Genomic DNA, 58,231 nt, shown 5'->3' with positions numbered 1-58,231 from the left:
GAACGCAAACTTGGACGAAGTTTCATCCCCGGCGCAGAGCGAGCTGGCCCGGTGCGCCCCGAGCCCTTGGTGCGCAGCCTCCCGCGTCGCGCCGGGCAGCCCGCGGAGCCCGAGCCCCCCGCCCGCGAGTCGCCGCCGCCGCCGGAGCCGGAGCCGCGAGGACGCAGACAAAGCCTGGAGGCTCGGCGCGTTGGCGGAGGTGGCTGACGGTGGCCGCGGCGGCGGCGGGCTCGGGTGCCACTTACCCGGCAGGTGCGCGCTCGGGCGGCGCGGAAACAGCGCAGATGGAGCCCGAGCCGGAGCCGGAGCCGAAGCCCGGGCGGAGCGGGGCGACGACGAGGGACGCCCACCGTCCTCCGCCGCCCCCGCACCGCCTCCTTCTTCCTGCCTGCATCCCGGCGGCAGCTCGAGGTGGCGGGGGGGGGGGGGGGGGTGCGGAACACGCTCCCCAGGGTCTGGCACCGGCTCTGGGCTCAGGGATTCCAGATTCGGCCGCATCCGGAAAGGAGTGAGGGATATCTGGTACCCCAGGTTAGGAGTCTTCGCAGACCCACCCGATGCCTCTACTCAGGATGCCAAGCAAGGCCTCAAACCGAAAATAAAGAAGCCAGTGGGCCAGTCCAGCCCACAGGACTGGAGCGCCGTCCAGGGAGGACTCGCAGAAAGGCTGTGGGGGTGCGCTGAAATAGTGCCCATACCGCCTGGCACAGCGCCTGGACCAGAGCGGACTTTAAGAAGGGGCTTTCTGAGTCCTTCCCTTTAAGCTCCTGCTCTTGCTATTAGCTCTCCCAGCCCCGCCCCCCCGACCTGCGGGCGCCTAGAAGGTTGGCAGTGGTGGGGGAAGGGCCCCAGATACTGCTACAAGAAGAGGCCATCTCACCCTTGGCTGGCCCTGGTACCAACTGCTCTGGAAGTCCCTGATGGGAAGGGGACGGTGCGCAGGGGGTGTACAATGACTAGAGGCTGATGAAAGAGCCCATCTTTCAGGAGTTGTGGGGGATGGCTGGAAGGTGGGGACTATGAATTGATCCACCCACTTCCTTCTTCAGGTCCAATTTGCTCACCACTGTACCCACAGGGATACAGGAACTTGTGTCTTCTTGGATGAATGGTACGGTTTCTATAACCCCTGCTTTCTCTGCCTTACCCTACCATCCTCTCTGCTTCTAGCATTCTTAGGAGGGCACCCAACAAAGCACCCGCTCTCCCCTGCCGGCCGGATGGTTCCAGCTTGCAGGGCTGGCCTAAACAACCTGAGAGGGACGTCCCTGGTGGTCCAGTGATCAAGAATCCACCTTACAATGCAAGGGACAAGGATTCAATCCCTGGTCAAGGAACTAACATCCCACATGACACAAAGAAACTAAACCCCCGGCCGCTGTGGCTCAGCCTGGGCGTTGTGGAGCCCATGAGCCACGACTGAGACCCAGTGCAGCCACATACACACATACACAAGAATTTACCAAAAAAACCCAGGAAACAAAAACCAAAGAAATAACCTCAGAGACAGCCCAAGACTGCTATGGAGCCCCATCTGATAAAAAACCACAGCGAGGCAGGAACTAAAGTACCTAACACCCTGTGCCTTCCTTGGGGCTACTCATCAGCCTCACTACTGGCCACCGGCCACCTCTGTCTCCATCCTGCCAGACCTTTGTCTGTCCACGTGTCCATCTCTGCTCTACCACTTTGGATATTTGCTGCCTCCATCTCTGGGCATCTCAGGGTCTTCCTTTGACCTGTGAGTTCTTCTTTCAACAAATTAATTCTGCCTAGGGAAGGTGGAGTTGTGTAGAATGTTGTGATTCCATAAAAGAGGACAGAAGGGCAGTGTCTCTTTGTGGTTTTAATCTGCATTTTTCCCTCAACATTTCGTCTCCAGGAGGATAATTTCCCAGCCTTTTCAGGCCCTGATTGGTATCATTTCTCCAGCAATGACCGCTTTTATTTTCCCTGAAATGAATGCCGTGAAATTTCCAAGAATTATAAAAATGGATATTGTCTCAGGGAGCCGACTCTCTTCTGAAAGAAAGGCACAAAGGCAAACATGCTTCCCCAGGGACTTTGCCGCTCCAGCCACTGGGGGGTAGGGGACCCAGGCCCTCAGCTCCTCCTCCATCCCACCTCCCTCCCAGGTCAGCCATAGGACCTCCCTCCTGGCCAGCCCTCATGCACACGCTCAGCTGCCATTGATCCTTTCATCTGCCTCCCAACTGCCCTGGCCCAGCCGCCCTGTCTTCCTGGCTCTGTCTCCCCTCTGTACAGCACCTCACCCCACCCCCACCCCCAGCCCAGAGGCTCCCCCAGGCCTGAGCACAGCTTCCAGGGCCCATGGGGCCTGAGTGGGGGCTGGGCCCAGGACCCTTCAGTCCTAGACCCCCCTGCACCACCCACCAATAAAGAGGGACCAGCCCTGCCTCCCAGGCACTTCTGTCCTCAGAAAGCAGAGCTGAGTGGAGGTGAGTGGAGGGCGGTAGGTATCTGGCCTCGGGCTCCCTCACTCAGGCTCCCAGTGTCTAGTGTCCCCTCTCGTCAAAATGACTCCCTGACTGAGCAGCAGGAGGATGACAGGACATAGCCAAGCCCAGAGGAGGCAGCTGGATGCCCGGTTTGGGGGGTGGGTGGGCAGCAGGGGAGCTGGTTAGAGAGGGAAAGGGAGCAGCGCTAGGGGCAGAGGTAGGGGGACCCTCTGCCTCTCCCCTTCCCAGATGGCAGCCACTCCCCTCCCCCCGCCAATGCTGGGCAGGACATCCCCAGGTCTGGATGCTAGGGGAGGGGTGCAACCCCTTGTGTGCCCACACTGAGGACTCAGGTCTGTTCAGCTTCCACCAAGTCAGGTGCTAAGTGCTTGACTTCACAGGAGGGCTGTTGACCTGAAGCCAGCCTGGCCCCATCTGGAGCCTATGGTGATTAGAAAGATATATAAGTACATTCTTATTTTATATAGACAGCATATTAAAAAGCAGAGACATCACTTTGCCAGCAAAGGTCCACTTCGTCAAAGCTATGGTTTTTCCAATTGTCATGTATGGATGTGTGAGTTGGACCATAAGGAAGGCTGATCGCTGAAGAATTGATGCTTTTGAACTGTGGTGTTGGAGAAGACTCTTGAAAGCCTCTTGGACAGCAAGGAGATCCAACCAGTCCATCCTAAAGGAAATCAGTCCTGAATATTCATTGGAAGGACTGATGCTGAAGCTCCAATACTTGGGCCACCTGATGTGAAGAACTGACTCATTGGAAAAGACCCTGATGCTGGGAAAGATTGAAGGCAGGAGGAGAAGGGGATGACAGAGGATGAGAGGGTTGGATGGCATCACTGACTCAATGGACATGAATCTGAGCAAGCTCTGGGAGCTGGTGAAAGACAGGGAAGCCTGGTGTGCTGCAGTCCATGGGGTCACAAAGAGTCCAAGATATGACTGACGACTGAACAACAGCAACAACAGCAAAGTGGGACACCACAAGCTGTGTGATTTAGTGCCCTGTACCCACAGGCAAACACATCTTCCACATAAACTAGGCCCACCATCCTTGGGCTGTAAGGGGTGGAGGGGAGGCAGACCCTTGGCAGCCAGGGTTCCTGCTTGTGTATCTGCCTGGGACTGGGACACACAGCCCCAGTGGGACACTGGTTATCTCACCCACACCCATTTGGTCTCCAAATTCTGGCCTTATATGGTGTCCTTCCTCTTACCCTAAGCACGGCCCACCCTGCCCACCCTCTCTGCTCTAGCTCTGCTCCATCCCCTGGGGGCTGTGCCCAGGTGGTGGCCCAGCCTTGCAACTCTGCCCTCTGGCCTCAGGTCCCACCTGTAGCTTCTGGCTCAGGAGGTGCCCTGCATTCCAAACCCAGCTCATCTTTACCTTTTCTCCTCTTCCTCATTCTTTCTTGTTGTTGTTCAGTAGCTAACTCCCAAAGAGTCTCTTTGGGACCTCATGGACTGTAGCCTGCCAGGCTCCTCTGTCCATGGAATTTCCCAGGCAAGAATACTGGAGTGGGTTGCCATTTTCTTCTCCAGGGGATCTTCTTCACCCAAGGATCGAACCCTGTGTTTGATCTCCTGTGTTCTCTACTCTTAAGAGTCCCTTGGACTGCAAGGAGATCAAACTAGTCAATCTTAAAGGAAATCAACCCTGCATACTCATTGGAAGGACTGATGCTAAAGTCAAAGCTCCAATTCTTTGGCCACTTGATGCAAAGAACTGACTCATTGGAAAAGACCCTGATCCTGGGAACGACTGAAGGTAGGAGGAGAAGGGGACGACAGAGGATGAGATGACTGGATGGCATCACCAACTCAATGGATATGAATTTGAGTAAACTCCAGGGGATAGTGGAGGACAGAGAAGCCTGGTGTGCTGCAGTCCATGAGGTCACAAAGAGTTGGATACAATTGAGCGCCTGAACAACAGCAGGATGCCAGGGGCCCCAGCCCCAGGCAGACACACAAGCAGGAACCCTGGCTGCCAAGGGTCTGCCTCCCCTCCACCCCTTACAGCCCGAGGCAGGTGCTCTGTTGGTACCATCAGTGGGCACACACCCACAGGTCCCAAGTAGCAGGCACACCTGGAGCCTCCCTCAGCCTGGCACCAAGCTCCCTCCTAGTGGGATGTCCCAGGGCCTTCTGCCCGAACTGCCAACGTGGGTTCTTGGTTTTCTACTACCAGGTAAAAAATCACCACAAATGTAGCAACTTAAAACAGCACAAGTTTATTGTTCCTATTTCTGCAGGTCAGAAGTCCAGGCACAACATGGCTAGATTCTCTGCTCAGAGCCTCAGAGGGCTGAAATCCGGGTCCACTGGGGCCAAGCACTCCTCTGGGGCTCCTCTCCCAGCTCATGGGTTGTGGCTGAATTCTGTTCCTTCAGCTGAACAATCAAAACGCCTCTCCTTTGCTAGTTATCAACCAGGGGCTGCTCAACTTCTAGAGGCCACTGTGTCCCCTGTGTTGAGGCCCCACCCCAACTCCAAAGTCAGCATCAGAATTCCCCCACGTGGAATTCTTGTCATACTTGGGATCTGACTTCCTTCATCCTCAGCCCAGAGAAGCTGTTTTTAAAGACCCTTGTAATTAAGACTGATAATCTATTTTAACATCAACTGCTTTGGAATTTTACTCACCCTCGGGCCTTTTTCCTTTAACTTGTTTGCCTCTGATCCTCAGGTCTTTTGGAAACTTTAAACAGCAATCAGAAACAGTACAGAGGCTCTTCTCAACTTCTCTTCAAGCTGACTCTTGCCTCTCTCACCAACTAATGTATTTTTGTTTGTTTGGGTTTTGTTTTGGGTTTTTTATTAGATAATATTATATAAAATGAGGCTTATATTCACTTTATTTTCATGTTTTCTTTTAAATAACCATTATTAGGGTGAAAGTGCAGTGAAAGTCAATCAGTCGTGTCCGACTCTTGTGACCTCTTTACAATACATGGAATTCTCCAGGCCAGAATACTGGAGTGATAGCCTATCCCTTCTCCAGCAGATCTTCCTGACCCAGGAATTGAACCGGAGCCTCCTGCATTGCAGGGAGATTCCTTATCAATTGAGCTATTTGGGAAGGCCGTATTATTAGGGTAATAATTATTGGAGAAGGCAATGGCACCCCACTCCAGTACTCTTTTGCCTGGAAAATCCCATGGATGGAAGAGCCTGGCAGGCTTCAGTCCATGGGGTCGCTAAGAATCGGACACAACTGAGCGACTTCACTTTCACTTTTCACTTTAGTGCATTGGAGAAGGAAATGGTAACCCACTCCAGTGTTCTTGCCTGGAGAATCCCAGGGACGGCAGAGCCTGGTGGGCTGCTGTCTATGGGGTCGCACAGAGTCAGACACGACTGAAGCGACTTAGCAGCAGCAGCAACATTTACTATTAAGAGGAGAGTGAAAAAGTTGGCTTAAAGCTCAACATTCAGAAAACTAAGATCATGGCATCCGGTCCCATCACTTCTTGGCAAATAGATGGGAAAAGAGTGGAAATAGTGGCTGACTTTATTTGGGGAGGCTCCAAAATCACTGCAGATGGTGACTGCAGCCATGAAATTAAAAGATGCTTATTCCTTGGAAGAAAAGTTATGACCAACCTAGACAGCATATTCAAAAGCAGAGACATTACTTTGCCTACAAAGGTCCATCTAGTCAAGGCTATGGTTTTTACAGTAGTCATGTATGGATATGAGAGTTGGACTATAAAGAAAGCTGAGTGCCGAAGAATTGATGCTTTTGAACTGTGGTGTTGGAGTAGACTCTTGAGAGTCCCTTGGACTGCAAGGAGATCCAACCAGTCCATCCTAAAGAAAATCAGTCCATGGGATTTCCTAGGCAAGAACACTGGAGTGGGTTGCTATTTCCTTCTCCAGGGGATCTTCCCAACCAGGGATTCAACCTGTGTCTCCTGCTTGGCAGGTGGATTATTTTACCACTAAGCCAACAGGGAAGCCCCTTATAAAACTTTATAGACGCTAAAAAAAAAAAAGAGTCCCAAAAAGTCTTATTTCAAAAATTATAAACCAAAAATCAAAGTATTGACATTGGAAGAAAACTTAATAAGCCTCTTAGATAGTCTATAATTCATATGCTAAAACATCATGGAAACGACCAGTAAATGTGCTGAGAGGAGTCCACACGTGACCTCTCTCGCCCTTCAGTCTTTGGTTTTCTGAGCCTACGTCCCCAGCCCCACGGCCATGGCTGCAGGCCGCTCCTTGCCAAGTCCAGGGCTCTCTCGCTCTCTCTTGCCTCTTCCTCCCCAGCATAAGGTCTGCACAGCGGACACCTGCCCACCTGCAACTTGCTCCCTGCTCTCACGCCCCTCGGACCTCCGCCCTCTGTGCCTGTGACCAGCTCACTCTCGGGGCCTCACCTGCGTGCAGCTCTGAACACTGGCCTGTCCTGTCCTCTGTCTCTGTTGCTGCCTGCAAGCCTCAGCCCCTCCGCTTCCGCCTGACTGCCCCGGGCCCCGGCTCCCTGAGCCCCAGGGCCACGTGATCTCCTCCCTGACTGTCCTCATCCAGCGTCTCCCCCAGCTTCCCTGCGCACCCCCATCCTGGAGTCCGGCTCCCCAGGCCCCGCCCTCACCTCTTAGCCCTCCTCCCTTGATCCCTTATTTTCCAGACACGCCTGATGCTTTCTTCGCTCTCCTCCATAGTTGACTCTTTCATCCTGTTTGTGTAAAGTGTTTCCCGCCCCTTGGTCATTGCTTGGGATTCATCTTAGGTTTGCGGGTGTATCTCCACCCTCACCCCTCCACAAGGCTGGGGGTTCCTGGCGGCAGCAGTGCCTGGGACACGGTGGAGGCAGTTGAGACTTGGGGTCCAACAGGCAGGTGGTGAATCCCAGCTGCTGGTTATGGAGCCAAGGGACCTGGGCCTGATCATCTTTCCTTTTTGCACCTTAAGCTTCCCCATGCATCAGAAAGGGGTGAGAGCACCTCCCAGGCTGCAGGAAGATTTGATGGGTCTGTGGCCTGTCCACTGTCACAGGTGCTTAATGGATATCTCTTCTTTTTCGCCCTGCACCAACCCACGGCAGCAGCTCCAAAGAAGTTTTGGAGGGTGAGGCAGTAAACAGACAAATGGCTGTAGATGGGAGACACCTTACTCTGGTTGGTTGAAATGACAAGGTCACCAGCTTCCTCTAAGTAGGGATTGGTGCTCTGTAGACTTGGAAGATGGGGAAACAGCAGGGGAGGGCTGTAGGGGAATGATGTCAGTAGAGCTCTTTTCTTTGGCAGAGCTTTATTTTTTCAGTAACCTCTAGCAGCAGGTGTTAGTGGATCAGAAGTATAAGCGTGAGGGCTGTGTGCTCACACAGAAAGAGGGCATTGTGGCAGGGACATGGCCCTCTGACTCCTGACTGTGCCCCTTCCTGGGAATCCTTCATCATGCACAGGTTTATTGAGCATCCACACTGTGTTGGGACTCACACTGGGCTCAGGGTAGGCGGCACGGGGTAGAGAGGGGAGACACAGCCTGTGATCAAAGGGGTGATGACAGTGCGGGCTGAGTGCTGTGATGGGACAGGTCTGGGTGCCCTGGAAGCATGCAGCCGCCAGGTGGGCATCTCTTGCTGGCTCCGCAGAGGAGGGGACATCAGAGAAAAAGAGATTCAAGGAGAAAGGTCTCAGATTCCAGGCTCAGGGAACAGCAGTGCAAAGGGACAGAAGCAAGAAAGAGGCCCGAGAATGAGCTGGAGTGTGAGGGGTGGGGGGCAATGAGAGGGGAGAGGTGGCCTTGACACCTGACAAACGGTGGCCTAGAAAGCCTCATTTTACCAAAAGGTGGAACTGTCCGGAGGACAGTGATTGCCACTGAAGGGCTTCAGGCAGGAAAGAGGCATGACCAGATTAACCTTTGAGAAGAAAAGCATCTCTCCGTGGTGACAAAAACAGCTGGGAGGGGCCTGTAGTAGGAAGGCTTGTTGCTAAGAGATGAAGGCCTGGACCCAAGTGATGGCATTGGGGTGGGAAGCCTTTGGGATCTTGCTGTGTTCAGCCTGCATCCTAGGCTTGGGACACCCAGGCCAGTCACCCTCAATATGCATAAGGACCTGGTTCTTGTCTATTGCATGTCCATTGTTTCAGGTAAATACATTGAGATTCAGAGAGGTTAAGAAATTTATCTAAAATCAAACAGCTAGTGAGGGGCAGAGTCAGCCCTCAAGGCAAGCTGCTGAGCTGGTACCACTAACCGCTCCCCTTCTCCCTTTGCCCCAGGCTGTCTGTGTGCAGCAAGAAAGGAAGTGGGTCGGGTGAAAAGCACACACTCCTCACTGTAGGACACTCCCACCCACTCAGCCAGAGGCCTTCTATGGCCAGTGAAAATCTGAAAGTGAAGTGGCTCAGTCGTGTCTGACTCTTTGCGACCCCATGGACTGTAGCCTATCAGGCTTCTCCATCCATGGGATTTTCCAGGCAAGAATACTGGAGATCTTCTCCAGGAGATCTTCCCATCCCAGGGATTGAACCCGGGTCTCCCACATTGTAGGCAGACGCTTTACCATCTGAGCCACCAGGGAAGTAGTTTCTTATTGTGTCTATGGCCAGGGACACACACAATTCCTTTCTGGACAAGGATGTGCAGCCTTTCTTTGAAGCAGGAGACATTTTAGCCCATTCTGCATTTAGCCACCAGAGCTTCATATGTGGCTCAGATGGTAAAGAATGCCTGCAATGCAGGAGACCTGGGTTCAATCTCTGGGTTGGGAAGATTCCCTGGAGAAGTGAATGGCAACCTACTCCAGTATTCTTGCTTGGAGAATCCCACAGAGGAGCCTGGCAGAGTCCATGGAGTCACAAAGAGTTGGAATGACTGAGCGACTAATATTTTCACTTTCATTTGGCCACTGTCTGACCCCTGCCAGGCACAGTGGCCTTTCCCAAATGTAACACAGGACTTCTCTTGTGGGCTAGTAGTTAAGAATCTGCCTGCTGACGCTCGGCACACAGGTTTGATCCCTGGTCCGGGAAGGTCCCACATGCCTCGGGGCAGCTAAACCTGTGTGCCACAGTTACTAAGCCTGCACTCTAGAGCCCACGAGCTGCAACTACTGAAGCCCATGAACTCTGAAGCCTGTGCTGTGCAACAGAAGAAACCACTGCAGTGAGAAGCCACACACCACAACTAGAGAGTAGCCCCTGCTTGCTGCAACGAGAGACAAGCCCTCACACAGCAATGAAGACCCAGGGCAGCCAAAAATAAATAAATAACAATTTTTTTTTAAAAAAGATGTGATACAGCGAATGCTGCATCCCTGTAGCTCCTTCTCAGCAATTCCTGATGCACGTTAACAGCTTAAAGGCAAAGGGTCCTATGATTTTTAAAAAAAAGTCACATAAAATCCTAGCATTTCATACATGTTTGTATTGATGTTTTCAAATGCAGAGATGGAGAAGACTCTTGAGAGTCCCTTGGACAGCAAAGAGATCAAACCAGTCAATCCTAAAAGAAATCAACCCTGAATATTCATTGGAAGGACTGATGCTGAAACTGAAACTCCAATATGTTAGCCACCTGATGGGAAGAACCGACTTACTGGAAAAGACCCTGATGCTGGGAAAGATTGAAGGCAAGAGGAGAAGGGGGCGACAGAGGATGAGATGGTTGGATGGCAACACCGACTCCACGGACATGAGTTTGAGCACACTCCAGGAGATAGTGAAGGACAGGGAAGCCTGGTGCGCTGCAGTCCAGGGGGTTGCAAAGAGTTCGACACAACTTATCGACTTGTTTTTATTGAACAATTAAAAACAAATACCTTTTTCATTAAGTAACATTATCCAACTTTCTAGACAAGGTGTCATTGCTGCGTGAGGAGGGCGTGTCCTTGTGTGTAGGTTGCTTGTGGTCTTTCCCTGCCATCTTCCATAGCGGGTGATTGTGACACCTCTAGGCTTGCTCACCTCCTGCCTGGGATGAGAAGCCTTCCCCTCCGGCCCAGAGCACAGGTGGGTGGGGTGCTATGGACTGAGTGCTGCTGAGCTTGCATCCTGGCATGGCCCCGGTGAGCCGTCCATGTGTTTGTCATAGCAGAGCCCTCCCCGGCCCTCTAGGTCACAGGGCCCCTGTGGAAATGGGCTCCAGATAGATGCTCAGCCGATGCCAGGTCTGAGACCAACCACAGCTCTGAGCATGTGGCCTGCTATCTGAAAGGTGCTGTTGGCTGGTGGTCTTCCCTGAGCCTTATTTAGAGCAGTTGTTCCAGGTGGCTCAGAGAGTAAAGAACCCACCTGCAATGTGGGAGACTCAAGCTCAATCCCTGTGTCAGGAAGATCCCCTGGAGAAGGAAATGGCAATTCACTGCAGTATTTTTGCCTAGAGAATCCCATGGACAGAGGAGCCTGGCGGGTTACAATCCATGGGGTCACAAAGAGTCGGATACAACTAAGTGACTACCATACACACAGAGGAGATCCAGCGACCCACCCCCCTCCGCCCCTGCCTTCCCTGCAGAGGGGAGTGACCTCACACCTGTGTCAGGCTGGAGCAGGGGCAGGATTACCATCAGGGCAGGGGCCCCGACCGGGGAGCGTGCCCGGCTCCATCCCCACTTGGGTATCAGACGCCAGTATGTGCAGTTTGCTCTCAGAGGACGTCCTAACCACCCAGGGCAGCTTGCAGCCCCATCTGAGCTCTGGCTGCTGGCCTGGGCCTGCAGCTCTGCCCCTCAAAGGCAGGGTCAAGGGTACAGGTCAGCGGTGGGAGCTGCTTCTAACCAGCCTGTTCCTGCCTGAGCAAAGCGCTCAGCCCAGAGCTGGCCTTGGACAAGGAAACACACACTGACTGGGAGCCCAGAGACCCCTGGGCCTCGGTTTGTAGGGCTGCAGTTTACAAAGCAAGGCTCTCTCCTGCCCAGAAGTTCCTGGGTTCTAAGTGGCTCCTGCCACGTCCTGGGTCCTGTGGGAGGAAGATGCTGGGCGCCCCCTGCAGGTCTGTCTAGGAACTGACCCACGAGGGGCCCCAGGGAGCCCTGAGAGGGGCCCCTTCGCTGGCCCAGATGAGAGGTCCCAGGACTGGCCAGCCCCCTCTCCTTCTGGGTGCCCAGCCCCGTTGCTGACTGTAAATCTGAACTCACTAGAATCTGACTGCTGACCGCTGGCCTTCCCCTTGGCCTCCTGCTCCCCGAGTGCACAGGGGACCCCCCCCATCTGTGCTATGCCCTTCGCTCTCCCCCCCACCCCTGCCAGGGCTCCACTGTCTCGGGCTCCTTGGGCCCCACTCTAGTTTCTCAGGCCTGCACGCTTGCATTTCCTCTCTCCCCCTCCTTCCCACTCCTCGGGGATAAGGAAGGCTTAATGACAGGGAGGGAAAGTTATGACAAACCTAGACAGCGCATTAAAAAGCAGAAACACCACTTTACCAGCAAAGGTCAATCTAGTCAAAGCTATGGTTTTTCCAGTAGTCATGAATGGATGTGAGAGTTGGACTATAATTACAGAAAGCTGAGCACTGAAGAATTTATGCTTTTGAACTGTGGTGTTGGAGAAGACTCTTCTGAGTTCCTTGAGCTGCAAGGAGATCAAACTAGTCAATCCGAAAGGAAATCAGCCCTGAATATTCATTGGAAGGATTGATACTGAAGCTGAAATTCCAATACTTTAGCCACCTGATGTGAAGAGCTGACTCCTTGGAAAAGACCCTGATGCTGGGAAAGATTGAAGGCGGGAGGAGAAGGGGATGAGATGGCTGAATGGCATCACCGACTCGATGAACATGTGTCTGAGCAGGCTCCGGGAGATGGTGATGGACAGGGAAGACGGAGTGCTGCAGTCCATGGATTGCAAAGAGTTGGACAGGACTTAGCAACAGAACAACAGCAACAACAAACGACAGGTTGTGGGGACATGGCCCCTGAAGCTGTCCTAGACACTAGGGGTCTGTGTCCCGTCCCTCCCAGGGGTCATTGATGTTTCTCTGGGAGGAATGCTCTCTCTGAACCATGTTGGAACGAGTTCCACAGGCTGCCCCTTAACCCCTAGCCCCCGTCCTGAGGGAAGCACGGAGACATCCAGGGGTGGGAGCCCCCAGAGGCACCAAGGGTCTCATCCAAGGTCAGCCCCTGTGACCAAGGCGTCCCCAGACTCTCTTCTCAAGGTAAACAGCAGCGCACTTGTCTTTCTCTTAGCACCCCAGCTGACGCATGGGACAGTACCAGGGCCCAGGGCAGACAAGTAGTGGGGTGACTGGAGAAGCAGGGCCTAAGGGCTGTTGTCGCTGCTGGGGCTCCGGGCTTCACCCCCACCCTCCTGTCCCTTCCCTTTGGGGTCTCCCCCTTAAGGTGGGGCGGGGGGAGGGGCCCTGCAGAAAATAGGGGCACGAGCACAGCTCCTGACTGGCGGGTCCACGCACAGTCAGTTCCTTTGACCCGAGGCCGTGTGGGTGGGGGCTCAGGCTGGAGCCCCCAGCCCTGCCCTGCTGCGTGCTGGTCCTGGGCTGAGCTCACACAGCCCTGTCATGGGGCCATGCTGTCCCCTGCTGGCCACGCTGTGAAATGCAGCCCAGGTCAGCCCCACGGTGCAGGCTGGAGACGCCGGGCTCCGAGCGGGCCGGGTGCCCACCCCACCACCACCCCCAGCCACAGCGAAACTTGGACTGCATGGGGAGACATGTCTGGATCCGCCTGGCATACAACCGTGTGCCCCCATCCCCACTGCCAGTTTCTGGAAGCCACCCTGTCCTGGAGCTCCAAGGTAAGGGGTCCCCTTCTCAGTCACCCAGTTCAGTTCAGTTGCTCAGTTGTGTCCAACTCTCTGTGACCCCATGGACTGCAGCGTGCCAGGCCTCCCTGTCTGTCTCTAATTCCCAGAGTTTGCTCAAACTCATGTCCATTGAGTCGGTGATGCCATCCAACCATCTCGTCCTCTGTTGTCCCCTTCTCCTCCCACCTTCAGTCTTTCCCAGCATCAGGGTCTTTTCCAATGAGGCAGTTCTTCACATTTGTTGGCCAAAGTACTGGAGTTTCAGCTTCAGCATCAGTCCTTCCAATGAATATCCAGGACTGATTTGCTTTAAGATGAACTGGTTGGATCTCCTTGCAGTCTAAGGGATTCTCAGTCACCCAGAGCCTGACAAAGACCAGACTCACCCTGGCCTCGCCTGCAGTGACCTCAGAGTCCAGCCTCTGCCTGGGATCTGATCTCAGGGATCTGCTCTCAGAGAGACCAGGGTGCCTGTTCCCCTGCCTCTGCCCCATTTCTGGGTTCCCATCCATCCCACCCTTCCCAGAGACACCCCCACTGCCCAAGAAGGGGGCCGGGGCCCTCCACCCTCTTCACCCAGCTCATCTGGGGACCTGAGCCACTGCTGAGGACTAAGGCCAAACGTGGCTCCCAGGGGAGGCGGCTCCCACCTCCCTCGTCGACTCACCCCAGACGTGACCAGGGCCCGGGGGGGGACCAGAAGGGAAGCGGAGCCGGGCAGCAGAGCAGGTCAGCTCCAGCTGTGTCCTGGCTTCCAGGGCCTTCGATCACAGAGTAAATAGAGCTGGCTGTGCGTTTGGCCCAACACACAGGAGGGTGTGAGGGTGTGAGAGTGTGTGAGGGTATGTGTGAGGCAAGGGCGGGAGTGAGTGAACACACGTGGGTGTGACTGAGGCCCTGGCTGAGAAGCCTGGTCACTGGCTCCCAGGCATCATGGCGTCTCCAGGGACGGTGGCCCAGGCTCTCAGTACAGCTGCCCCGTGGGAGCCGGGCTGTTTGCTGCTCCCCTAGCGACACTCAGCTTCTCCCCCTGAGCCTCGGTCCCAACTCCCGCCCTACAGGAGGCCCTTCTGACCTCAGCACTCAGGGTCTCGGTGTCAGGACAGGTCGTCAGGGACAAGAAGGGCCAATGGGAGGCTGGCCGACCGCTGCCTGCAGCGAGCCGGGGCTACTCTCTAGTTGCAGTGGGCAGGCTTCATATTGAGGTGGCTTCTTTCCTTGCAGAGAGCAGGCTGTAGCATACTCAGGTTCAGTAGTTGTTTACTGACTTTGTTGCCCCACTGCATGTGGAGTCTTCCAAGACCAGGGATCAGACCCATGTCCGCTGCATTGGCAGGCATTTTCTCATCCATTACATCACTGGGGGAGTCCCAGTGGGGATTTTTAATTTTTTTTTTAAGGCCTTTATATTTTTATTTACTTATTTATTTGGCCATGCCTCATGCCATGTGGGTTCTTAGTTCCCTGACTGGGGATCAACCCTTTGCCCCCTGCAGTAGAAGGGCAGAGTGCTAACAACTGGGTCATCAGGGAATTCTCTAATTTTGTTTTTAACAACTCAGGGTTTTGTTTTTATTTTTTCATCCTGTTCTATTTCTGCAGCACAGTTTTTAAGGTGGAGGATGGCAGAGGGTGGGGCTGGCCAGAGAGAAGGCTGAGGCCTGGCCGGTACTCAGTTGCCCAGAGCTAGACCCAGCCCTCCCAGAGGCCAGCCCCACTTCTGCCCGTTACCCACTGCCCGCCCCTATCCAGGAAACCAGGGGTTTTCAGCAAATCAGTGCCGTGGAATAAAATCAAGTGTGAAGTGCTATCTGGTGTTTGGGGCAGCTGGGTGCCCCTTAGACCCAGGATGTGGGGCCTGGCCCAGCTCCACCCCTCACAGCTCAGCCAGGGTGGCCACCCTCAGGAATCTCCCATTAGGTCCAGGAAGATTCACTGAGCTGCCCGCACGGCAGATGGACGTCAGGGCCTCAGTCTGGCTGATTAGAAATGGAATTAGAATGCCAGATGGCAAGCTCACCCATCACTCTGTGCAGGTGGCTGTGTCCATCCCCACCCCCACTTCCTCTCGGCCTGCTGGCCCCCCATGGCCTCAAGAGGGGGGACCAGGGTCCTGTGATACCCCCACTCCCAAGGTTGGAGCTCTGGGTGACCCTATCCACCTCCTTTAGTGGGATCCAGCACCCCAGCAACTCCAGTCCCCATCTGTACCCTGACAGCAGATGGGGATCCTGGGGTCTGAGCGAGGCTGGGCCTGCCCAAGGAGAGGGACCTCCAGACTGGCCTTCCTGACTAGAGGGGAAAATGGGCTCCAGGTGGCCCTGGCCTGGCCCAGCTGACTGCTTGGCACCTGCCCGGGCACCCAGTGATCCTTGGGGACCCAGGGACAAAGGTGGGAGGCACCCCATGGGGCTGTCTCTGCAGCTGGTTTGACCTAAACCTGTGCTTCTTGCTTCCTCACCAAACTCGAGAACCCCAGGTTGGCTTCCCCAGGAGTTGTCAGAAACTAGAGTGAAAACCATGTTGCCCAAGGCCCCGGCACCACCTGGCTGTGTCCTGGGGTGTGGGGATTGGCAAGTCACTTGATCTGGTTTCAGTGAGTTTTCTTCAAGGAAAAACTCAATATAGCACCTTGCAGGAGGGCCTCGCTGTGACTGGAGTCATGACTGGGCCTGGCTGCCTTGGTCTCAGCCACCGGCTGCCACGGTTCAGGTCCACCCAGCACTGGGCCAGGTGCTGGAGGGGACAAAGACCCACCACTGTCTCTGCTCTCAGTTCCTGTCTCTCCTCCTCCAAGGCCCAGCCGGCCCTCAGTCTGTCCGTCCTGCCACCCCCACGTCTTCCCAGAAGCCCCCGTTCCCTCTCTGCTCCTACCCCAGAGCCTTCTAGGCCGAGTGTCTGGAAGGGAAATAAGTGAGGTCTGGTGGTTTGGTGATGGGTGAAGGGGTTTCTGCAGCCTGGGCAGCCTGACTGAGAGCCCGAGGGTGAGACATCTCCACCTGCCCCCCACACCCCGCCCCGGGGGATCAGCCTCCTCTCCTCCAGCTGTCCACAAGGGTCACCCGCAGAGCCTGGGACCCGAGGGCAGAGGAGAGCCTCCTCAGAGGGACACCCTCAGGGCAGAGCTGGGTCAGCATGCTGGGTGGACCCAGGGCAGTGAGGCCCCAGGCCGGACACCCTTCCTCACGGCCCCAGAGCCCCGGATCCCGGTGAAGCGTAGCCAGCTTGGTCAGCAGGGAAGGTGTTTGCTGCCTGGACTTGCCAGGGAGGCAGAGGCTGGCCTCGCCCCGATGGGCCCAGAGCCAAGGGACCTGTAGCAGCCCCAGCACCTCCTCCCATTTACAGAAGGGGAGCCGCCCCCAGAAAGGGGGCAGGTCTCCAGCCAGGCCCAGCGTTTGGCACCTGCCCGCCCCACACCCCCGGCCTGAGGGCCCAGAGCAAATGGCCCAGTGCTCTTCCCGCCTGACTGCAGCCGTGTCCTTCATCCACATCTGCTCAGACGGCAGGTGTCGTGTCGTGCGCTGGGGATACACCCACAGGCTCAGTGAGAGAGACAGCCACTGTGGCCCCTTTCTTGGGGTTAGGGGACTGTGGATAAAGTGGGTGATGAGACACAAAGCTTGTAAAAAAGGAAGCCTCGGTCATTCCTTCAGCGGTCCCGGAGCACATACACGCCTCCTCAAGGAGTCACCTGGAGTCACCACAGGCAGGGATGCATAGATGCAAATGATGTCACCGCAGGACAAGGTTCTAGAAAAGTTCAGAGGTTAGGGTGTGTGTTCCCAGCTGGAAAGGGGTGGCGCTCAGAAGCAGAAAGCGGTGGCCCCTGGCCCGCGTGGGTGAAGGAACTGAGGCTCTGAGGTTCCTGACGTGAGCCGTGATGGGCAGAGGTCACCAGGGTCAGAGGGCACCCAGAGGATGGGCGAGGAGACGCTGGTGAGGTAGGAACAGATAGGTCCTCACGGGCCACCTATATCAGCCCGAGAGCTTGACTCTGTGCTAAAGGCCAGGGGAGGATCTCATCGGGGCCGTGATGTGATGTGACCTTTGTCCTTCACTTGTTTGTCAACAACCGTGAGAGCCTCCCTGTGCTCATGTCCTTGGGGACCATGGGGTCAGGAGGGGAAGTCGAGTTTCTAGAGTGACAGGTGGTAAGTGCGTTGTGGACGGTGGAGGAGGAAAACCAGTGCTGAGGAAGGGGCACGTGTGGCTGAGATGCCCAGGAAACTCCCGTGGCCACTTGTGGGCATCCCTTAAGGCCGGAGTGGGCTTGGTCAGTGAAGGGGGCCAAAGGGCAGATTGCTGGGGTGGAAACAGCTAGAAAGAGAGCCTAGGGGCAGAGGGCAGGCTCACCTTGGAGATGGTGGGAGAGGGCTTTCTTTGCAGAGTTTGAGCAAAAGAGAGGCACAAGCCAGCATCCAGGATAGACCTAGGGGCTCAGTGGAGAGGCAGGGTCAGAAGCCAGGCCAGGTGGAGAGGAGTCAGCAGTGGAGCTGATGAGAAGCGGGCAAGTTGGGGACCAGAGTGAAGGGGAAGTGACAGGATTGCTACAGGGGCAGGTGACCAGAGGGGTCTGAGTGCAGGGAGAGGTGGAATGGAAAGCCTGGGACGGTGAGTTCAGTAGGGGAGGGAAGTGGGGGTAGCCAGAGGGCTGGATGTCTGAGGTCAGAAAGGTAAGAGCCCAGAAAGAGGAGGGTCCTTGGAACCGAGTCCCCCTGAAACTGTTTCCCTGCCAAGTTTATGATGAACTCTTTGTCTCGTCTTTCTCCCTTTTTTGTTCTGTCCCTGTTCCCCTCAGGAACGAGGAGGATCAAAGAAAAGGGAAATTGAGGCTGAGCAGGACCCTGTGAGGCCTATCCAGGTGCAAAAGCCCTGCCGTGTCCCCCATTTCTTGTTTCTAGAAAAAGGCTTTCATCTCCTAGGCCTTCCCTGAGTTCTGAAGAACAGACTCAAGTGTTACTAATTAGAGAAGTGAAGGAAGGGGAAACAGGGAAGCAGTCAAGCTAGAAATGTAAGAAATGCTTAAACAACAGAGTCACAGGACACCTCGCTCCTTCTCAAGTTTATCCGGAACAATCTGACACAAATCTCTGAGCTGTTCTGCAGAAATGAAAACACCCACCCATTCACCCACGCACCCAGGTGGAAGATGGTGACATCACGCCAACCACAAGCAGTTAGACCCCAGACTGGTTGGAACCTGAAGTTTGATGACCAAGATTCATAAAACAGCCCCCAGACCACCAATCAATGAGAAGAAGGTTCACAGGCTGATCACACACCTCCAACCCTCACCCCTATTGTTGACTTTAAAACCTTCACCTGAAAGCCATCAGGGAGTCTGGGTCTTTCGAGCATGAGTTGCCCATCTTCCTTGCCAGGCAACTGCATAAACGCTGTACTTTCCTTCCCCACAACCAATGTCAGTAAGTAGACTGGCTTTGCTGCTCACCGGGGGAGGGGAGCCAAGTTCCCTTTGGTAACATCCCGAGGATTCAGGAAGATTCTTACCTAAGTTGCAAAGGAAAGAAACCCAATGTGAAGCAGCTTCGGGGGAAGGGAACTGACGGGAAGGCTCCTGGTGGTGGGTGAACCACCAGAAGGCAGAGAAGCCCCCCACGTGGCGGTCCTCCAGGTCTCCCAGGGCAGAAACCCAGTGCCTCCGTGGCTCTCGGTCTCCCTTCTCTGAGTCGCTTCCCTTCCTCCTGGTGTTTGCTGCTTCCTTCACAGTGACATTCTGGAAACCCAGGCGTCTGTATCTTTCAGCTTACCACCCTGGGGAAAGAGTGACTGCTCTCCCAATTCTAGTTACAAGAGACCCCCAGAGAAAATAGGCCAGGTGCCCACCCCCAGTCCCATCAGAGATGTCCTGGTACAGAATGGTGGTTCCTGGGGACCTGAACAGGTGGGAGGGATGGGTTAGAAGCTGGGGAGCAGGTCTCACAAAGAGATGAATCTACTGGGGAGGCAGCTCCAGATGCCCACTGCAGTTGCTAGTACCACAGAGCTGTGATGGGCCAGGGGGTAGGAGGCTGGAAGCCAGGTCAGAAGGGCTGCAATAATCCAGGTGAGATGCAGGCCTAAGAGATGGAGCAAGTCCAGGACCTTGCAAGGCCAGGTGCTGAAGTCACAGACATGGATGGACCACCAACAGAGGAGGCAGGGAAGGGGAGCCCTGGGGGAGTGGTGGGGAAAGGACAGGGCAGAGGACGGGTCTGAGCAATGGCCAGAGGTTGGGTTCCTGGGCACATTTCAGTTCAGTTCAGTCGCTCAGTCTGTCGACTCTTTGCGACCCCATGAATCACAGCACGCCAGGCCTCTCTGTCCATCACCATCTCCCAGAGTTCACTCAGACTCACATCCATCGAGTCCGTGATGCCATCCAGCCATCTCATCCTCAGTCGTCCCCTTCTCCTCCTGCCCCCAATCCCTCCCAGCATCAGAGTCTTTTCCAATGAGTCAACTCTTCGCATGAGGTGGCCAAAGTATTGGAGTTTCAGCTTTAGCATCATTCCTTCCAAAGAAATCCCAGGGCTGATCTCCTTCAGAATGGACTGGTTGGATCTCCTTGCAGTCCAAGGGACTCTCAAGAGTCTTCTCCAACACTACAGTTCAAACGCATCAATTCTTCAGTGCTCAGCCTTCTTCACAGTCCAACTCTCACATCCATACATGACTACTGGAAAAACCATAGCCTTGACTAGACGGACCTTAGTCGGCAAAGTAATGTCTCTGCTTTTGAATATGCTGTCTAGGTTGGTCATAACTTTTCTTCCAAGGAGTAAGCGTCTTTTAGTTTCGTGGCTGCAGTCACCATCTGCAGTGATTTTGGAGCCCCCCAAAATAAAGTTTGACACTGTTTCCACTGTTTCCCCATCTATTTCCCATGAAGTGATGGGACTGGATGCCATGATCTTCGTTTTCTGAATGTTGAGCTTTAAGCCAACTTTTTCACTCTCCTCTTTCACTTTCATCAAGAGGCTTTTGAGTTCCTCTTCACTTTCTGCCATAAGGGTGATGTCATCTGCATATCTGAGGTTATTGATATTTCACCTGGCAATCTTGATTCCAGCTTGTGCTTCATCCAGCCCAGTGTTTCTCATGATGTACTCTGCATAGAAGTTAAATAAGCAGGGTGACAATATACAGCCTCGACGTACTCCTTTTCCTATTTGGAACCAGTCTGTTGTTCCATGTCCAGTTCTGTTGCTTCCTGACCTGCATACAGGTTTCTCAAGAGGCAGGTCTGGTGGTCTGGTATTCCCATCTCTTTCAGAATTTTCCAGTTTATTGTGATCCACAGAGTCAAAGGCTTTGGCATAGTCAATAATATGCAATGGAATATTATTCAGTCACGAGAAAGAAAGAGATCCTGCATTTTCAACATGAGGATGAGCCTGGAGGGCATTGTGCTAAGTTAGTCAAGCTAGTCGCAGAAAATCAAACACTGCATCTTCTCACTAATATACGGAAGCTAAAAGGTCAAACTCAAATGCAGAGAGAACGGTGCTTTCCAAAGGTGGGTCAAAGGAGAAAAATGCAGAGATGTTGGTGAAAAGTTGCAAAGTTTCAGTTATAAGGTAAGTTCTGGGGATCTAACGTATGGCGTGGTGACTCTAGTTATAACATCGTGCTCTATACTTCAGCTTTGCTAACAGGGTAAATCTTAAGTGTTCTCACCACAAAAAGAAACAACAGTGGTACCTATGAGGTGGTTGATATGTTAATTAGGTTGATCATGGTACTTATTTCATGAAGAATGTATATATCGAAACAACAAGTTGGACCTAGAGGGGAAGGATGGGGGGGTGTGGGAGAGAGGCTCAAGAAGGAGGGATATATGTATACATATAGCTAATTCACTCAGTGATACAGCAGAAACACAACATTGTAAAGCAATTATACTCCAATTTAAAAAAAAGAAAACTTTTAAAAATATATAAATATTTTCTAAGACAAAAAAACCCCCAAGTTGTATACCTTAAATATATATAATGCCTATGTGTCAATTATTATAAGTGCCAATATTTTCGCCATCTGATGCAAAGAGCTGACTTGTTGGAGAAGACCCTGATGCTGGGAAAGATTGAAGGTAACAGGAGAAGGGGATGGCAGAGGATGAGATGGTTAGATAGCATCACCAAATCAATGAACGTGAATTTGAGCAAACTTCGGGAGACAGTGAAGGACAGGGGAGCCTGGCATGCTGCAGTCCATGGGGTCGCAAAGAGTCAGACACAGCTTAGCGACTGAACAACAGCAACAGCAAATATGTCAATTACATGTCAATGAAGATGCTAAACAAGTTAATTGATTACGTAGATATGGAGGGTACGTCCTGCCCTTTGAATCTGGACAGGCTAGGCAGAAATGTGGCACAAGGGACAGTCTGGCAGCGACTTTCTGCCTCTTGGAGTCCACGCCATGTTGTGAAGAAGCTCAAGCAGCTCTGGGAGAAGCCCACGTGGATGGCGAGGGGCCAGTTTGTCAGCCATATGACTGAGCCACCTTGAGAGCAGGTCTCCTAACTCCTATCCAGGCCCCCTGGCTAAACAGTCCCAGAATAAGCACAAGGCATTCCCTTCAAACCCTGCCCAAATAGCAAATTTGGGATCAAATAAACTATCGTTGCTTCTTAAGACTGTTTTGGGTTGGTTCATTACACAACCATAACCCGCAGAATACCAATAGAGTATATCCATAAATGTAGTTTAAAAATTCAAAAATGAAGAAGTATGTGATTTAGAAACAATGGTAAATATCCACATAAAATCCAAAAGAAAGTGAGATGGTTGCCTCAGAGAGCAGTGAGGGAGACAGGAAACTGGTTTTCTTTTATTGCTACAAACCTTACAGATCTATCTGATACTTTAAATCACATTAATGTATAACGTAGATAAAAATTAAAGCTAAAACTGAAAAAAAAAATTCCTTTTTTTTTGTTTCTTTTTCCTTAGCAGGAATGAATATGCAATGGGTTTAAAAGGTTTCTTGTACACTCAGCAAGGGGTGTATTAAGCAGTCCATTATTCCAGTAACCAAGATAAAATTCTCGCTGACAGGAGAGCTGGTATTGCCACTTGGCTAAAATGCTGCTTAAGGTCTTTCTTTTAAAGATTCAGGTAACAGTCTGGGTGGTGACAAGGCCCGGTTGCCTCACTGGAGCCCCTAGGTGCCTTGTTTATTCTGTGTCTGCGCCCAGGCCAGGGCAGTCCCTCAGGTGAGGCTGCCGGCCCAGGGGTGGCGGCTCCACAGAAGAGCTGTGCCTCGGGGGGGCCCTGGCTGCAGGAGCTGGTGGCTCAGAGTCATGGACTTCAGGGTTAAATGGAGCGGGGGATGGGTGGGCGTGGAAGCAGATTGAATGGAAGGAGGAAGGTGCCTTCTACAACAAAGAAGGTTCTGGACATGGAGGAGGGTGCTTTCATCACTTGCCCATGACTGAGTTAGTGTGGCAGGATCATCTCTTTGAACCTTGTCTTTTTAGGGGTTTCTATGATTTGAGGGTCTTTGTTGTTTAATATGTAGAAACCCATCTTGGTTGGGGGGTGAATACATTTAAATACTTTAAAGAAGTTATTGTACTTAACCGGATTCATGAGTTGCATCGCTTCTTTAACATTCTTAAACTGTACTTCCTCACTTCTGGAGAGCCGTCAGCCAAACACTGAAAAAGCAACAGACACCGAAGTGCAAAATGAAACATGAAACAAAAACTCTCCTTTAGCATAAATTTACCTTAATAGATTTTCAAACTAACCAAGCTTCTATTGGAATAAAATTGTCCTCATTCTTACGGTGCAAAATCAGAGTGAAATTGGTTTCGGTTCTGAGTTACAAGAGGCTCTTGACTTTCTTAGGCTTTTATTTCCACACATTATATATATCCATGTCCAAACCACCTTGCAGCACCATAGCTGTCTTTCGTATGGAATAGCCCCCATGCTTACCCAGCGCCCTCTTACCTCCCAGGCGGACACCCAGGAAGCTCAGCAACATCCCACGTGGCCCCCCAGGAAAAGAGGACAAAATTAAACTTGTGTTCACTTCCTGTATCCCAGCTGCAGTGGGAACATTCATACCACTTCTACGGGGTTGGTGGGAGGCCGAAAGGTGAGGTGAGGAGGAGGGTTCAGGGAGCACTTGCCCTAGAAAGGGAGCCTCCATTTCTCCAAATTTCTGGAGTGTGGGGACTGGGGGTGGGGTATCAATGATCAAAGCCTTCCTGTTCCCAGCTGTTGCCCTGCTCTCATCTGAGTGACAGGACTGTCACTACGTCTCAGGGGACATCCTGAGATTGGGTGGGCAGGATGCAAGCAGAAGATATCCCCCCAGGGATCCCCAGGTGCGGCTGTGGGCTCCGCATTGCCCCCTGCTGGTAGTGCCTGCAGTGGGCCGCATGCCGGGGGCTGAGACACAGCCCAGGGAGCCCAGGGTGGTAAATGGGGACAACGGTAGAAGGTGCTGGGCTCCAGATGAGACCCCACAGGACTAGGCCTTCTTCCCAGAGAACAGAGAGACTGGGACAACCGTCGCCCACAGAGCGGGCTCCAGGAGCTGGCCATCCCCTGGCCCCAGGCATCCATAACCCTGGAGTGCAGGACCGGAGGTGTTATCTCTTACTGCAGAACAGAAGCCATGCTGCCTGCTGTCTGTCATCCCTGGGCCCCAGGGGAGGGAGCATGACAGCCTCTCATCTCACTCAGGTGACTTGGGCCCAGAAGTGGGGAGCCAGGTGCCCTGGTGGGAACTTGGACAAACATTTTTATTTGCTGCAATGACATGTAGTTTGTGCCTGGTCTCAGGCCCTGCCCAGGCCCAGGACAAAATTCCCAAGAAATCAAGCAGGAGCATAGCTGATGATCACTTAATGTCATTCTAAGAAGAACATTCAAAGAGACTGCACTCCATACCTGTCATTGTGACTAAAATTAAAAACAGTGACAATACCTGATGGTGGTGTGGATGCAGAGAAATGGTATCCCTCATGTGCTGCTGATGGAATCCAAAGTTATGTGGCCACTCTGCTAACAGTTGGGCAGTTCCTCTGTTTTCATTTTTTTTTTTTCTGGGGGGTGGGGGGTTGTTGGTGGTAGAAATTTCTTAATAGACAAAAACAAAACAAAACAAAAACCAAACTACACGTGCACAACCATATGACCTAGCAATTCCACTCTTGGACATACATCCCAAAGAAATGGAAGGAAATGAAATGGTCACAGAAAAACCTGTCCTTGAAGACTGGTGGCGGCTTGAGTTAAAACAGGCAAAACTGGATCAGCCTTGAGGTCCTTGCACACGAGAATGGTTAAACATGCCCTAAAATCCACTCACCCCCAGACACTGCCCAGTGGCACAAAGGAGCCAGCTGGGATCCTTGCTCTGGTGGAGAGAGAATAGGAGAAAACATACAAGCATACTGTATTATTTCTTGCAACCGCATGTGAATCTACACTTAGATCAAACATCCAAATTAAAAAAAAAAAATAGGGACTGGGAACTCAAGACTAATAGGGGAATAACAAACCTTTAACCTACTGGTCAAAAGAATCAATCAATTAATTAGGGGCCTGCCCAGGAATTAGTCTCTCCTGATCTTTAGCCAAGAATTTTCTGAGCACAGGATTATGTGGGGGACAGAGGCAGCTGTGGGGTGGGGGGCAGAAGCAGGAAGGAGCCCCCAGCAGGCAGGTCCTCTGGAAGCTGGAGGGTAACCTGGGTCAGTGTGGTGAGCAGGTGGGACAGCAGGTCAAGGAGGAGGAACCCGGAAGCTCTGCCTGAGGGGAGGGCACCTGGGCAGGGGGCTGGGTAGGAAGATGCTGGTGGCCACTGCAGTGTGGCTCCGGGGTGAGGGGGCCAGAGTTGGGAGGGGGCTACCCAGGTCTGCTGGGGTGGGTGAGGGAGGGAAGAAGGGTTTTTTTCCTTTGAAAACAATTTCTTAATTGTGATTTTAAAAAAGCACAACATAGAAGTTGCCATCTTAACAATTCTTAAGACACAGTTCAGTGGTGCTAAGTCTATTCACATGGTTGGTCCCAGACCTCCAGAACTTGGTCATTTTGCAAAACTGAAAGTCTGTATCCGTTAAATAACTCCTCAGTTTCCCTTTCCTCCCAGCTACTGGCAGCCGCCATCCAACTTTTCATTTCTAATCATTTGACTGCTTGAGATGCCTTTGTTGTTCAGTTGCTCAGTCCTGTCTGACTCTTTGTAACCTCATGGACTGTAGCACACCAGGCTTCCCTGTCATTCACTTTCCCCTGGAGCTTGCTCAAACTAATGTCCACTAAGTCGGTGATGCCATCCAGCCATCTCATCCTCTGTTGCCCCCTTCTCCTCCCACCTTCAATCTTTCCCAGCATCAGGGTCTAGAAAAGACCCTGAGTCAGCTCTTCAGACTAGGTGGCCAAAGTGTTGGAGTTTTAGCTTCAGCATCCGTCCTTCCAATGAATATTCAGGGTTTATTTCCTTTAGGATTGACTGGTTTGACCTCCTTGCAGTCCAAGGGACTCTCAAGAGTCTTCTCCAACACCACAGTTCAAAAGTATCAATTCTTCAGTGCCCAGCCTTCTTTATGGTCTAACTCTCACATCTGTATGTGACTATGGGAAAAACCATAGCTTTGACTATATGGACCTTTGTCAGCAAAGTAATGTCTCTACTTTTTAATATACTGTTTAGGTTTCTCTTGGCTTTTTTTTCAAAGAGCTTACTTGGGATGCCTAATGAAGTAAAACCACATAGTATTTGTCTTTTTGTGACTGATGTACTTCGTTGAAACTTCCCTGATGACTCAGCAGTGAAGAATCCACCTGCCAATGCAGGAGACGTGGGATTGATCCCTGAATCAGAAAGATCCCCTGGAATTTACTATGGACAGAGGACCCTGGCAGGAAACACTCCATGGGATGGCAAAAGAGTCAGACACAACTTAGCAACTAAACAAAAACCACGGCAACTGCATCACTGAGCATCATGTCCTCAAGGTTCATCCATATAATAGGAGCTATCGAACTTTCCTTTCTTTTGAAGGCAGCATAATATTCCACTGGGGCTTCCCTGGTGGCAGATGGTAAATAATTCACCTGCAATGCAGGAGACCTAGGTTCAATCCCTGGGACAAGAAGGTCCCCTGGACGAGGGCATGACAACCCACTGCAGTATTCTTGCCTGGAGAATCCCCATGGACAGAGGAGCCTGGCAGGCTACAGACCATAAGGTGGAAAAGAGTCAGACGCAACGGAGCAGCTAAGCACAGTATTCCACTGTAGAGTTATATCATGCTTTGTTCATCCATTTGTCGGCTGTGGATGTTGACTTGCTTGCACCTTTTGGCTACTGTGAATAACACTGCTAAAATGTGAGTGTGCAAATACCTCTTCCAGATCTTGCTTTTAATTGCTGAGGATACACACCCAGAAGTCAGATTGTTGGATTGGAGAAATGCTTTTGAACCCAACTTGGGGTTACCGAAACCTTTTAGCACCTTATCAGAAGCTGTTCCTATGAGTGTGTGTGGCCTGTGGAGAGAACAGACTCACCTCTGCCTTCCATTTACCTGTCCAATGAAGCAGAGGTCAACTTCAGTTAATGGGGCACTGGGCCCACGCCTGTCGACCCGTTTCAGGCACCTTACACACACACACACACACACACACACACACACACACACACAGCACTGCAGACCCAGCACTTCAGTAACTGAAGACACAGACAAGGCCCCCAATCTGCTGTCACCTCCAGCCCTGTCCTCCACAGCAGAAGCTGGGCCCAGGCTCCCAGGGGCCCCCACTAGCCCAGTGCCCACACCTCCTGCCCAGGTCAAGTCTGGTGAGGAGCTGAGCAGGGGGCAGGGCAGACAGGCCTCCCCATGGATCTCTGCCTCAGGGCACCAGGGAACTAACCCAGACCCCTGGGCCAGGCTATGTCCCTCAGCACGGGGAACCAAACCAGGCCGAGTCTCAGAAAACACTGAACACATGAAGGAAGGAGAGACGGTTCTCCCACAGGACCTGGTGAGCAGAGGGCTGGGAGGAGCCTCAGTCAGGACCTTGAAAATGTTCCTCAGGCCTAAGACATCTGCACCCTAATCCCCACCCCACCCTGAGGAGACAGCTGGGGACCATCCTGTGAGGGAGGGACCTGAATTCTCAGGACCCCTACTGGCTCAGCCACACCCACGACCTCCCCCTGGCAACAGGGCTCAAAGTCATAGGGCAGGTGAGGGGCAGGGTGTGGCCACCCAGGAAACTGGGAGGGACACAGAGACTTTAAAAGCAGGGATTTCAGCCTGGACAGCTAGTACTGACCTGGTACCTGGTGTCCCAGGCTTGCCCAAGACCCAGGGAAAGCCTTGCCCTCCCCAGGTCCCATCCTGACCCTCTGCCATCACACAGCCATGCAGGGGGCCTGCGTGCTGCTGCTGCTGGGCCTGCAGCTACAACTCTCCTTTGGCATCATCCCAGGTAATCAGGCAGCTCTCGGCGCCCCCTACTCACAGGGGTTGGCCCCAGGCTGACCTGACCAACACTCTCCCCTTGGGCAGTCGAGGAGGAAGACCCCGCCTTCTGGAACCGCCAGGCCGCCCAGGCCCTCGATGTGGCTAAGAAGCTGCAGCCCATCCAGACAGCTGCCAAGAATGTCATCCTCTTCTTGGGGGATGGTGAGTGCGCTAGGCTGGTCCACCCCCTGTCCCCTGACAGGCCTGGAACACTGTGACGCCGGCTGACCCAGGCTGGCCCCGGGAACTCAGACCTGAGACACTGTGTACCTTCAGGGATGGGAGTGCCTACGGTGACAGCCACTCGGATTCTAAAGGGGCAGATGAATGGCAAGCTGGGACCTGAGACACCCCTGGCCATGGACCAGTTCCCGTATGTGGCTCTGTCCAAGGTAAGGTCAACTGTCCAAGGTAAGGTCTACACTAGAGGGGTGGGTAGGGCCTAAGGAGCAGGGTAGGAGGGAAAGCCCCAGGAGGGTCTGGGGCTGAGATAGGGGCCTGGGCTGTAAGGATGGGTCCAGGGGCTGGGGCAGGAGCTGGGTGTCTACCCCAGCAGAGCTGAAGCCATCTATGCTCCCAGACATACAACGTGGACAGACAGGTGCCAGACAGCGCAGGCACGGCCACCGCCTACCTGTGTGGGGTCAAGGGCAACTATAAGACCATTGGTGTAAGTGCAGCCGCCCGCTACAACCAGTGCAACACGACAAGTGGGAACGAGGTCACATCTGTGATGAACCGGGCCAAGAAAGCAGGTGGGCTTGAGAGTCAGTATCCCGGGCAGGGACGGGTTCAGAGACCTCGGTGGCCCACCGTGACATCTGCCACCCTCAGGGAAGTCAGTGGGAGTGGTGACCACCTCCAGGGTGCAGCACGCCTCCCCAGCCGGGGCCTACGCGCACACGGTGAACCGAAACTGGTACTCAGACGCTGACCTGTCTGCCGATGCCCAGACGTATGGCTGCCAGGACATCGCCACTCAGCTGGTCTACAACATGGACATCGACGTGCGACATGAGGGGCTAAGGGCGGGGCTGGGCAGAGGGGGTGGGACACTCTCAACACAGTCCCCGGCAACCCACAGCCTTGGAGTCTTGAAGGATCTCCACGGGTTTGTGGGGGTGAGGAGGGGCACCCTGTAGGAGTTACAGGTGGGGACAGGCCTTTCCCACAGACCTGGCTGGGGAGGTAGGGGCTGTGTGAGAGGAGTAAAGGGCCAGCCAGGCCCCTAACCCACCTGCCCTAATCTCTGGCTCCAGGTGATTCTGGGTGGAGGCCGAATGTACATGTTTCCTGAGGGCACCCCAGACCCTGAATACCCAAATGATGTTAATCAGACCGGAGTCCGGAAGGACAAGCGGAATCTGGTGCAGGAGTGGCAGGCCAAGCACCAGGTGATGGGGGCTCATGGGTGCAGGGTACAGCGGGGCCAGGCCTGGGGTGTTGGGCTATGGGCTGAGGCCTGGTTCTGCCCTCCCAGGGAGCCCAGTATGTGTGGAACCGCACAGCGCTCCTTCAGGCAGCCAGTGACTCCAGTGTAACACACCTCATGGGTAACGACTCCACCCACAACCACTGTCCTCCGTGGGATGGGTGCCACGGGTCACCCCCATCCTCAGCTTGAGTGAGGGTCACCACTGCTCCCCTTTCCCACAGGCCTCTTTGAGCCGGCAGACATGAAGTATAATGTTCAGCAAGACCACACCAAAGACCCGACCCTGGAGGAGATGACGGAGGCGGCCTTACAAGTGCTGAGCAGGAACCCCCAGGGCTTCTACCTCTTTGTGGAGGGTGAGTGGCAGCCCCTTGCGGAACAGAGGCGTGATGAGGGCCATCAGGGTGGGTTTGGTATCTTATATGTGACCTTCTTGCAGGAGGCCGCATTGACCATGGTCACCATGAAGGCAAAGCTTATATGGCCCTGACTGATACAGTCATGTTTGACAATGCCATCGCCAAGGCTAACGAGCTCACTAGCGAACTGGACACGCTGATCCTTGCCACTGCAGACCATTCCCATGTCTTCTCTTTTGGTGGCTACACACTGCGTGGGACCTCCATTTTTGGTAAGCCCAGGTAGAGTGGCAGGTCCTTGTCCCTAAGTTAAGAGGCACAAAATGCTCTGAGCCAGTTCCCTCCTCTGTCAAGTGGGGTAGTAACAGCAACTGCCCTGCATCACTCTGGTGAGGATTAAGTCACTGAACAGACAAGACCTGCCTGGGCTCTGCACACAGGAGGCACTGCAAAGGCTGGGGTCAGTGTGATCACGGGGTCCCCTCTTCCCTGAAGGTCTGGCCCCCAGCAAGGCCTCAGACAGCAAGTCCTACACCTCCATCCTCTATGGCAATGGCCCTGGCTATGCACTTGGCGGGGGCTCGAGGCCTGATGTTAATGACAGCACAAGCGGTAAGTGTAGTGGGTGGGGCGCTGGGAGGTGGGGACCCTGGCCACCTAGGGAACTCTAGGGAGGGGAAGGCTGCCTCCCTTGTCACATTAACTCCCCACCTTCTGGCCAGAGGACCCCTCGTACCGGCAGCAGGCCGCTGTGCCCCTGTCTAGTGAGTCCCACGGGGGCGAAGATGTGGCGGTGTTTGCACGCGGCCCTCAGGCGCACCTGGTGCACGGCGTGCAGGAGGAGACCTTCGTGGCGCACCTCATGGCCTTTGCGGGCTGCGTGGAGCCCTACACCGACTGCAATCTGCCGGACCCCGCTGGCGTCTCCGACGCCGCGCACCTGGCAGCCAGCCCGCCTTCACTGGCTCTGTTGGCCGGGGCGATGCTGCTGCTGCTGGCTCCCACCTTGTACTAACCCCCACCAGTTCCAGGTCTCGGGACTTCCCGCTCTCCTGCCCAAAATCTCCCAGCGCAGGCCCTACCAGAGCTACCACCTTGGAGTCCCCACCCCAAAGTCCTATCCTAGTGGCCACTCCCGAAGACCCGACCCGGCCCCACCACCAGAGCTTCACCTCCCAGCAGTGAAGGATTCACCTTCCAGCATTGAAGGAGCCTCAGCTCACAGCCCTTCATGGCCCAGCCCAGACTATCTCGGAGACTGAGGCCCTGATTTCCCTGTGACACCCGTAGACCTACTGTCCGACCCCAACTTCAGTGGCTTGGGATTTTGTGTTCTGCCACCTCGAACCCCAGTAAGAGGGCTCGGACCATCCAGACTCCCCCCACTGCCCACAGCCCCACCTGAGGACCAGGCTGGCATGGTCCCAGGGGTTCCAGGCACGGCTGGAACCCACACCTTGCCTTTCTGGTGACCCTGGGACTCTGGGGTTTCCAGGAGGCGTGGCAACTGAGGAGGCGTGGTACCCGAGGAGGCGTGGCTCCTGGGGAGCTATGGCTTCCGGTCCTCCATGAACCCACCTTGTGGGCACCTCACCGGCCATGGAGACGTCTGGGGTCAGGAGCCCCGGGGGGACCCTGGACAGAGCTCTCAGCAGCCCCTCCTAGGAACCCAGGGTACCATTACAGAGAGGAGACAGTGACACAGAGGAGAGGACACTTGTCCCAGGTCCTTCAGCTGCTATGAAGGTGGCCCTGGTGCCCCTTCCATGCTGGGAGATCCCAGGAACAGCGTGGGAACTGGGGGTAGGGACACAGGCCCCGCCCTCCTGGGAGGGAGGAAGCAGCCCTCAAATAAACTGTTCTAAGTGTGATACAGGAGTGATACGTGTGGGAAGAAAAGCCCTTAGGTGGGGGCACAGAGTATGTGTCTGTGTGTGGGGGGAGAGGAGGGAGTGGGTGATTCACATCAATAAGTCAGAGAGAGGCTGAGGAGGCTGACACTGAGCAAAGACCAAAGGTGGTGAGGGCGGGACCAACGCAGAAGGACATCAGTGCAGGGGCCCGAGGGAGTCAGCAGGGCCAGGTGAGGCCAGCGGCTGGACCAAGTTGGGGCTTTCCCCTCCCCCGAAGCCAGGCTTTCACCTTCCCTGAAAACAGAGAGACAGTCCCCAGCCGCAATACTTACCCTTCCTACCTCCCTGCCTGATGCCCAGGCAGTTACCTCCCTGGTCCCATGAGTTCCACTAGATGTGGCCCTCAAGAAAAAGGGCTTCCCTGTTGGTTCAGCTGGTAAAGAATCCTCCTGCAATGTAGGAGACCTGGATTTGATCCCTGGGTTTGGAGGATCCCCTGGAGAAGGGAATAGCTACCCACTACAGTATACTTGCCTGGATAATCCCCATGGACAGAGGAGCCTGGCAGGCTACAGACCATAAGGTGGAAAAGAGTCAGACATGACTGGGCAACCAAGCACAATATTACATTGTAGAGTTATATCATGCTTTGTTCATCCATTTGTCTGCATGGATGGTTGAGTCGCTTGCACCTCTTGGCTACTGTGAGTAATGCTACTAAACTGTGAGTGTGCAAATACCTCTTCCAGATCATGATTTCAATTCTTGGGGAAACACACCCAGAAGTGGGATTGTTGGATGGGAGAATGCTTTTGAACCCAACCTGGGGTTACCGAAACCTTTTAGCTCCTTATCAGAAGCTGTTCCTATGAGTGTGTGTGGCCTGTGGAGAGAACAGACTCACCTCTGCCTTCCATTTACCTGTCCAATGAAGCAGAGGTCAACTTCAGTTAATGGGGCACTGGGCCCACGCCTGTCGACCCGTTTCAGGCACCTTACACACACACACACACACACACACACACACACACACACAGCACTGCAGACCCAGCACTTCAGTAACTGAAGACACAGACAAGGCCCCCAATCTGCTGTCACCTCCAGCCCTGTCCTCCACAGCAGAAGCTGGGCCCAGGCTCCCAGGGGCCCCCACTAGCCCAGTGCCCACACCTCCTGCCCAGGTCAAGTCTGGTGAGGAGCTGAGCAGGGGGCAGGGCAGACAGGCCTCCCCATGGATCTCTGCCTCAGGGCACCAGGGAACTAACCCAGACCCCTGGGCCAGGCTATGTCCCTCAGCACTGGGAACCAAACCAGGCCAAGTCTCAGAAAACACTGAACACATGAAGGAAGGAGAGACGGTTCTCCCACAGGACCTGGTGAGCAGAGGGCTGGGAGGAGCCTCAGTCAGGACCTTGAAAATGTTCCTCAGGCCTAAGACATCTGCACCCTAATCCCCACCCCACCCTGAGGAGACAGCTGGGGACCATTCTGTGAGGGAGGGACCTGAATCCTCAGGACCCCTACTGGCTCAGCCACACCCACCACATCCCCCTGGCAACAGGGCTCAAAGTCATAGGGCAGGTGAGGGGCAGGGTGTGGCCACCCAGGAAACCGGGAAGGACACGGAGACTTTAATAACAGGGACAAAGTCTACCTACATTTAAGCCTGGGCAGCCAGTGCTGCAGCCAGTCCCTGGTGCCCCAGCGTTGCCTGAGACCCGGCCTCCCCAGGTCCCATCCTGACCCTCCGCCATCACACAGCCATGCAGGGGGCCTGCGTGCTGCTGCTGCTGGGCCTGCAGCTACAGCTCTCCCTCGGCCTCGTCCCAGGTAATCAGGCAGCTCCTGGTGCCCCGTACTCACAGGGGTTGGCCCCAGGATAACCTGACCAACACTCTCCCCTTATGCAGTCGAGGAGGAAGACCCTGCCTTCTGGAACCGCCAGGCAGCCCAGGCCCTCGATGTGGCTAAGAAGCTGCAGCCCATCCAGACAGCCGCCAAGAATGTCATCCTCTTCTTGGGGGACGGTGAGTGCGCTAGGCCAGTCCACTCCCTGTCCCCCCACAACACTGGAGCCCTGGGCTGCCGGCTGACCCAGGCTGGCCCCAGGGACTCAGGCCTGACACAGTGTGTACCTTCAGGGATGGGGGTTTCCACGGTGACAGCCACTCGGATCCTAAAGGGGCAGATGGCTGACAAGCCGGGACCTGAGACACCCCTGGCCATGGACCAGTTCCCGTACCTGGCTCTGTCCAAGGTAAGGGCCGAGTGGCCTCAGAGTGGTCTACTCCAGAGGGGTTGATGTGGGCCTAGGGAGAGTGTAGGAGAGAAAGCCCCAAGAGCGTTGGGGGCTGAGATAGGGGCCAGGGGCTGGATGATGGGCCCAGGGCCTGGGTCAGGATCTGGGTGTCTACCCCAGCAGAGCTAAAGGCGTCTCTGCCCCCAGACATACAACGTGGACAGACAAGTGCCAGACAGCGCAGGCACGGCCACCGCCTACCTGTGTGGGGTCAAGGGCAACTACAGAACCATTGGTGTAAGTGCAGCCGCCCGCTACAACCAGTGCAACACGACACGTGGGAACGAGGTCACATCTGTGATGAACCGGGCCAAGAAAGCAGGTGGGCTTGGGCGTCAGCTTCCTGGGCAGGGACAGGTTCAGAGACCTCAGTGGCCCACCGTGACCTCTGCCACCCTCAGGGAAGTCAGTGGGAGTGGTGACCACCACCAGGGTGCAGCACGCCTCCCCAGCCGGGGCCTACGCGCACACGGTGAACCGAAACTGGTACTCAGATGCCGACCTGTCTGCCGATGCCCAGAGGAATGGCTGCCAGGACATCGCCACTCAGCTGGTCTACAACATGGACATTGACGTGCGACATGAGGGGCACAGGCTGGGGCTGGGCAGAGGTGGTGGGGGACACTCTCAAAATACTCACAGGCAAACTCCAGCCCTGTGGTCTTTTGGGGTCTCCATGGGTGTGTGTGTGCATGTGTGCTGGGGCGGCACCAGGTAGGGGGTGGGGACGGGCCTTTCCCACAGACCTGGTTGGGGAGGAAGGGGCTGTGGGAGAGGAGTAAAGGGCCAGTCAGGCCCCTAACCCACCTGCCCTAATCTATGGCTCCAGGTAATCCTGGGTGGAGGCCGAAAATACATGTTTTCTGAGGGGACCCCAGACCCTGAATACCCAGATAATGTCTCTCAGAACGGAGTCCGGAAGGACAAGCGGAATCTGGTGCAGGAATGGCAGGCCAAGCACCAGGTGATGGGGGCTCATGGGTGCAGGGGGTATAGCGGGGCCAGGCCTGGGGTGTTGGGCTATGGGCTGAGGCCTGGTTCTGCCCTCCCAGGGAGCCCAGTATGTGTGGAACCGCACAGCGCTCCTTCAGGCAGCCAGTGACTCCAATGTAACACACCTCATGGGTAACGACTCCACCCACAACCACTGTCCTCCGTGGGATGGGTGCCACGGGTCACCCCCATCCTCAGCTTGAGTGAGGGTCACCACTGCTCCCCTTTCCCACAGGCCTCTTTGAGCCGGCAGACATGAAGTATAATGTTCAGCAAGACCACACCAAGGACCCGACCCTGGAGGAGATGACGGAGGCGGCCTTACAAGTGCTGAGCAGGAACCCCCAGGGCTTCTACCTCTTTGTGGAGGGTGAGTGGCAGCCCCTTGCGGAACAGAGGCGTGATGAGGGCCATCAGGGTGGGTTTGGTATCTTATATGTGACCTTCTTGCAGGAGGCCGCATTGACCATGGTCACCATGATAGCAAAGCTTATATGGCGCTGACCGAGGCAGTCATGTTTGACAATGCCATCGCCAAGGCTAACGAGCTCACTAGCGAACTGGACACGCTGATCCTTGTCACTGCAGACCATTCCCATGTCTTCACTTTTGGTGGCTACACACTGCGTGGGACCTCCATTTTTGGTAAGCCCAGGTAGAGTGGCAGGTCCTTGTCCCTAAGTTAAGAGGCACAAAATGCTCTGAGCCAGTTCCCTCCTCTGTCAAGCGGGGTAGTAACAGCAACTGCCCTGCATCACTCTGGTGAGGATTAAGTCACTGAACAGACAAGACCTGCCTGGGCTCTGCACACAGGAGGCACTGCAAAGGCTGGGGTCAGTGTGATCACGGGGTCCCCTCTTCCCTGAAGGTCTGGCCCCCAGCAAGGCCTCAGACAGCAAGTCCTACACCTCCATCCTCTATGGCAATGGCCCTGGCTATGCACTTGGCGGGGGCTCGAGGCCTGATGTTAATGACAGCACAAGCGGTAAGTGTAGTGGGTGGGGCGCTGGGAGGTGGGGACCCTGGCCACCTAGGGAACTCTAGGGAGGGGAAGGCTGCCTCCCTTGTCACATTAACTCCCCACCTTCTGGCCAGAGGACCCCTCGTACCGGCAGCAGGCCGCTGTGCCCCTGGCTAGCGAGACCCACGGGGGCGAAGATGTGGCGGTGTTTGCACGCGGCCCTCAGGCGCACCTGATGCACGGTGTGCAGGAGGAGACGTTCGTGGCGCACCTCATGGCCTTTGCGGGCTGCCTGGAGCCCTACACCGACTGCAATCTGCCGGCCTCTGCCGGCGACTCCGACGCCGCGCACCTGGCAGCCAGCCCGCCTTCACTGGCTCTGTTGGCCGGGGCGATGCTGCTGCTGCTGGCTCCCACCTTGTACTAACCCCCACCAGTTCCAGGTCTCGGGACTTCCCGCTCTCCTGCCCAAAATCTCCCAGCGCAGGCCCTACCAGAGCTACCACCTTGGAGTCCCCACCCCAAAGTCCTATCCTAGTGGCCACTCCCGAAGACCCGACCCGGTTCCCCTACCAGAGCTTCACCTCCCAGCAGTGAAGGATTCACCTTCCAGCATTGAAGGAGCCTCAGCTCACAGCCCTTCATGGCCCAGACTATCTCGGAGACTGAGGCCCTGATTTCCCTGTGACACCCGTAGACCTACAGTCCGACCCCAACTTCAGTGGCTTGGGATTTTCTGTTCTGCCACCTCGAACCCCAGTAAGGGGGCTCGGACCATCCAGACTCCCCCCACTGCCCACAGCCCCACCTGAGGACCAGGCTGGCACTGTCCCCAGGGGTTCCAGGCCCGGCTGGAACCTGCACCTTGCCTTTAGGTGACCCTGAGACTCTGGGGTTTGAGGAGGTGTGGCTTTCCGGGAGACGTCGTTTCCGATGGGCATGGTTTCTTGGAGGCGTGGCTCTGTCCTGGAACCCACCCATGGTCAGCCGGGGCCCATGGAGACGTCTCAGGCCAGGAGCTCCGGGGTACCCTGGACAGAGTCCTCAGCGGCCCCTCCTCGGAACCCAGTGGTACCATTACAGAGAGGAGACAGCGACACAGAGGAGACTTGTCCCAGGTCCCTCAGCTGCTGTGAGGGCGGCCCTGGTGCCCCTTCCAGACTGGGGCATCCCAGTAGCAGCAGGGGAGCTGGGGACACAGGCCCCGCCCTCCTGGGAGGGAGGAAGAAGCCCTCAAATAAACTGTTCTAAGTATGATACAGGAGTGATACATGTGTGAAGAGAAGCCCTTAGCTCGTCGGGGCACAGAGTGTGTGTCTGGGTGAGGAGGGTGGTGATTCACATCAGGAGGTCAGCGAGGGGCTGATTAAGGGCTGACATTGAGCAAAGACCAAAGGCAACACAGGACAGTGATGCAGGACTGGGTGTGGTCAGCAGGGGGACCTAGTTGGGGGAGCCGGGCGGGTCAAGAGAGTCAAAGCTGAGGGAATGGGAGGATGGGGGAGCAGCTGGAATTTCATCCAGAGTGTGGGAGCGGGGTGGAAGGCTGTGAGCAGGGACAGAATAAGACTGGAAGACTCTAGAAAATATCCTGCTGACCTCTGATAAGAGAAGACTATTCTGCTTCTTTTTCTGTTGTGGAGGTGTAGGAGGGAGCTGGGAAACCAGAGAGGAAGTACAGACTCCTAACATTTCTGACCTCTGTCTGAAAATATTCAGGAGCACCCACTCCGATATAATTTCAGGAGCACCCACTCCGATATAAAAACACTGAGTACGTGAAAGTGAAAGTGTTAGTCACTCACATGTGTCTTCCTCGTTTGCGACCCCATGGGCTGTAGCCTGCCAGGCTCCTCTGTCCATGGGACTCTGCAATCAAGAAAACTGGAATGGGTTGCCATTTCCTGCTCCTGGGAATCTTCCCTACCCATGGTTTGAACCCGGGTGTCTTGCATTGCAGGCAGATTCTTTACTGTCTGAGTCATGTAACCTACCCCACAGACACATTCCAAAGAATTTTATAGGATTGAAGACAGCCAATATTAGAAATGTATATTTCTAATACATTTTACAAAACTACAAATTTCTTTGTACTTTTACAAAGCTGCAGGGAAAGCATTTTGCTCTCACTAGAAATGTTAATATGACTGAATGTGCTTCCGAAATTTTGATTTCGCACTGTAAAATATCAACCTGAAGGCCAGGCTCTCAGGACAGTTTGCTTCAACTCTGGTTTTTAGTGACTGTCACAAACTATGGAGCTGAATGGAAGGAGGGCTTTACTAAATTATTGGACTGGTTTTTACACTCCACCCACCAACTGTGCAAAGGCATTTTGTTACAATGCAGCTTGTGTGGGTCAACCTTCTCTGTTGTCAGTTAGCTGGTCCCAAAAACCAAAGGGAAAGAGCTACCTGTTTATGTTTCATAAATGGGTTCAAATCCCAAGGGAACTCTTCATTTTCAAACTACAGATTTTACAAACAGATTATTCTGGAATTCATGGTGATGGTCACACAACTTTGAATATTAAAAAAAAACAACTGCAGAATAGTATACTTGAAAAAGGTGAGTTTTATGCTACATAAATGAAACCTAACTTACAAAAACAGTTCTGTTTCCAAGCTTTTAAAAAGTGTGTAGGTCCAAGTGTTGGCACAAAATCATGTCCATGAACATATTTTCAAGAATCAGTTCCAAAATCTTTACCATGAAGGGGCAGATGCAGAGAAGGTATGCTTATTTTTTTCAAGCTTTTTTTTTTTTTTTTTTTTTTTTAGTGCTTAAGACTGATAGTTGCTGATAAAATAAATTTTTACATATCAGGTGTGAGGAACTCATTCTGTCTTACATGAGTTCACTTGATTTTTGGCCTATCAAACATACTTTGTACATCTAATTTAATTCTTAAGAAAAGGGAACATTGAGTAGGCATAAAGAATGTCCAAGTTAAAAAAAAATTAAAAATTCCTCCCTTTCTGGGACACCAATCCTGGTCCAATCCTCAGACTCCCTCCCCAGCTGCCAAGGCCATACTGACTCTTTATGTGCTGATCTGATTTTTTTTTTTTTAAACCTTGAAGGATTGTATCCATGACTTATTTTATTTCTTTGTTCTGACAATATGTAAAACCATGCTGAAATCCATGCCTCTCCAGAGCAGTTTCTTCCAGTTTCCTCCAGATAGCAGGCTGTCTTCCAGGTTATAGTCTTCAGTTTGGCTCAAATAAAACTCTTTACAATTCCTATTAACATTATGGATTGTTTGTAGATTATTTTTGTCAACATGTGTGTCACCTAGAGAAATATCAGCACGTTGACTTTTAAGAAGGAAGGGGAGTCAGGAAGAAAGAGGGCAGAAGGACTCATGCCAGCCCCCTTCAATACCTTGACATAAAGACGGCTCATTCTGTGGGGTTAATCTGGAACGTTCTCAAGGTCACACTCAATCCCATTACCAAGACTATCATGAAGCTTCTCCCTTACTCGGACAATCTTGGTTTTAGAAAGTGAACACCGTGGATGGCTCCTATTGCATTTTATGTGCTCTCAAGGCTTCTAGTTCTTTCCTGCAATGGTTTGACCAGAGGTGGCCTTAGCAGGTTCTGCTGCCTCTGCAGCTTTTATCATCCAGAATCGTTTTTGTTTTTTTTTTTTTTAAATCCTTCCCAACTCTTTTCTCCGCCATCCTATGTGTGGTTGAATTTGTAACTCACCACATCTTCTCACAAGACTTTCAGTCTCAAGAGATTCCTGGTCAAGACACAAAAGCAGAGTCATCCCATTCTCAATGGATTCAAATGAAAACTGGCAGTAAAATCAGGTATACCTCCAAGAGAAGACATTGGAGGAGAACCAAGCTGGGTCTACAAGAAGCCTCACACAGGAAGCACACACATTTATATTGTGTTAAGGCCTGACTCATTTGAGAAGACTCTGATGCTGGGAAAGATTGAGAGCAGGAGGAGAGGGGACGACAGAGAATGAGATGGTTGGATGGCGTCACTGACTCAATGGACATGGGTTTGGGTGGACTCTGGGAGTTAGTGATGGACAGGGAGGCCTGGTGTGCTGCAGTTCATGGGGTCGCAAAGAGTCGGACATGACTGAGCAACTGAACTGAACTGAAGGTCACCTACACCTACACATCAACCAACCAAATCACAATAGTGAGACCATCACTGCTGTCTGAACAGCTCATGGGAGAGACAGAATGCTTGGTTCCTGATGTTTGCTCTTTCCTCACTAGCATTCTTTGTGGCTCAGGAATAAATAAGTGAAAGCTTTGTTGGAAAAAAAAATCCTTCCCACTAGCTGTTCCATCAATGGATGCACTTGTACTGTTTTCCCCGCATGACATTATTTTATATTAAACAAAGTATGAACTGTTGGAAACACATCTTCCCTGCCACATCTTTCCTTTAGTGGATCACACACACACACAAAGTGGTTTGTGTATTTCATTATAGGAACAGAATCCAGCAAATACCTTAAGCTGAGATGTGTAGAAACATCTGTACTTTCAGCCAACTGACTGTATAGCAAACCTCCCACACTGGGTAATTTGCTCTAACACTTCTTCTTCAATCTACAGCAATGTTTTCTCTACATCTTCCAAAGGTATTTGCTGACAAAGAAATGCCTTTCGGTTTTTCGACAGATCATTTTCTGTTCATTGTTTCTGCCATTTTTACTGCAGCAGAAAGAATAAATGTTTGCCTGGTGGTAGGTGTTTTTTGTCTTGTGCTATTACGCAAGAAACTTTAAAAGAGCCTTCCAAATATTTATCATTGCTTAGGGAAATATCAAAAAGTACTAGGTAGAACAGCACATCACTTTAAACATCACGGGGAAAAAACTGTTGGGGGGGGGGATGTCGTCATGTCCTGAAAGCTAAGGTTTTAAATGCCTTGCAAACCAGAGAGGTTCATGCTGTTATTGAGACTATCTCAAGGTGCTCCCAGAGCAAACCAGTGATGATGGAGTTGGGGTGCTTCAAACAGTTTGGTTTCGCTTAATGTTTTATGTTTGAAGCTGACTTCCTGTCAGCTCTGTACCATGGGTGATGAGCATGTGCCAGGAGGGAGGAAGTAGCAACCACTTAACCTGGTATGCATTACAGGTATTATTTGCAGGCTCTTTACAAGAAATTTTTGTAAGCCCACTTGATTGCTTGGGAGGAATCATTTGCTTAAAACTACAATAGATCATATAATCTATAGATCTACTTAGCTAGACACACTCAACTTACTCAGTCTCAATCCACCAGAAGTGAGCAAATGAGGAAGGAACACTGCGTCAGCCCTCTGCCTGCAGTGCCCACATTCTCTTCCCAGGATACTTGACAGCCATGCTGGAGGGTGGTTGCCTGGGAAAATCCATGGCAGATAGAGAAGAGATAGAGAACTTTTTTTTTTTTTTTTGACTGCACAGCATGTGGGATCTTAGTTCCCCAACCAGGAATCAAACCTGTGCCCCGTGTAGTGGAAATGCAGAGTCCTAACCACTGGCCTGCCAAGGAAGTCCCCAAATAGAAAATTTTATTTGAGCCAAGTGGAGATTATAGCCAAGTAGGAAGTCTTCCTGAAAACTCCAAGGACTGCTCCCACACATTTTTAAAATAAAGGATCATACATTAAGAGGAGATAGCCGTATTTTACACAAAGTTCACCTAAAAATACAGAGTCCAGACAAGCACATATATAGTGAGCAACAGGTCCCAGAACCCCTTATGGGATTGGGAAAGAAATGTAACGTCCTAAGGAGTTATGCTGCCTGTGTCAGAAAAAATAAAAAACAACACTGATCTTCATGATAGAGCAGGCACTCGCAGCTTCAAGAAGGTCGGCTTCATGTATAATGCAGGGGCAGGCTGCACGCTAGGGAGGGCCCAGTATGGGCAGGGAGTGCGTTATGTTTAGATTGCCTTGTCCTGCCCCAGACATAAATTTTACTCCATCAGGATGAAGGTTCCAGGATGGAGTGAAAGTGAAAGTTGCTCAGTCATGTCTGACTCTCTGCAACCCCATGGACTATACAGTCCATGGAATTCTCCAGGCCAGAATACTGGAGTGGGTAGCTTTTCCCTCCTCCAGGGCTTCTTCCAAACCCAGGGATCAAACCCAGGTCTCCTGCATTGCAGGCGGACTCTTTACCAGCTGAACCACCAGGGAAATCAGGGCTGATGGCCCAGGTTTGTGGCAAGGATGAAATGAGATAAAGCCTTGGAGAGCTGGACACACATTAGGCACTCTGGAAGGACTGATGTCCCTCAACCAGTTGAGATCTGAGTGGGAGACCAGTCATCTTTGGGCCTCAGACAAAACTCTCTCTTTGGGAAAAAAAAAAAAAATTATTTGGCTGTTTTGGGTTGGCTCTTACAGTATGGGCTCAATAGTTGCAGGATGTGGGCTTAGTTGCTCCTTAGCAGTAAATGGGATCTTAGTTCCCCAACTACAGATCAAACCTACATCCCTTGCACTGCAAAGTGATTCTTAACCACTGGACCACAAGAGAAGTCCTCGAGACAGGACTCTTAGGACCAGCAATTCCTGACGACTAGAGGTGCATCACTCCCTGCAGAGTTCAGACTGGGCTCTAGGGGGCGCGCAGGTTCAGTTCCAGCCAAACCTGTAGCACAGCCCATCCCTGATTTCTGGAGTCCCTCCTTCCCCCCACCCCACCCCCACCCCTGGTCCCTGAACCAAGCCCAGCGGGGCTCTCGTGATCACACAGGATGCTTCCTGATGGGTAGGCATAGGTGCTGCCTGGAAACCTCGGGAGACCTCAGACGAGATGACCTTCATCCTGACCTTGCAGCCGATGCTCCCATCTGAGGCTGTGACCTCTCCTGCTTCCAGACACAGGTCTCCCCACCTGCTCAGCATCTGCATGACCAGGATGCCTCCCCCATCCCTGTCTCCGGTAAGGGTGGGGTTGGGGGTCCAGAGACCTGCAGGAAGCTGAGTCATATTCTTAGTCGCACCCTCTGATCTAAAGTGACCCAGGGCCTGCTTCCTCCAGGTGAACAGAGCTTCAGGATCGCTCCTGCATACATGCCAGGCCACAGCCCAGAATCCCTCACCACCAGGGATGCCCAACCTGTGCCAACGTGCCTGGCATGGTGCCCGGGAGCCAGTTGTGTGTCTCTGGAGCCACCCCTCAGGGACGAAACAGATGCCCCACCATCCAGATATGCAGATGTTGAGGCCACCATCCACCTCAGTAGGGAGCATCCAGCTCTTTGAGGGTTCTAGCCCTTTCCCCCTTTTATGTCCCCAGTAAGAAGTGCTTTTAGTCATAAACACACAATGGAACTCTATTTGTAAGAATTAAAGACATGTCACTCATTTATTGGTGAGATAATTAGAAAAGCTCACCAGATGCCCCAGTTCCTGGTCATCAGCAGCAGGGCACCCCTCCGCCCCCACCCCACCCAGGGCTCCTTGAGCGACAGGAAAGTCGTCACCTTCACACATCTGTCAGTGGTGACCGCCGTGGTCTGGTCCCATGGGAATCTAGGAGGGTTTTTTATTATTATTTACACAAAGTAGACCAGGAGAGACGGGGCTTTGCAGCACTACAGGACTGCAGCTTGGGGATCTGAGCTGCCTGCTGCCCGGTGAATTGGCCTGAGCGGCAGCCAGAGGCTCACAGGTCCAGGCCCAGCTGAGGTCTGGGGGGGCCAGGCGCCATGTCCTTTTCCTCTGACCTGGTGAGCTCATGCTGGCCCGCAGCCCAGCTGCAGGGCTGCTCAGAGGGCTGGACCCGAGGGATGGGCGGTGTGTCCCCGCAGCCTCTGCAGTGGGCGCCCCCCATCCTGTGCAGGAGGCAGGGAGTGTGGGGAGGAGGGAGGCATCCACGGGCCTGGCTGGGCCAGGCCCTCATTGAGGACAGTAGGCCATAGGGCAGAGAGGGACTGAAGGACACCCCCATACTAGTGTGGGGGGATGGTCAGTGGAACCTGAGGGTTGGTGCTTCAAGGGTGGCCTGTAACCGAGTGAGGGCTGAGAACCCCACCAGGGCCAACAAAGAGGTCCCAGATGAGCCAAAAGCCGTGTCCCGTGAACACAGAAGTTGGTATTAGGTCTGCAGGGTTAGGAGCCTGGGGTCCCCTTGACCACACAGGGCTGAGATCCACCAGGGGTGGAGGCCTGATCCCATGATAGCTCTGCAGGACGGGACAGGGTGCAACTAGCTTTCCCCAAAGGCGAGGGGGCCTCAGGACGTGGTATCCCCGCCCGCAGTGGTTTTCTAGGTGAGGACATCCTCCCTGCCCAGCCTCAGGGTGAAGTCCACGCTGCCAGAGTCCTGCTCAGCCACATGCCACATGCTGTCCAAATGCGGGGTCTCCTTCAGGAAAATGGAGCCTGCAGAGCAAGGACTTCTAGGGGGAGGATGGGCTGAGAGTCACACTGTTCTGAAACCTTCAATAATCCCATGAAGGAATTATAAATAACGTGCTCGGAGGCCTGCATTTTTCTGTAAAATGTTCCCAAGAAGCGCCTCATGTGGTTACATGCTGTGCAGTGACAGGTACCCTGGAGGCTGCCTGGCTCCAAAGTGGAAAATGTCTCCGTTATCCAGGAGCCCTCTGGGACCCCCGCAGGCTGGGGCCGAGACTGAGGTGTCTTGTGACCCCTCGCAAGTCAGCAGGGGAAACGCCATTGACTCTTTGTGACCCCATGGACTGTAGCCTGCCAGGTTCCTCCGTTCATGGGATTTTTCAGGCAAGAATACTGGAGTGGATTGCCATTTCCTTCTCCAGGAGATCTTCCTCACCCAGGGATTGAACCCAGGTCTCCCGCATTATAGGCAGACTCTTTACCGTCTGAGCCACCAGGAAAGTCCAAGGAAGGGGAGACGGCACAATTCACTCCCTTCTACAGTCTCTCCTCAGACGTGGGGTTGGGGGCTGGAGGATACAACTGCCAGGGTCCTGCTCAGCAATTTCCCCTCTAGATTCAAGTCCAAGCTCCTACACAGGTGGACAGGGGAGGCAGAGGAGGAGGCTGGACTCTGGGGCTCTGTGCTCTGCCCTGTTCTGTCCTGTCCTGTGGCAGGGTGGCCCAGGGGTGGCCTTGGGAGCCCAGCACTCAGCCCCTGGACAGGCCTGGAGCTAGCAGGGGGACCGGGAAATTGCTCTTTTTATTGTACCAAGGGAAAGTGCGTTCCTCAAGCCAGTTTAGGGGAGGGGTGAGATGCCCTGAGGGCTTCCCAGGTGGCACTAGTGGTAAAGAACCCACCTGCCAATGCAAGAGACATAAGAGACACGAGTTTGATCCCTAGGTCAGAAAGAGCCCTGGAGGTGGGCATGGCAACCCACTCCAGTATTCATGCTTGGAGAATCCCATGGACAGAGGAGCCTGGTGAGCTATGGTCCATAGGGTCGCAAAGAGTCGGACACAACTGAAGTGACTTAGCACGCACGCATGCAAGGTGCCCTGAAGGTGAGAGAAGGAGGCAGCAAAAGGGGCCCTCCAGCAACCAGCCCTTTCATGAGGTCTCTGACTCCACCTGCTCCCTGGGGAGGGAAGGATTCAGGGTACTGCCCAACATGGGGTTACAGAGGTGGGGATGTGAGGAGGAACTCAACCCCCTGAGAACCCTGCAGAGGTATTTGCTCATGGAGGACACTGGGATTCCTAGCAAGTCTGGAACAGGGGCTCTAGCCATTTAAAAATATTGCTTCTAGGGCTCCTCACGGGCTGGGGAGCTTGGGGTCCCTGGGGTACTGGACATCTGGGTCTGCATACAAGCAACCACACAGGTGGCAGAAACTTGAATGTGGGCTCCACTGAACTTGTTGGAAAGGTCTGTGGGGCAGGGCTGCTCGGGGACACCTCAATGGCCCTGAGGACTCAGCTTGGGGCTCTCACTGCTGGGGCTGCAACTGTGCAGTCTTGGGGTGGTGGAGGGACCCACATCTGGCCAGCACAGGTGGGCCCACCCCTCACCCACAGCCCCGCATCCACTGGTGATGCCCCTGGGCCTGGAGAGGGTGAGACACTGGCCAAGGTCAGGCAGGAGTGACCCCCGGGGCTCAAGGCTGGGCCTCAAAGCTGCGGAGAGCAGAACCGTGAGACCCAACACACGAAGGCACACAGGTGGGCGCCTGGAAGCTTCAGCGCAGTTGTAAACCATCCCCCGGCTCCTTTATTTCCCTGCTGTTACATGCTTAGTCGCAGATTGCTTTCTGTCATCCCAATGAGCTCTGCTCAGTGGATCCCTGCTGTGGGCCAAGCCGTCTTCCTCCTCGGGGAGGGATGGAGCCAGTCTTGCGACAAGCTGCCCCGTGGCGACTTCTAGAATTGCTGCACAACCAGAAGGACCTTCACCACGGCGTTTGAGCCCCTCAGCCAACACAAGGGAAACTGAGGTCGAGTGGGCGGCTGTGCTGAGCTGGCTTAGCATCATGGCCAGTGGGCCCTCAGCTGGACTGCAGGCACAGGGCCTAGTGGACAGTGAAGTGGCTGTCTCTATGCCGTGTGCTCGGTTTCCTAACAGAACTCATCGAGGGGAGATGCTGAGGGTGGGATGGACATCCGGAGCTCGAGAGGACCCAGCAACCAAGACGTGTCCATCAGCCGACACAAGCAGCGTGACCCTGGGCAGGCATGTGATTCCCCTCAGTTTCCCTGTCTGTAAAAGGGGCTGCCTCTGTCCTCCATCCACTTCACTGGGTTGCAATGAGGATGCTCTCAGGATCTGTCTGGAAAGGCAGTCTGGGAACCAGTGGGTGACACCCACGTCACCACTGTGCCCTGCAGGGCCACCCTGTAGCTCTGAGGTCCTTGGCTGTCTAAGTTTCATGGTCCCTAAGGGCTAGGGTGGGGGTGCAAGGGTGGGCATCCCAATGCAGGAGATGTAAGAGCCATGGGTTCAATCCCTGGGTCAAGAAGATCCCCTGAAGAAGGCATGGCAACCCACTCCAGTATTCTTGCCTGGAGAACTCCATGGACAGAGGAGCCTGGCGGGCTACAATCCATGGGGTCGCAGAGTAGGACATGACTGAAGCAACTTAGCACAAGGGCAGGGATGCTATCCTCGGGATGCCCTTGGCTTGTGATCCCTCTGACCTCTGGTCTCCCTCCGTCCTCCCAGAAAGGTGCAAGGAGCCTGCAGCCCCAGGTAGCAGTGACGTCATCACTGTGAGCCCAGCAGGAATCCATCAGGTTGAGGGGGTCTCCAGTGGCTTCGTGGCCTGTTGTCCACAACCCTGCCAGGAGGGTGGGTGGTCCCCCCCGGGACACAACAGGGCATGAGGGCCCTGGCCAGCAGCTGAGACCCTCAGGCTTCCCAGCTTCCAGCTTGGGACCAGCCTGGAGGCCAGGAACCCTGTATCCTATGCCAGGGGCCCACTTTCCCCTACAAGCCCAACCCCACTGGCCCCCTCAGCTGGGTACAGACAGGAAGCAGAGGAACTTGGCCCCAAGAGTACCTGGGCTTCACGGCACTTCTGTTGGAGTCCCACCCCACTGGCCCCCCTAGCCCCAAAGGCCTCCCCTGTGCCAACTGGGAGACAGGAAGGATTGGTCTAGGATGGAGCTGGGCCACTCAGGGAGCCGGAGGCATGGCAAAAGGGGGTGCCTGAGAATCTAGTTTCAAACCAGGATCCCAGGCCAGAGGGAGGGGGTGAGGCATGGGACCAGGAGGTGGGGGGCAGGTCGAGAGAGGGAGCTAGACAGTCTCTGCCTTCACTCCCCAAAGGACATGGTATGCACATGCTCAGCCCAGGGGGAAAGAGGCTTCCAGAGGAAACCAAGGAAGATCCATAAACACAGCACCTCTAAGGAGCTCTGAATATGAGGGCCCCCTCACCACTACCACCACCCCCACCACCCCGACAGGCAGCTTCCAGCAGGGCTCTGTGCTCTGGACTGATGCCTGCAGCCTCTGTGTGTGCAGAGCCCTGCCCCTCGGGAACTTGGCTACTCTCCCTTCTATGGGGTCCCCTATTCACTCCTGCCTCTTCTCTGTGGACTCCCCTGCACCCTCCACTATGGTGGGTGTGCCTTCCGTCTTCCCCTCCCCGAGGCTGGGGTATCCAAGGATCAGATAACAGAGAGTTTCTGAGAGCCTGTCAAGGCTGAGAGGTGGACGGACATTCTCTGAGAATAAAGACAGGAGGTGGACTGGCAAGAGGTTCACCTCTGCAGTGGGAGACAGGTTAGGCACGCACACCAGGCAGGGCCCCAGGAGGGGCTGCCCTCTCTAGGCCACCTCTGATGTAACAGAAACAGGCCCGGAGGAGGAAGGGCGGCCAGCCTCATCATTGCAGACCCCTGGGACCCCTCGGGGGGCTCCTCCCTCCCCTAGCCCTCCTGTCCAAGACAGAGCAGCACATCTCCTCCCCTCCCCCCACAGCCACACCTAGGCCGCCCCCCACCCCAAACCCCATCCCCCACCACTCCCTTCCTTCTCCCTTCCCAGGAGCTCCTGCCCCAGGCTGGAGGGGACGCCCTCAGGTCACGGGTCATGTCCTCTTTCTCCAAGAAGATGAGCCAAAGCCTGGCCTGGGCTCCATGGCTGGCTGGGGACACTGCAGAAACTCCTGCAGGGGTGAGTGGGGCACCACTCTGGACACCCAGGAGAAGTCAGGCCCCAGAGTCATGCTGGGGTGGAGGTCACCAGGCACGGTGTTCTGGCCCTCATAAGGCTAGTCCAGGGACCTCGGCAAGACTTTGAGGTGGGGGGGCAGACTGGGTGAAAGTGTAAAAGTGAAAGTGAAAGCTGCTCAGTTGTGTCCAACTCTCTGTGACCCCATGGACTATACAGTCCGTGGAACTCTCCAGGCCAGAATCATGGAGTGGGCAGCCCTTCCCTTCTCCAGGGGGTCTTCCCAACCCAGGGATCAAACCCAGGTATCCCACATTGCAGGCGGATTCTTTACCAACTGAGCTATCAGGGAAGACCCACAGTGGATGGTTGGTGGGAAAGGCAAGAGCCAGGGAGGTGGGACAGAGTCGGCCCAGCTGAGGCCACCAGGAGGGGACAAGAAGGCTTCTTTAGGTCCCATTCCGTTAAGGTAAGGAGTTCATCCAACCCCACCTGCTCCGGGGGCCCCTGAGGAGGCCAAGGCGACAGTAGAGCAGCTTTATTGACCAGACTCAGCAGCAAGAACACAGTGAAGGTGGGGGCCCTGGACAGTGCAAACTGGTGGAGGCTCTGGCTCCCAAGAGCCCAGTCTGGGGACCTTAGAGTCTCTGCCCCACGCCCTCCTGGAGCCCAGCCTCAGCCCTGCTCTGGGTCTCTCCTGGAGTGGGAGACAGCGGGGCGGTGTGGAGTCTCAAAAGGACTGGGGAGGTGGCGGGGGGGTGGCGCCCGAGTGGACCAGAGCCGGGTCCATGCCTGCCCCGGCAGCTGGCGGGAGGCGGTTCGTGCAGGGAGGGAGGGGTGCACAGGTGGGCAGCCAGGCTCACCATACAGAGCACTTGTGGGCAGGGTTCATGGGTGAGTCCTTGGGGCAATGGAAGGCCCGGCCGAACTCCTCGAACTGGGACACACTGCCCAGCACCCTAGGGAGAGACCCACAGAGTGTAGGTCCCAGGGGCCACCAGACCCCAGCTGTCCTTTCCCACCCCACCGTGCCACTCTTCGCACCCCTCCCCCGTGCCTCCCGCCCCACCGACACAAGGAGGGATGAGGCCCAGGCAGCCAGGGGGGCGGACCTGTAGTGCTCAGGTGCGTGCTTGTCGGTCAGCACCTGCAGGTAGATGGACTGCGACCGCCGCTTGATGCACCAGTTCTGGGGCCAGATGGGGGAGTGGAGGGGAGCAGCAGGGACGTGAGGCCAGGAGTCCACGGACCAGCCTGTGCAATCGCTCCTTCTGCACACTAGGTCCTCATCCCCCATCACAGCCCGGGGCGGGTGGGCATTGCCTCTGAGGAGTGGCCCATGGGAGACAGGCTGGAAGCTGACCCCAACCCCACCGGCCCCCACCCGGCCCACCTGGGCAAAGGCGATGAAGAAGAGCTGGTTGTGCGTATACTTGAGCCGGTGCAGCGGGTGCTCAGGGCCATGCTCGCGCACCCACTTCTGATACGCCTGGGGGCGCAGAGCATGGAGCTGGGGTGCCCATGCGGGGCCACCTGGCACCCTCCACCCAGCCAGCCGGTCACCCACCCCAGCTCCACACACCGCCCACCAGGCTGAGCCCTCGGGTCCCTAACTTCTTCCCTCTCCAGAAGGCTAAGCCCAGGCAGGGGCCACCTCCTCCAGGCAGCCCTCTTTGCTTTCCCAGAAGTTGATGGACTTAGGAGGCCCTCTGCCCAGCACAGCACCTTCCCCTCCAAGACCAACAGGACAGGGTTGTGGGGGAGGGGTGTCGAGGTCTCTAGTCCAGTCCTCAGGGTCCCCTAGCCCTCCCCGCAGGGGTGGAGGGCATGGCAGGGGGGCTCACATAGTAGGCAAGCTTGAGGCCGCCCATGTCTGCAATGTTCTCTCCAAGCGTGTGCTTCCCATTCACCTGGCAAGAAGCAAAGAGGCTGGAGGCTGCCCAGGCCTTCTGGCCTCCCTGGGCCCTGTCCTCGCCCCACCTTCCCTTTCCCAGAAATTCTGGGTAGGGCTCCACTGCCTTGTGCCCCACGTGCGTGTGCATCTGTGTGAACTCATGCACGCACCCAAGTCAATGTACACCCGGACCCTGGCGGGTGTGTAGGGACCGGGGTCCCGGGTTTGTGCCGGGCCAGGAGTGTGCCAAAGGGTGTGCACACGCCTAGTCTGCGCTGGCCAGGCCCGCCTGAGGGACCCCAGGGACATTGAAGCGGGGGCCTCACCCGCTGGTTGTAGACGGTGAAGTTGTCGTAGAGGTGGACAATGCACTCGGCCTTGCGCAGGAAGCGGCTGTAGGAGGCCTCGGTCCACCAGTGCAGCAGGTTGCCTGAGCGGTCATAGTGGCCTCCTGTGGGCAGCAGGCGGGGGGGCTGAGGCTCCCCGTTCATCCACCCACCAGCAGGCAGGCATGGGGCAGCTGCGGAGCCTCAATTAGTCCTCACCACCCTGCCTCCCCACCCCCCGCCATTGCCTGTCCCCCACCCCCTCAGGCCACCTGCAGGCCTCACCCCAGTCATCGTAGCCGTGGGTCAGCTCATGCCCGATGATGGTGCCGATGCCCCCGTAGTTCAGAGACCTGGGCCGGGGCAGCAGCGTCAGGCCCCAGCCTCGCCCGCCCTCTGAGAGCCCCACTGGGCTGCTGCCCTGGTGGCCTCAGGAGGCCCTGGCCAGGCCATGAGGCAGCCCAGGAGGGCCAGTGTTCCACTGCCCCAGGACTCTCATGCCTCCAGCTTCCTTGTGGGGTATGTGAAAGGGGCCAGATACCTGCAAGCTCTTTTAGGAAATAACATCTAACAGATTTCGGCAGTCAAGGGGGTGGGTGGAAACAGGGGTGGAGGGAAACTCAGGCACCCCATATGGGATCTAGCCTTTTTCCTAGATCTTTTTTCTTTAATCTTTTTCCTAGATTGCTTCACTTTTGAAATGCCCAGAGAAGCCTCAATCCAGGTAAAAAGGGACTCCGGACATTTAAAAGAAAGAAAAAAAAAATAAAAACCCTACACTTTTTTCTAAATAACCAATGAAATGGGATTATGGGGACCCAGGGTTGCAACTGTCACGACTCCTGTGCCCAGCCTGAGCCTCGGGCAGTCTGAGCAGTTCCCTGCCCACCCTGCAGACAAGGCCATGGCCGGGACTCTGGCTCACACCAGGCCCCATACTCACTGCGGAAAGTCAGGGTCGTACAGCGTTGGCTGCAGGATTCCAGCAGGGAACACTGCCGAGAGGGCGTGGTCAGCAGGAGACCCTTCCCACCTCCAGGCCCTGCCCACCCCCACCACAAACCCCACCCCCACCCCGGCTCGACACGCCCCCTTACCCATCTGGTTCTTGTTGGGCAGATAGTAGGCATTGAGTGCCTGTGGGGGGAGCAGCCACCTGTGGAGGGAGGCTGGGGTCAGCTGGGGGAACCCCCACTCCATCCCCTACACCCCCTGCTTCCCAGCCTCCTCCTCCTTAAAGGATGGCCTGATGTCCCAGCCTACTGCTATGTCCTGGGTCTCTCCCAGGCGGACCCCACACCCCATGCAGGCTTGGTGCCCCCTCCCCATGCCAGCATGTCTGTGAGGCAGTGTGCCCTCCTCCAGGTATTGATAAGAAACACTGTCCCCATGGCACACCATGGCACCCCTGACCCCTGCTCCAGGCCAGGTACCCACGTGGACTTGTCCACCTCCTGACGGATCTTCTTGACTGAGAGCTGGATGCTGAAGCGGATGCTGTTCAAGATATTCTTGAAGTAGGTCTTCTCGTGGACCTCAAACTGCACAGGGGATGGGCAGCACTCAGCGGCAGGCCAGGGGGCAGGGCCAGGCCAGCACCCGGCAGGTCCCATGCCCTCCCAGTGTCCATCAGCTGAGGGCTGTGGCTCCTTCCCTGCAGTGGTGGTTGGTCTCTATGGGGGTCTTGGCCATAGGCCTGGAGAAGCGTGGCTGGTTGGGGCAGGGGCAGTGGGCAGGCCCACCTCATACTCCTTGTCCACAGCCTCCGGTTTCAGCAGGAAGTCCGGGTAGCCTACCATCACCATCATGTACTGAAGCTGCAAGCGAGAGGGTCAGGGGTGGGCTGGGGCCTCAGGAGATAACTCCCTAACCCCCCAAGGGAGAAAGCTCCAGGGCAGTGTAGGAGTGGGGCTCAAGGAAGCAGGAGAGGAGGCTGGGTGATGCCAACTCCATAGAGGCATCTTTGTCTCTTTTGTCACCCCAGCACTTGGCACAGAGTAGGCACTCAGTGCGTGTCTATGGGACTAACATATGGGACCGGGATCCCACTTCACCTTGGCCCGTGCAGCCGCCTTGGTTTCAGCATCCATCCAGTCTAGCTCCTCCAGGCGCTGGCCCAAGATATACTTGATGTCTTCTACCAGCTGCTGTACCTGCAGGGTTAGGGGTCAAGGATCAAGGATCAAGGGATCAATCCAGGAGGCCATAGCTCTGGGTCCCCAGCACCTGGAGCAAGGGGTACCCCCCTAATCATTCAGCACCACTTCCAAAGCCCAGGACTTGGTGCTCAGCACCAAGGGGAGACCTTGGCGGTAAGAGATTCAGGCCCTGGACCCTGAAAGGAAACTTGGTCTGGAAGGGGCTAACTGCCCCAGCAAAGATCACGTACATTCCTAGGGCCATCCCACTGAGCATGGCAGAGCAGGCCGGACAGGAGCTTGGTGGGGAGAGCGTCCTGCGGCTGACAAATCAGGTAGGCTTCCTGGGGGAGGAGGCCCAGTGAGGAGCACCCTGGAGGCTCAGAGAGGGCTCAGCCCTCCCTGAGCCCAGTGCCCCTCGCTGCAGGGGGGATGTGCAGGGCTCCCCGTGCTCCTCATGCTTGGACCACAGTCATGCAAAAACTTCATCCCAGGCTCAGCACCCACTCCCCCACTCCCCAAGGCCAGGCAGCCTGACCTTGGCCTTGCTGGCAGCCGAGAAGTGCTCATGTACAAACAGGGCACCGAGTGCCATGCCAAAGTGACGGTTGGCCTGGCCCAGGCAGACACGGGCCAGCTCCTGTGGCTTGTCGCTGCCCTCCATCTCCCGGGCCAGCTCATGCAGCGCCTCTCGGAACGGCGGGGACAGGTGCTCACTCAGGACCACCACCACGCGCCAAACCAGGTAGTTATGCAGGATCCTAAGGGCCAGGCGAAGCAACAGGGTGTCCCGACAGGCGCCCCACACCCACCCCTCAGCCCAGGGCAGGACCAAGCACCTGCACAGGACTGAGGGTCATTGCAGGTCCTCCCAGCCCCAGTCAGGGAGAAGGGCTGGGCCCACACACAGCAGATACTCCTCGGGCCAGCGAAAAAGCGCTGGGTGCTCCTGGAGCATGGGCCGGCACTGTTTTCCACTTGCCGTGTGGTGGGAGAGTGAGCGCTTGGGGTGACTGCCTATCTCAGAGCTGGCCTCGAGGGGCCTCGGCTCCCTCCTGAGATGGGGCAGAGGCCAGGGAGGTTTTCCTCCTGGTGGCCCTGGGGGAGCAGAGTAACTGCCACTGCGTCCCCTTTTAACTTCAGGCTCACTCGAGTCTTGCCATCCCCACATGTGAAAACTCAGCCTGGGAAACTCCTGGCCCTGCCCAGGGTCCCACACAGTACGGGGGACAGCCAGGTCTGAACCTAGGGATCGGGACTCCTTTTCCAGTGCTCCTCTCCTGCCTCCCCAGTGCGGATACTGGACTGAAATGGAGGCAGGGATTCGAAGCTCTCCAAGCAGATAGCTCTGGGATGCGGGGGAGGGTCCCGGGGGAGGGGGGCAGGTGGGCGACTGGCAGCCCTACCTGCGGGGGGTGGAGCGGATGAGCTGCGACACCTGCTGCATGTAGTCCGTGGCCAGCAGCACCACCTCCTCGTCCTCTGAGAAGTTCTCCTGGAAGATCTGGTCCAGCAGCCACTTCCACCGCAGCTGGGGGGGCCATGGGATGGGGACAGTGGGACCAGGTGTGGCAAGGACCACAGAAGAGACAGAGGGCCAGGGAGAGGTGACCAGAGGTCACAGGAGTCCATGGCCGTGGAAGGCCTCGGGGAGGGGACGGCCCGGGGGTCCCAAGATCAGCACCTCCCCACCACCCCGCAGGGCTGGGTGGCACTCACGTGGGGGGTGATCTTCTGCAGTTGCCCTAGGGTCACCTTGTTGTACACAGAGCTAACGTCTCGCCGGAGGTCATCATACTCGGACACTGTGATCTGGGGATGAAGGGCAGGGTTGACCCAGCCCTGCCCGAGGCTCCCCACCCCCATCACGAAGCCGGCGCCTGCTCACGTTGGCCAGCCGCTGCTCCAGCTGCAGGATCTCCTGGGCCTTCTGCTCCACTGCCTCAGCACCCAGGAGGCTGAGCAGGCGCTCCATGAACACCCGGTATGCTGCTAGGATCTGCACCAGGAAGGGGCAGGGCAAGGATGCAGGCAGTGCTAGGCCCCGGTCCACGCCTCCCTGAGCCCCAGGGCTTCCCCAGAACCCCATCCCATGGTCCCACACCTTTTCGCTCTCCTCATCCTGAGCTAAGTACAAGGTCCTTTCTGGCAGGGTGAGCCCGTCCTGGTCAATCTGGGGAGAGATGGGGGTCAGACATCAACACTGCGGGTTCCTGCAAACAGACTGAATCCCCTTCCAAAAGGCAAACGGAGGACTTGCCAGGCATCCACTGTCACAAACCCCCGGAGCATAAAGACGACAGCCCCTGCCTCAATCCAGAGCAGCTGGTCCCAGCCTCCAGGACTGACTGGCCTAGATTGGGGACTGAATGGGTATGGCTCCCCGGCCCCCACCCTCCCTACCCCCTGACCCAGGTCCCTCCAAGCGTCCTTGTCTTTCCTCTTGAAATCCTTTCCATTCCCCACCCTTGAGGGGCACTCTCGCGCGCACTGACAGCTGACCCCTGCCCGCCCGCCCCACCCCCGCCCCAGGCATTCCAGCCAGTCCCAGCCCGACAGGCCTGTCACCACAGCCCATCAGCACACCCCTCCCAGAGCTCTCACCGCCTGCCAGAGGGCTGGGAAATTGCGGCTCCCGCGGCTCCGCTAAACACCGCAATTACTCGAGGGAAATTACTTGAGCCCTCCTCCCGCGCTCTGCCGGTGTGCGCTCCCCTCCATTCCCCTAACCTCCCTCTTCCGCACCGGTCTCCCGGGCGCACAGGGCGCGCGGGGCAGGCGTGCCAGGCCGAGGCACTCCTAGTTCCTAGCCGCCTGGGGGGGTGCCCGTGGCTGGGGGTTGGGGGGGTGGCTCACTCACGCGGATGACGTAGCGCGAGGAGTTCCTGTCATCCAGGCTGACGGTGAGCGAGAAGAGCGCGGCGGCGCTGTACACGCCCTGCGCCTTGTACAGCAGCCGGTTGAGGTCCCAGCGAGCCGCCGCCCCCGGGCGCTCCGCCGCGCCGCCCAGGTCCCAGCCCCCGCAGTCCTCGATGACCTCGAGCATGGGCCGCGGGCCGAGCCGTTCGATTTCCCTCATGTCCAGGCAAGAGCGGAAGAAAGCGCGCACCTTGCGCTGGGCCGCGCCCCCCGGCCCGCCCCCGGGCCTCGCCAGCAAGCGCCGCAGGCGCTCCTCGTTCTGCTCGCCGATGGCCGCGATGGTGCCGTAGGTGAGCTTGTCGTCCGGGATGGCGTGGCGCCGCAGCCAGCCGCCGCACGCGAAGGAGTAGAAGTCCTGGCACGGGTCTATGCTGGCGTCCAGGTTGGCGGCCAAGAAACGCGCGGCGCGCGCGAAGGCCTTCCGCTCGGGGCAGCCCTCGGAGCAGGCGGCGCCCCCCGCCGCCCCCGGACCCAGGTACTTGAGAGCCAGCATGGCGGCCAGGATGGCACAAAGGCCCGCGGCGAACACCAGCCCCGACAGCAGGCACACCTCGCGCCGGTTCCAGCGCGGCAGCCCGGCTCGGGCCCCGGTGGCGCTGCGCCCCGCACCCAGCGGGAAGCCGGGGGGCAGCGACGTTCCCCGTGCGCCTCCCCCACCGCACCGGCTCACGTACTTCACCTCCTGGAACTCGTCGTAATGTGCTGTCATCGAATACGGGGCCTCCATAGCTCCGCTGCCGCCGCCGCGCAGCCCTGGGCGGTCTCTGCTACAGCAGGCTGCACCGGGCCGCCAGGCTCCCAGCCGGCCTCTGCATGGCCGCCGGGCCGCAGCTGCAGGAAAGGTAGACAGGCTCAGAAAGGCGCTGGGGCCCGACGGGACCCACGAGCCCGAAGAGGAAGAGCACAGGCCTAGGTTCAAAGGCTGGAGGCCACGCGGAGTCGCCAACAGCGAGTGGGCCTGGGGCCTGGCCTCCCTGCGCCACTCGGGGTTGGAGGGAGGGAGAAGGCTCCGAGCGGCCACCAGCCACTGTAGGCACCGTCCGTCCATTACCGTCCATTACTGTCTCCTGTCCCCGCACACACGTGCCCGCCGCAGGCTGGGGAGACCCCTGTAATAAAGCGCTGGGCACCGGGCCTGGCACATAGTAGGCCGTCAGTGAAAGGCTGTTTCTCTTCTCTTCATTGCTTACCCCCGACCTGCTACAGACAAGGCCAGATGCGGGGAGGGGGGAAGCGGAGGCCGGGAAAAGGAGGTGTGGTCAGTGCGGCGTCTATGCGGGCCCTGAAGCCGCCTTCAGCTTTCCGCACTGGAACCAGACGCTCAAGAAGGAGCCTGGAGAACCAAACTTTGTCCTCGCGGATGTCCGCAGAGCCATCCCCGGCCCCGTCCTCTCTATTCAATGGCCAGAACCCTCACCAGTCCTTTTGCCAAGCCCCCGCGCCGGCTCGCCGTCCCGCCCAGGATCAGGGAGAAAGCCCCGACGGCCGTAAAGGACCCGGGACCGGTTCCGTCCCGCGTCCTCGCCCCCCGGCCCCTCCCGGCTTCAACAGGTTCTCCCCGGAACGCAAACTTGGACGAAGTTTCATCCCCGGCGCAGAGCGAGCTGGCCCGGTGCGCCCCGAGCCCTTGGTGCGCAGCCTCCCGCGTCGCGCCGGGCAGCCCGCGGAGCCCGAGCCCCGCGCCCGCGAGTCGCCGCCGCCGCCGGAGCCGGAGCCGCGAGGACGCAGACAAAGCCTGGAGGCTCGGCGCGTTGGCGGAGGTGGCTGACGGTGGCCGCGGCGGCGGCGGGCTCGGGTGCCACTTACCCGGCAGGTGCGCGCTCGGGCGGCGCGGAAACAGCGCAGATGGAGCCCGAGCCGGAGCCGGAGCCCGGGCGGAGCGGGGCGGGCGGCCGCTCTCTCTGTGCGCCCGCCGCCTCCTCTGCTGCCGCGCCGCGCTGCGCCGCCCGCCGGCCCCGAGAGAGGGGGCGCGCCAGCGGCTCCACCCTCCTCCGCTTGCCCCCCGCACCCCCTCCTTCTTCCTGCCTGCATCCCGGCTACCTGTCAGCTCGGTGGCAGCTCGGGGGCGGGGAAGGCGGCTGCGGGAACAAGCTCCTGAGGGTCTGGCACTGATTCTGGGCTCGGGAATTCTAGTCCCGAGAGGAATGAGGGTCCCAGGTCCCCTCCGATTCGATGCCCCTCCCCCCCCGCCCCGCAGGGATGCCTGCCAGCCCGTCTGAAAGATGCTCAAGCTAAAGCTGATGAGACGATGAGCCAGCCCAGACCAGTCCACAGGACTGGAGCACCGTCCAGGGAGGACTCACGGATAGGCTGTGGGGCACGCTGAAATAGTGCTGGTACCGCCTGGACCAGAGCGCTTTTAATCAGGGGTTTCCCAGTCCTCTCCTATAGCTCCTGTCCATGTCCAGGCCCACCCCCCAGCTCTCTCCACCCACCCACCTCCTCCGCAACCCCGCCGCAGGCGCCTGGGTGTTGGTTGGCAGTGATGGGGGAAGGGCTCTGGATACTGTTACAAGAAGGGGCCGCAGGGCCAGACTCAGCACCTTCCGCAAACCTTGGCTGGCCGTGGTATCCGCTGGAAGCGCCTGGCCCAGGGGGGAGAAAACGACTGGAAAGTAATGAAGGAACCCACCCTGCAGGAGCCAGCGCAGGGACCCTGCGGGCTCTGCCTCAAACAGGCCCTTGGACCTCAGTTCAGTTCAGTCGCTCAGTTGTGTCCGACTCTTTGCGACCCCATGAATCGCAGCACGCCAGGCCTCCCTGTCCATCACCATCTCCCCGAGTTCACTCAGACTCAGGAC

General features: G+C 55.7%; 3 protein-coding genes and 1 pseudogene across 4 annotated transcripts; 3 read left to right on the top strand and 1 right to left on the bottom strand.

Moving 5' to 3' along the window:
• On the top strand, positions 27,594 to 30,504 carry LOC102190919 (intestinal-type alkaline phosphatase). Its single transcript, XM_018038207.1, has 11 exons — positions 27,594 to 27,660; positions 27,741 to 27,857; positions 27,972 to 28,087; positions 28,276 to 28,450; positions 28,530 to 28,702; positions 28,955 to 29,089; positions 29,176 to 29,248; positions 29,352 to 29,486; positions 29,570 to 29,761; positions 29,985 to 30,101; positions 30,212 to 30,504. The coding sequence occupies exons 1-11, from the start codon at positions 27,594 to 27,596 to the stop codon at positions 30,502 to 30,504; spliced, it is 1,593 nt and encodes a 530-aa protein (XP_017893696.1).
• On the top strand, positions 33,106 to 36,022 carry LOC102190876 (intestinal-type alkaline phosphatase). The gene is made up of 11 exons (XM_018038200.1): positions 33,106 to 33,172; positions 33,253 to 33,369; positions 33,484 to 33,599; positions 33,789 to 33,963; positions 34,043 to 34,215; positions 34,471 to 34,605; positions 34,694 to 34,766; positions 34,870 to 35,004; positions 35,088 to 35,279; positions 35,503 to 35,619; positions 35,730 to 36,022. The coding sequence occupies exons 1-11, from the start codon at positions 33,106 to 33,108 to the stop codon at positions 36,020 to 36,022; spliced, it is 1,593 nt and encodes a 530-aa protein (XP_017893689.1).
• On the top strand, positions 39,322 to 39,515 carry LOC102191192 (annotated as a pseudogene).
• Positions 48,679 to 56,827, bottom strand: ECEL1 (endothelin converting enzyme like 1). Of its 2 annotated transcripts, XM_018058168.1 has the most exons (19): positions 56,482 to 56,827; positions 55,372 to 56,261; positions 54,616 to 54,684; positions 54,400 to 54,510; positions 54,231 to 54,323; positions 53,918 to 54,042; positions 53,050 to 53,272; positions 52,763 to 52,855; positions 52,428 to 52,526; positions 52,116 to 52,190; positions 51,811 to 51,914; positions 51,471 to 51,529; positions 51,317 to 51,368; positions 50,659 to 50,726; positions 50,374 to 50,498; positions 49,998 to 50,063; positions 49,547 to 49,642; positions 49,266 to 49,342; positions 48,679 to 49,112 (listed from the first exon to the last, which is right to left on the bottom strand). In XM_018058168.1, exons 1-19 carry the CDS (start codon positions 56,486 to 56,488, stop codon positions 49,013 to 49,015), a joined length of 2,532 nt encoding a protein of 843 aa, XP_017913657.1. In that variant the 5' UTR covers positions 56,489 to 56,827; the 3' UTR covers positions 48,679 to 49,012. The 2 variants fall into 2 exon arrangements, with proteins under 2 accessions (XP_017913657.1, XP_017913664.1); XM_018058175.1 differs by lacking the exon at positions 52,763 to 52,855 and having other exon boundaries at positions 49,013 to 49,112.

Source organism: Capra hircus, chromosome 2 (assembly GCF_001704415.2).
Source record: "Capra hircus breed San Clemente chromosome 2, ASM170441v1, whole genome shotgun sequence".
NCBI classification, from domain to species: Eukaryota; Metazoa; Chordata; class Mammalia; order Artiodactyla; family Bovidae; genus Capra; species Capra hircus.
Note: the sequence above shows the minus strand (reverse complement) of the source record. Positions and strands in the feature narration are given on the sequence as shown.

What these genes read in the sequence shown, in the direction of transcription:
- LOC102190919 (XM_018038207.1), top strand. Translation starts at nt 27,594, where the DNA reads ATGCAGGGGGCCTGCGTGCTGCTGCTGCTGGGCCTGCAGCTACAACTC. An exon ending in CATCCTCTTCTTGGGGGATG is followed by an intron (nt 27,858 to 27,971) that starts GTGAGTGCGCTA and finishes GTGTACCTTCAG; the next exon opens with GGATGGGAGTGCCTACGGTG. An exon ending in TGTTAATGACAGCACAAGCG is followed by an intron (nt 30,102 to 30,211) that starts GTAAGTGTAGTG and finishes CCTTCTGGCCAG; the next exon opens with AGGACCCCTCGTACCGGCAG.
- LOC102190876 (XM_018038200.1), top strand. Translation starts at nt 33,106, where the DNA reads ATGCAGGGGGCCTGCGTGCTGCTGCTGCTGGGCCTGCAGCTACAGCTC. An exon ending in CATCCTCTTCTTGGGGGACG is followed by an intron (nt 33,370 to 33,483) that starts GTGAGTGCGCTA and finishes GTGTACCTTCAG; the next exon opens with GGATGGGGGTTTCCACGGTG. An exon ending in GAACCGGGCCAAGAAAGCAG is followed by an intron (nt 33,964 to 34,042) that starts GTGGGCTTGGGC and finishes TGCCACCCTCAG; the next exon opens with GGAAGTCAGTGGGAGTGGTG.
- ECEL1 (XM_018058168.1), bottom strand. An exon ending in AGTGGGATGGCCCTAGGAAT is followed by an intron (nt 52,527 to 52,762) that starts GTACGTGATCTT and finishes CTAACCCTGCAG; the next exon opens with GTACAGCAGCTGGTAGAAGA. An exon ending in CACGCACCTGAGCACTACAG is followed by an intron (nt 49,113 to 49,265) that starts GTCCGCCCCCCT and finishes GTCTCTCCCTAG; the next exon opens with GGTGCTGGGCAGTGTGTCCC.